Source organism: Strigops habroptila, chromosome 12 (assembly GCF_004027225.2).
Source record: "Strigops habroptila isolate Jane chromosome 12, bStrHab1.2.pri, whole genome shotgun sequence".
Classification (NCBI taxonomy): domain Eukaryota; kingdom Metazoa; phylum Chordata; class Aves; order Psittaciformes; family Psittacidae; genus Strigops; species Strigops habroptila.
Genome location: NC_044288.2, coordinates 4705834 through 4773132, shown reverse-complemented (window position 1 = coordinate 4773132; position 67299 = coordinate 4705834). Strand labels below are relative to the sequence as shown.

Here is a 67299-nt window from a genome sequence, read left to right as displayed (position 1 = left end):
GGGTGGGTGCCCCCATTTTAAGGCAAAACACAGGAAAGCAGCTCCTGTGCCAGCGCCAGGGCCTCACCCTTTATATCGAGGATCATGTCTTCAAACATCTGGCTGTGGATTCGTCCCTGAGAATCGATGCTCCAGGTCTGACGTGGCATCCGGTTTTTGGACCACAGCACGGCCTTCGCGCCCTTCCCGGCCGGCCCGATGACCTGCAGGCTCATGTTGGGAGCCACCTGCAAGGAGCAGTGGTGGCTGGATCAGCCTAATCCTCTCCATCACATCTATCCAGTGCAAAGTCTTGGTGCTCAGAGGGGTGTCCCTGTAAATGCAGCTAGTTCTGGAGTTGGACGTGGGATGAGCAGGAAAATACCCTCAGTGAGAGGCAGGGATGATTAGGGTGACACAAACCCCCCAGGAAAGGCAGAGATGCCTTCACATCTCCAGGGAAGACTTGGAGAGGAGAGAATCAACTGATCTCTGGGGACAAGATGCTGGGGGCCTGACAGAGGCTCCCCTGGTCCCCTCCACAGCGCTGGCTGTCACACGTGAGTCCTGACCTGGTTTTTGATCAGCCCGTCCTCGTAGTACCAGATGGAGCTGCTCTCCTCGCTCAGGCTGGAGACCACCACCCGCCCCGCTTTCATGTCCTCCACATCATCAGGCACCGAGAGGTACAGCTCCAGCTCCCTGTTCCTGATGCGGAAGTAGATGCGTCTCTGGAAAGAAACAAACCCTTTTTGCACCCAAAAGCCCCGCTGCAGCTCCAGCCCCACACACCACAGCTGGGTGGAAGGAGCTCACCTGGCTTGTGCAGGTCTTTAGCTCCATGTGAGCCGCCTGCACTGGGGTTTTGGGGTTCATCCTGGCAGTGCCCCATCCCCTCCCGCAGGGCAGGACTCACCTGGCGGATGGGGTAGAGGGACCCCACATGCTGCAGCCCGCTGTACGTCAGCCAGTTGGTGATTTCGGTGCAGTCCAGCAGCCACTGGCGCCCTCGGAAGTCACCGTGTTCACACAGCACCCAGCTGCGAGGGACAGGATGGGCAGAGCGGGGTCACCCTCGGGTGGGATGCTGGCACCCACCAGCCAGGGCAGGGCAGGGCAGAGCAGGGGTGGGGGTCACTCACATCCCGCCTTTGACGCGCACCGACAGCACGTGGTTGTTGAAACCCTCTGCCTGCAGGCTCCGCACTTCGTTGTTCAGCTCGATCTCCTTCCCCTCGAAACACTCCAGCCCGTGCAGGAAGATGGAGGGCTCCGAGAAGAACTGCGGGATGGGGGAAGAGACCAGGAGAGGAGTGAGCACCCATGGGTGCAGAATGGAGCCAAGGCTGGAGAGCCAGCACTGGAGGTACCCATGGGAGGGGAAAAAGGTTCCTGATGTGGTTTTGCCCTGAAGCCGGTGGGAAGGGAAGGAAGGGCTGGTACTCACCACCGGGACCTTCTTCAAGGAGCGGATGGTGGTGGAGGAGAGGCAGCCCATGGCGCTGAGCGTGGGGTACTCTCCCTCTGACAGCACGTGCTGCTCCCCGGCAAAGGCCTGCCCATCGAACAGGATCCAGCTGTGGGGAGGAGCGTGCCCGGGCTGACATGGCCATCGGGGTGGGCATCCATCCCTCCTGCAGCCCCCCAGCACCTTCATCCTGCCCATCCTCCTGCGGAGCTCCCACAGGCGCCTGTGGGGCTGCTGGCCAGGGTGACATCCATGTTCCCATCCCAGATGGAGGCAGCGAGGCCCTGGGACATCCTACCTGCCTCCACGGACTCTGCAGGAGCGTGGGACGAAGGCGGCAGGCAGGGCGTCCTGGTCCTCCTCAAAGGCGACGTGTTCCCCTAAGAAGTCAGGCTCAGAGAAGAGCAGGATCTGAGGAAGGGGAACAGAGGGGCTCGGTGAGGGGGGCAAAGCATCGTCACCACCCCACAAGGGTCTGTGTCCCCTGGGAGGGTACGTCCCCCTCCCCATGTGCCACTTCAGACCTTGGAGACGAAATGGAGGTTGTGTTCCCCAACCTGGAAGCAGACAGAGAGGGGCTGGTTGGGGTCTCATCTCCAGCCTGGCCCCCACCAGCCCGGTGCGCGGTGGCACCGGTGGGTCCATCCTGCTCTCACCTGCAGGATGGGCTGCGCCGAGGCGATGCGGCAGTCGGTGGCACCCCAGTCCTCACAGCTGCGGTACACCCCCTTCTCCAGGATGTACTGCTCGCCCGAGAAGTTGGTGCCCTCATAGGCCACCCACCTGCCGGGAAAACATGGGTGCTGGCTCTGCACCCCCTGTGTATCCCCCTGGCCCCCCTCTCCCCCTGGCCCCCACTCACACGCCGCTCAGCACATGGATGGACTGGGTGACGGTGCCGTAACCAGCCAGCTGCGTGTCGGGCAGCGCCTCGCTCAGCTCCACGCTTGGGCCCTCCTCGAAGTCCATGGCCTCAAAGAGGACCAGCACCGGGTCGGAGAAGTCCTGCAGGGAGAAGGAGTCCCCCCAAGTGCCTCAGTCTGTCAGGGGGAAGGGATGGGGGCCAGGCGCTCTCCATACACACAGCCAGGGTCCTGCCTGGCTTCAGGGACCCCAGGGAGCAGCTCTGGGCACCTAGACCCCTGTGTGTGATGAGTTTGGGGGGATCTCAGGCCGTGCCTGACACAGGCAGGGAAGGCTCCCTTTGGGGGATGAGGATGGGACCAGGGATGCTGTCTCTCTCCCCCCACACTGGGTCCATCCCCGAGCAATGCCACCAGCCCTGCCCTCACCGTCCGTATCAGCCGTAAGGACATCAGCTCCTTGCTGTAGCCACCCCACTGCCTCCAGTCCCGGTACTCCCCTTCCTCCAGCAGGTACTGGTGGCCGCGGAAACCCTCCTTCTCGTAGCCGACCCAGCTGTGGCACAGGCAGGCACAGGCAGTGAGGTGTTTGGACACCATCCACACTGCTCTAGTGCCACCCTCTCCCCCAGCCTGCCTGTGACCACCCCACATCCCCAGGCAGCTCCTCCGAGCCTTTTCCCCAGGGTGAGGGTCACATTCCCAGCCTGCTCCAGCCGGGATGCCAGTCCCACACCACTCACCAGCCACCCAGGACGTGCAGGGAGCCCACGGTGGGCAGTGTGGGCCCGGGCAGGCACTTGAGGTCGTAGATGTCTCTGCTGATGGTGAAGCTGCGACCCTGGAAGCCCATGGCCTCATAGATGAGCACCTGGCGACAGGGGAGGGTGAGTGGGCTCCCATGGCCATCCCGGTCCCATGTCTCCCCTGGGTGCTGGCCCAGCACTCACCTGCGGCTCGCCGGGTCTTTCCACCACAGGGCAGCCCTGGAAGGAGAAGGAGCCCCTGTGAGGCTGTGGTGGCAGGAGGGGGCTGCACAGGGACATCTGATTCACCCCCTTAAAGCCTGAGCTGGTTTTGGGGTCATTTCATTCAAGAATAAGCTCTTTTGGACTTGATTTCATTGCTTGCTTTCACCTCGAACCCACAGAGGCACTTTCCAGAGCCACACTCAGGACATTTCCACACCAAACTCTCACTGATGTCAGCCAGAAACCACCAGGAGATGCTCTCTCCTGTCATGCCCAGGGATGGAAATAGCCCCGGCACCCCAGGAACCGTGCTCCAGCAACTGGGACTCACCAGCCTGATGGGGTGCATGGAGCAGATGGACGGGTCCTTTGCTCCCCAAGCCTTTAAATTGGGATAGCCGCCTGGCTCCAGAACGTAGGGATCATCATCAAAGAAAGGCTTGGAGTAAACCAGCCATCTGGGGAAGAGGGGGAAAGCATCACACCTCATTCCAGCCCATGCTGGAGCCCACCCAGCACCCACCCAGCCCCATGGTCCCACTCACAGGCCTGAGTGGACGATGATGGAGGCAGCAGCAAGTGCCTGGCCCCGCGTGCGGGTATCCTCAGCCGAGCCAGTGAACTTGAGCCGGGCACCTTCGCCATTCTCCTCCACAAACAGGCTGATCTCGGGGGTCCGGTAATCCTGGTGTGGAGCAGAGCAGTGTTATGGGGTCCAGCACCCCCCGCTCAGTGGGTGCTGGGAGATATGGGGTGAGCTCAAGGCTCAGGGAGATCCCTTTGCTCACCCGCACCACCCTCTTGAAGGATCCGATGCGGAAGGGCCGGTGGGGCTGCCCGCTCTGCCCATAGGCTGTCCAGGGGTTGTCGATCTCCACGTCCCCCTCGGCCAGCACACACTTGCGCCCGTGGAACCGCGGCTTCTCGTACATCACCCACCTGGAGCAGGGTGGGAGCGAAGCGGGGAAGAACCCTGCTTTTAGCCACCGCAGCTATCAGGAGCCCCAGGGCACAGCATGGGTTGGGACATCCCGCCACCACCCTGCCACCGCCGCAATGCTGGGGTGCAGCCGCAGTAATTAGCACTGGTAGGATGGTCACTCTTGAACCCCAGGCTGAGACCTGGCTGCCATTCCTGACACGGGGAACACGGGAGTCCCAGCCAAACCCTCCCTCCACGTCCTTGCCCTGCTGCTGTCCCCTACCCGCCTCGGATGACCCGAATGGAGATGGTGTGTGAGAGCTCCCAGGACGTGGCATCGGGGACGTCGCCCCAGATCTCCCGTTTCTTGCCTGCGAAGCCAGCTTCGGAGAAGAGGATGATCTGGGAGGGGGTGACACAGCAGAGAGGTGCTGCCATACCCCACCACACCACACAGACCATGCCCTCGCCATCCAGCCCAGCCCCGCCATGCTGCCTGTACCTTGCCAGGTCTTGTGTTGATCTTCTCGAAGCCCTCCTTGTCCTCCTGCTGTGAAGAACCAAGGGGACGGGCGCATGAGGAGCACGGAGGGACATCGGCTGCACCAGCCATCTCGCCGCAGCCCAGGGAAGTTGTAGCTCAGCCTCACGTCTGGCATCTGCCAAACCCTCCCACCGCCCCGAGCAGCCACACCTTGAGCATTCCTGCACTTGGGGATTGGCCTCCTGCCTGCCCTGGGACCCTCCTGTGACCTGTGGTGGCATCCTCCCATCACTTGACCTGGTACCCTTCTGTCACCCATCCTGGTACCCTCCCATCGCACCAGGGGCTTTCACCCCTTGGCCTCTCTGTTGGGAAGTTCAAGCCATATGCTGGGAACAGGGAAAGCTGCTCCAAGATTCAGACCCCTACCACCTCCCCACATTCCCAGGAGGGCAGAAGATCTCCCCAGGCTCCACATTCAGAGATTCACTCACCAGGACATCAGTGGGCCACAGGGCCATGGTGCTTTCTGGCTCTTCAATGACAGGACTTGGGGGTTCCAGCATGGCCATCTCTGGGCTGGGGTGGTCACCAGGGCCCAGCCCATTGTGGTCCTCAGGGGTGGGCGAGCCCGTGACCCCTCCATCCCTGCCAGGCAGCTCGAGTGGGGCGGTGCTGGGGGAGACGAAGCGGCTGTAGAGCACGCTGTTGTCCAGGCGTGAGTAGGGCTTGCCCTCATCAGCCACTGCTGCCCGGTGCTCCAAGAAGTGGGAGAGCAGCGCCATGCCCTTGAGGACATTCCCTCGAAAGAGCAGGCTCCTCTCAGCTGCCGGTTTGGCTTTTTCCTCTGCTCCCACCTGCCCCAGTGTCCCCAGGAGCGAGCCCCCCTCCACCCGGCCATTGCTGGCCACGCTGTCCCTGGGCACCCCATTGAGGGTCCCTACTGGCGCCTGCTCATCAGGGCTCAGGTAGGGGTTCTCGATCTCCTCCTCTGGGATCTCCTCCTGCCGCCCCGCCGGGCCCCGGGCCAGCAGCTCACGCAGAGCCTCGGGCAGGGAGATGGTGGCACGTGGGGCCACGCGGTCCTCCTCGATGGGAGGCAGAGCAGCACAGCGGCCCAGCGACGATGGCCGGGGCTGGCGCGGGGTCTTGGGTGCCTTCCGCATCTCTGAGGGCTCCATGTTGCGTAGCGTGTCCACAAAGATCTCCATGTCCACCAGCAGCTCAGGGTCCTCCTCGGCCGCGTCCGGAGGGGTCTCAGCTGGGGGGTCAGGGTCCGGGGGCTTATCAGGGAGTTCTGGGCTGCTCTTGGGCTCTTGGGCTGTGCCCTGGGGGTCCCCTGTCATCTTGCCCCCACCCAACTCAAGCTCAGCCTTTGGAGATGCTTCAGACGAAGGCTCTGGACCATCACTCGCCTCCAAGGAGGGGTTTTCAGGGGTGCCACCAGCTCCTGGGGGGCTCTCTGTCCTCGGTGGCATTGCTGAAATGGTGCCATCCCTGACTGCTGTGCTTCCCTCTCCCGCACCAGCCGGGTCAGCCTGGCCACTGGCGCCAGCCGAGGGACACTGCGGGGAGCTGGTTATACTGGTTTGTGGGTCCGCAGGCCTGTCGCCGTCTCTCAGGGTTGCGTTAACTGGCGTGGCTTCGGTTTGTGGCGAGTGTTTTTCCCCAGGGGATCCCTCAGTCAGGAGCCTGGTGTCCTCCATACTGCTTGGTGAGCTCTCGCTGCCCGTTGTGGCCCCAGCAAAGCCACTGCTGTTCTCCTTGTGCATCTCCTGTTGTGGCGGGGCCTTTGTGGCACCAGCAGCATCGTGCATCCCGCTTTGGGCTTCCCTTCCCTCCGCCAGTGCCGGCTCTGTCCCGGCTGCATCCCTGCCCGTCCGCAGCACGGTGACCTGCCTGGCCCTGGGCAGGGCAGGGGCGCAGCCGGGCGCACACCGGGCACCAGGAGCTTGCCCAGGCGCCGCCGTGCTGAGCTCAGCAGGTCGGGTGGGGAGCAGGGTGCCGTGCACGTAGCTCTCCCTGTGCACGGGCATGTCCCGGGGGGGACCCCCGGGCGGGGGGATGCCGTCACCATCAGCTCCCACCTTCCCCCTCTCGTCCTGCCGCCGGGGTCTCTGCGCAGGGGAATACACCTGCGAGAAGACAGGTCCGTGCGCGGTGAAGTCCTTGAGGAGGTTGACAGAGGACGAGCGAGGCAGGGTGGTGGAGCCGGGCGCCGTCTTCTCCACGATCTCCCGCTCCCAGGCCTGCAGCAGGAGGGACACACGGGAGGGACTCCCCTCCCGGCCCCGCACGTTCCCTGTGCTCTCCAGCCGCCGGGACACCAGTGAGACCTTCTGGAAGCGGGACCTGCCCTCGGGCCCTGGAGCACCCGCCGACGACTGCTTCATGCTCAGCTCTGCACTGGACACGAAGCCCCTGGCCTTGGTGTGCCGGAATGAGGAATCCATGCCGGGGGGACAGGGAGGGGACTGCCCCGTAACACCCCACACTGCCGGGCTCGGCCCCCGCCGCTGCCACGCTGGGGCTGGTGGAGCTGCGGGGAGAGAAGGACACCCTGGGAGAGCTGAGCAGAGATCACCCTGCGTGGACCAACCTTGGCCCTGAGCCACCCCCTAGACATCCCTCGGACCCTGCAGGACATTTTAGGGGGGTTCCATGAGCACAGGAGGTGGTTTGGGGGCTCTCTGCAATTCTCGAGGTGCTCATCTCATCCATCCTGGTACGTGCAGAACATAGTGGGAACTGTGAGCCCCTCTGCCTGCCCATGCCAGTGCTTCTGCAGCCAGGTGGGGAGCTCTGCCGCGCTGCCGAGGTGGGCTCCAGCAGAGCCCGCAGGCTGGCACAGCACGGATGAGTGTGCAGGATGCGGCCGGGCCATGCCGTGCCCGGAGCAGTGCCGTGCCCCAAGCTGTGGGATGAGTCAGGCAGGCAGCAGGGCTGCGCCGAGTCAGCAAGTGCAGTAAACAAACAAGCCCAAAAAGCAACAGGGAAGCAGCTCCGTTGGGAAAAAGAGCCTGGTCAGGACCAGGGCTGGGGCTGGGGCAGCCAGGGGGTTCACAGGAGGAGGTGGAGACCTGAGCAGCATTTTCCCTTGACCCTTCCTTATTGCTGCTTGGCAAAGGTGGGATGACTCCACCTGCTTCTGCAGCCCCATTGGTACTCATCACCCTGATCCAAGCTGGTACCCAGCACTCAGCTCCCTCACCCTCGTGCTGGGTGCTGCAGGCTGGGCATCATTGTGGTCTCTGCGATGCAGGGTGGGCATCACTGTGGTCCCTGGGATGCAGGGTGGCATCACTGTGGTCCCCGGGGTTCAGGGCAGGGGACAGGGACACCCGCACTGGCGGTGGCTGGGGGGGGATGCCGGTGGAGGCGTCGCTGTGCCGCAGCTGCGTCCCTGCCCCAGAAGGGTTTTTTATTGCTGGGTTTGGGTTTGGGAAGCAGCTGACACAGCATGTGCCGGAAGCACTCCGGCATCTCCGCATCTCCCAATTAGGAGCTGCCCGGTGTCACCACCCAGCAATTGGGGACAGCGGAGGGACAGGGCTTAGGGCTCAGCCCGAGGACAGGCTGAGCTTGGGGACTCCTGATGATGGGGACACCTCCCTGCACAGCGCCCAGGGCTGGTTTTCCTGGGGGACCCCCTGGGAGAGGGACTCATCCTGCACCACCGGGGGCTGGGGTCCCTCCAACAGCTTCATGTTCGGCTTCGCCCATCCCTAAAAGGGGTCGGGGAAGCTGGGGCCAGGCAGAGAGGCGCCGGGTGCAAGCAGCTGCCTGCCCCTTCTGCCAGCCCTCCACATCTTGCTCTCCCCGGCCCAGCAGGTCTTTCCAGTACAGATAGGAAGAGTTTGTGTCATTTTCCAGGAGGTGATGAGACCTTGTCTGGGAGAGCCAGCACCGCTCCAGGCTGGGACCAGCCTACATGGGGCCACACATCTGCATGGGCTCAGCCACAACTGGATCCCCAGGGCCACAGCTGGATCCCCAGGGCCACAGCACTCGCCAGTGGAATAGCGAATGGCCAAGAGCAGGGTCAGGCTGGAAGCAGCTCCAGCACCCCAGGATGGGTGCTCCATAGAAGCACATAGGGACCCCTGTGCCATCAAAGCTGCTGCCCGGGTCAGTGGTGCCAGGGCAGTGCAATTTGCACTGGGATGTGGTCCCTCTCTGCCCTGCAGTGTTCTCATCCCACCGCAGCTGGAGCCACCAGGCACCTGGTTTCACCCTGGGCTTGCTTCAGCACCAGTTTCTCAAGCACTCGGTGGCGGTGCCCAGCCCCACTGTGCCCGTGGCCCCGGGGTGGCACCGGGCTGGGGACGCCGGCTCCATGCAGCACCAGGGTGCTGGGGGAGGCAGGAGGTGCTGACTCAGCATCACGGCTGCCTCTTGCCCAGAGCCAGATTTCCAAAGATCTCCATGTCTGTCTTTCCCATCCCATCCCCGCAGCTGGATCTGGCACCTGCGTCCTAGCACACCACACCAGCCCTGGCAAAGGAGCTCACCCTGGAGCCCTGCTCTGCTCCAGCACCTACCACATTTCCTACTGCATCAGTAGGTCAAGGACATGAGGACACAAGGGTAAGACCTTTCAGCCTCCCAGCTGCTCCTGCTGACCATTCCTGCCTGCCAGGACATGCCATGCTGGATCCAGAGCTATTGCCACACTGGAGCACACAGCCTGGCTAACTAATCCCCGCTGGCCAAACCAAGCCAACCCGCTCAGCTTGTTCACTGCCTCCCATCACCCCAAAGGGTCTCCCAGCATCCAAGGAAAAGGCACAAGGTGCTGTTTAATATTCAGAAGAGACGGAGGGGCCGAGGGCAGCAGCTGCGGCTGCCTTTGAGCCGGTGACCACAGATTAAGCCGAGCCTCCGGCCACGTTGGGCTGAGCCCTATCACCGCGGGTGAGAGCGGACCTGCCACCTTCAGGGAAACCGAGTTTGGGTGGCTGCTGCACCCCGGCCGGGGTGCACGAGGAGGGCAGGGGAGCCACCATCTCCCCTCACCGCCCCTGCCTCCCCTCTGCTGAGCTCTGTCACGGGTAGCTGTGTTCCCTACAAGGAGGGGGACAGGGGTGACAGGGGACCCTTGCTGTCCCCCCAGCCTGAGTCGTGAAGCCACCAGAGGTGGAGCAGCCCCATCTCGCTCCAGTGGCTCTGGGGATGCACTTTGGTGGGAGGAGCAGGGTTACAACCCCAGCAGCCCCCCCAGATTTGGGGAATGGAGGTCTGAGAGGCAGAGCTGGGCTCAGCCCCCACCTCCCGGTCCTGTCCCCCATCCCTGGCCAGTGCCAATCCCAAAGGGAACAGAGACCCATCCCAGAGCCTACCAAGCCAGGGCACAGGGCCCAGCACCGGGCAGCCCCCATGGATGGCAGGCTTGATGGGAGCACCAATGCCCTCCGGCTCCCAGCACCTCCCCACCAGCACCTGCACAAGCCAGGCCAGCCCAGACGGCACCCAGTGCCCCCCTACCTGCACCCCCATGTACCTGCCGGCCAAGGGTCCCGCCGTGGCGAGCAGGGTGCAGAGTCAAGCTGTGCCGAGCGGGGCTGGGGGTGCTGCTCCCTGCACAGCACGGCTGGGCGGACCGGCAGAGTCACCCGCTGAGCACCCAGCCCTGAGCACCCAGCCCTGGCGCACGGAGGTTTGGCATTCCTCAGGTGCTGACAGCCGGGGAGCCGGTCAGGCTGGTTCCCCAGCACCCAGCTCCTCCATTTCCTCCGACTCAGCAGCGCCGGGAGGGAGCCCGGCCGGCCTGGGTGGCTCCGGGTCCCCCGGAGTCCTGCCCGGCCACCCCCTTCCCTCCACCCGTCTCGGTGAGGGTGATGGTAACCTCGGAGGGGATCTCAGTAACCAGTTTGGTCACCGCACCTCCAGCCAGCTGGGACACCGCATCAGCCAGGCCATGGGGCTGGTGGGGTCCCAACACGCTGCAGTGGGGGGCTGGGGGTCCCCAAGGTTGCGATTGCACCCAGTTAATCATCTACAGGGGGGTCCCACGTGGAGCCCCAGCAATAGAGCGCATTCCCGGGAGGCTCCTAATGCTGGGAGATGTCCCAGGGCTCAGAGAGCTGAGGCTGTCAAAGGGCTTTGTGCTGGCCTGGGGACAGAGTGGGGGTCACAGTAGCCCTGGGCCATTTGCAGGAGACCTGACCCCGGGGCACAAGGTCCTTTCCAGGCAGGGCTCGGAGTGACAGCAGAGCCAGCACCCGCCTTGTATTCTCACCCTGCCCTCCTGCTGCTCCCCAGCACCCCATCAGTGCCAGCCTCACCCTGCGGCCACCACTCCCGGCTGATGGCCCAGCCCTGGAGCCTCCTCGGTCACCACCAGCCCAGCACAAGCGGCCACAGTTCGGTCCTTGTCGGGGTGCCCGGGGCCACCCAGCTCTGGGTGTCACCACTCACCTGCTGGGGAAACTGAGGCAGAGCCGAGTTCCCTTTGCACCTTGGCCAGCAGGACCAGGGTCAGGCAGGAATGGGGAGCTCACGGCTCAGCCACCCTCCACCCACTGCTGAGCCGGCTCTGATGTCCCGGAGAAGCACTAGGTCATGGTGGGAGCTGGAGAGGGTTGGATGGACTTTGCCCTGTCCCTCCCTGCCGGAGCCGGTGGGATGCGGTTGTGAAACCTCCCAGGAGGAGCTGAGTGGCACTGCGGAGCCGTGGGGGCAGGAGCGTCTGTGGATAAAATCACGGAGGGATGCCACTCACCGGCCCCAACCTCGGCAGCAGGTGAGGACAGCCCAGAACCACAGCCCTGCTTCCATGGTGGTACCAGTGGGGACCAGCTGAGTCCCCTTGGGAACAGCACAAGAGACAGAGGGTACAGGGAGGGGTCCCCAGCAGGCCCAGCGCTGAACACCCATGTGGTACCCAGCTGCCCATCCTCGTGTGCCCGGCACAGGAGCAAGATCCAGCCCCTGCATCCCTCCAGCGCCGTGGGCTCCCATGAGGGGTGGCAATGTGGGGTCATGGGAGCCCCGGGGCTATCTGCAATGTGTCAGTGTGTGCATGCATGTGGAAGCATGTGCAAGCATGTGCAAGCATGTGCAAGCGTGTGTACGTGCCAAATGAGGTGAGCCAGCTGGCCATGGCTCCACGGTCCCGGTGGGATGGGGAGCTCCCTGCCCTGTCACCCAGCACCGCCGGGGCTGGCTGGGGAGGGTTTAGTCAGCACTGGGGAGGATCCTCCCCAGGGCACACCAGTTCCCCAGGCACTGGCGGAACTGGAGGGACACTGGGGCAAGCCCAGACCTTGAGTCACTGTGTGCAAAGGGAGGGACGCAGGATGGGGCAGGCTGCGGGGATGGAGACAGGCTCAGCCACAGCACCCGGGGGGGCACAGAGCTGGAGGGAGCCCCACGGCACCCCAAGTCCTCCTGGGAGCTGCAGCTCACCAGCACAGGGCTGGAGCTGAGACCTGCCAGGCTCATGCTGTGTATGACCTGCACAACCCCCCATATCCCCCTGGCCTTGATCTCTCCAGCACCCAGGGAAGTTGCTGACATCTCAGCAGCAGCATTCAGCTTTGGTCCCTAGACCATCCATGGAGCCAGGATTCCTGGCAGCATAGGGTGCTGGTAGCATCGCCATGCCCAGGGTTTGCGACAGGGGGTCCCCAAACACACCCCCCCCACCTTGGTCTGTGGTTGATCTCAGTGCAGGGATGACCTTGGCAGTTGATGCTTTTTGGAAACACCCCCCCAGCCCTTCCTGGCCCTTTCTCACTTCACTCCAAGTTGGGTTTTCCTGGCAGGACCTGAGAGCTTAAAGTAACCCTAGGGTGTTGGTAAGAAATGGCTTTGGGTCCCAGCTGGCACCCAACAGGGAGGGCAGGGGCTTGCTGAGCTGCACTGAGTGTGTCAGGCCTCCACAGCAGCGCATGGGGATGGGATGCTCCAGGGAGAGGCCTTTGCCCATCTCCCCCAGCCCTTGGGGTACCTGCAGTGGCAGGGACAGAGTCACCGCAGCCTCTGAGCTCCCCTGGATCACACTGAGCTGGGGTTTGTCCCTGTGAAGGTGGCCAGCAAGGGGCATCTCCCTGCAGATGGTCTTAAAGCATCTGAAAGCTCCTGGGCACGAGGCCCACTTTATGGGAAGGGAAACTGAGGCACAGCAGGAGCAGGGACATGAGAAGGGTCCATCTGGGCTGACACAGACCCACACCACCCCCATGGACACTCAGGGCTGTATCAGAACAGGCAGAGCTCCCCTCAGGTGAACACTGGGTGCCCCCAACTCTGTCCCCACGGCACAGGCATCTGGGGGTGCTGCTCTGGCCACACATGCAACGAGTTTCCAGGTCTCAGCACTGCAGAAGGAGCTGAGCTCAGAGCAGAGCTGGCCTCAGCTGCCAGTGTTTGGAGGTGATGGGCTGTGGCTATAACCAGCCAGCTCAGCTTCCCTGGGTTCACCCTGCTCTGGGTGACAGGGTCTCCAGCACCTGAGAAGGATCAAAACTCTCTCTGCCAGACCGACAGTGAGAGGAGGAAGCTGCAGGCAGGCTCATGCCTCAGGAGGTGAGTTTCAGCGGTGGGAGGGGAGGCTCTGCCTCCTCTCCTCAGCATCCTCACCCTGCCATGCCCCCCCTCCCCAGCCCAGCTCCCCCAAAGCAATTTTCTCTCCCACTGCCTGAGTTTGCTGCTGGGAGGAGCAAGGTTTGAACCAGGGTGGGAGGATTTAGGGGGTGAGGGAAAGCCTGTGAGCCCTGGTCTGCTGGAGCCTGCTGCCTCGGAGGAATATCTCTTTCAGCTATCGATTTCCCTTTATCAGGGAGCTGGAATATGTATAGGGCTGAAATCCTGATCAATCCCCACTCTACAGCTGATCGATCAACTGCTGCCAAAGGGCTTTTATCAAAGGGAGCTACCGAATTTGGGCACAACCCATTGCTCCAGTACTGCCCATACTCATCTTTACGCCCTCCTGCCTTACCCAAAAGGCAGTGAATCCATTGGGAATCATGGTGCCAGGCAGCATCCTGGCAGGTCACTACCCAGGCACGCTCCTTGCCTTTCCCTTGATGAGTGCCAATGCCCTGGAAAGCCCCATTTCTGATGGTTTCTACTGTAGGGACCTCAAAACCCACAAGTGTGGAGCATCGCTGACACCCTGGAGATGGAAAGCAGCCCCAGGGGAGCATTTTTGGAGTGTTGGGAAGGGGATGCCCACTTAGGGCATCCTTGCAAGCACACTTGTGTCTCCAGTAGGTTAATGCACCCTCAGCCCCGTGTCCTCAGTGTTGGCAGGTACTGGAGCACCCCTCAATCCCAGATGGCCTTGTTAGGGGTGCGGGGGGTGCAAAGCGCTGGTGAGGGGGGAGGAGCAGCACCATGGCTTCTGTTATTGATTGCTTCATAACCAAAGGTCAGCAGTGAGCGTGCAAGGATGGGGAGGAGGGAGGCAGGTGGCACTGGGATGCAAGGGGCTCAGTGCCAGCACTGGGGCTGTGCCATGGGGGGCAAATGCCAGCCTTGGGGAGCACTGGGCATCGAGCTGGTGTGGAGACCCTGGCGTGAGTTCTCATTGCATAGGCACTCACTGGCACCCCCCTTGTGCCTCAGTTCCTCCACCAGCAGATTGGGTGGTGAGTGGCTGGCAGTGCCCTGGGCTGAAGAGGCTGCAGGAAAAGGTTTTTGCTCATGGGAGAGAGGTGGAGGTGGGCTCAGTGGGGGCTGGAGGAGGTTTGTCTGTGTCTGTGTGCAGCCAGGTGTGTTGTGCCTGTGCGATGGACAGGGATAGGGCTCAGTTTTCCCTGGCAGGGGTTCAGAGGCTGCTTTTGAGCTGGTCTGTGCCTTCTTGATGGGCTTGTGGTGATGGAGGTTGTGCTGGGAGATGGTGGTGGAGCCACAGCCCCAATAACATGATTTCCAAGGGCCCTTCAGCTCCCCAGGAATAGCCCTTGATGGGGCTTATAGTGAGGACACCAGTCCTCACCTCTGCCAAAGCTGTGACCGATGTGCCCAGGCTTTGCACATCCCTGGGCCTCATCCTGCCGGGCTCAGGAGCTGGCTGGAGCCAGGCAGTCCCCTGGCAGCACCGTGTGGTCCATGATGCCAGACCACGGGCAGCACCACCGGTGCTGGGCTTTGGCAGAGCATTGCCTGCCCTTGCCCCAGCCATGCCGCGAGGGGGAAGATTTACAGGCTGTCAGAGCCGGGGCCAGAGGTCAGCAGGGGTCAGAAAGTCCATTTCGGTGAGGTCACTGTCCACTTCTTTCAATCTAATGAAGCCATTATTTGTGAAAGTGGCCGCTCTGCCGGCTATTCCCTTGAAGCCGGGCAGGGCACAGTGCCTGGCTCTGAAAGAACAGGAAGGAGTCCCCTTCCCTTTCACATTTGCCATTCAACAGGCCCCCCAAAACAAATACACCACACACAGAAATATGACGTGGGGCTGTCACTGCTGAAGGGCTGTGTTACATGAGGTTGGGATATAAAAGGGCACTGCCTTGGAAGTGCCGTGCGCAGGGATGTGGCTGCACCACTTGGATGGAAATCACCAAGGATGGGCAGGAATTGGGTGATGCGGAGAAACTTGTTGATGAGTTTAAATAGAAAAGTGTCTCAGGGGACTGTGGGTCCCTCCTGTCCATCAGGAAGGGGCTGGGGAGGGGGGAAGCTGGTGCATGGTGATGGATTATATTCTGACGGGTTTGTTTTGGAGGAAACGAGGGCTCATTCCTCACCACATCCTTCCCCTGTATCCCCACACCTCTACCCACCCCTCACACCATTCAGGGTGTCCGTTCTGCCCCAGGACACCGTCCCCAGGCTATGTGGCTGCTGGCACTGGGGTGTCCCCTCCATGGACAGAAGGGATGGAGCTGTTTCCCAGGGTTGCTCTGCCTCATGAGCTCTTTTTGCAGAAGCATGGGAGCGAAATGCACAGGCAGCTGGCTGTGTCCTCCCTAAATCCCGGGCAAAAGGTGAGGAGCGTGGAAGGAGATGGGCTGGGAGGAGGGATAAGCCAAGAGGAAGAGAGACACACGGAGGGGTCTCCTGCAAGTCTTGGGTTCCCCCTCCCCCTTCTTTTCTCTTACCCAAATTATCCCACAAACGGGAGAATGGGAATACACACAACCCGCAGACCCAGCCCTCGCTGGCCAGGAGAGGGTGACAGATGCATGCAGCCACCGGGAACGGTCCTGCAGCGGATCCCCACCCGGGACGGCTGTGGGTGCCGGCAAGGAGAGGGGGAGCATGAGCAAGTGTGACCACGCACCGTGGTTTCGCTCTCGCCAGGACCATTGCAGCGCCGTCCCCGGGCACGGAGCTCTGCAGGCTGCCGGAGCCTGGTTGCGGGTGGGACTGGAGATCCTGATCTGTGCCCGGGAAGCCCCTGCCTGGACTCTGCTCTCCTGCAGCGGCAGACGAGGGGCTGCTCGTTGGTTTTGGGGACTTGACTCAAGATCGATCTTAAGAATAAGAGACCAGTGGAGTTTTCTCCACCTTCTGGTCCATCCCCATTAGAAACAGTGTAAAGATGAGACAACACCCTACTAGCATCATGGAATTAATGCTGCTGTGTGCAGGTGACGGGCACCTCCTGCTCCACCCGTGGGGACTCAGCTGAGGGAGCTGCAGAGCCCTGACGGGAGGGGGGCAGCCGCAGCTGCCTCCTCCCGAAGGCTACCCCATTTCCCTATAGGGAAAAATCCTCCTCCTCTGCTGTCACCGCAGCCCCACTGGGCTGCTCTGCTTTGCGGGGAAAGGGCAACGAGGAGCCCTCGGGTGGGGGTAGCCTTGATGGTGGGCGCGGGATGTGCGGGGCAATAGGATGAGGAGGAAGAAGAAGGGCGGGAGGATGAGGAGGAACGGAGGGAGGACGAAGGCCGGAGCGCAGGACCCTGGACAGGGCCGGGGCCGTTCAGCACCATGGCCAGCGCCTCCGCCGCGGAGCCTTCGCGCGGGGCAGCCCCACGCGGGATCTTACCGGTAGCACCGGCCGGCCCCAGGGGGGTCCCATGGGTGCCCCTGGGATCTCCGGGGTGTCCCCCCCGCCGTACAGTGTCCCCCCGCCCCCCCAGATCCCCGCAGTGATACCACGGGGGGAGAGTCCTGCGTGGGGCGGCCGCGGCCAGTGCAAACCTCCCCGCCCCAGCTCTCCCTGTGAGGGAGGCACTGCCCGATCACCCCAATTTGGGGGGGCCACCACGTACCCCAACACAGCCCGGGAGGGGCGGCGGGCGGCGCTGTGCCCCCACGGGCCGGGCCGGTAGCGGGGCATTGTCCGCCGCCGGAAATGGAGCCACTGGTCACTCGCCCTTTGTCCCCGCCCGGCCCGGGGGGCTCCGGCCCACACACCCCCCCCTAACGCCGCGGCCCCCCGCACCGCCGGCGGGAGGGCAGGCTGTGCCACCGGGCGGGGGGGGGGAACGGCCCCGGGGGTGCACGGCCCACTGGCGGGACACGGGATGGGGCTGGGGGCGCGGGAAGATCCCGGTGTCCCGGAAAATCAGCCCCCCCCCCCCCCCCCCCGCGCTGTATCAGCCTGGTCCCGGTTCCTCTCCCCGTCGTGTCCCGGGACACGGGCCGCGGCTCGCAGGTGGTTCCGCTCGTGGGGGGGGCGCGGCTGGGGGAGAACGGAGAAAAGAAGTGGAAACTCCCCCAAGCCCTCGGGGTCCCACCCCCCGGGGGTCACGTCTCCTTTGACAGGTGGCCTCGCCCCTAATTTGGGGGGGGGTCAACCCTCCACACCCCCCACCCCCCCACTTCCAAATCCCTCCCGGAATGTGTCGCTATTACCGGGGGGGGGGGTGTGTGTTAATTAGGATCACGTGGGGACGGGATGGCGGAGCGGGGCCCGGCGCCCCCCGGCCCCGCGGGTGGGTCCTGGGGGGGGGCGGGGGCTGCTATTGTCTGCGAGAATTTGGGAGCCTTTGAAAAAACCTCTCCCGCTCCCTCCCACCCCTATTGTTGGAGTGAAGATGGAGTCAAACCTCTCCCGGCTCCCTCCCGGCGGGGTCTAAGCTGGTTTTTTTGTTGGGTTGGGGGTTGTTGGTTTTTTTTTTCTTCCCTTTTTTTTTTTCTCTCCTTTTTTTTTGGCTGGGCTGATACCCTCAAAGCTGGCCGAGGAGGAGGAGGGAGGAGGAGGCGGTAACAGCCACAACTCGGAATTTGCAAGCGAGTGTCGGGATGGGGTCTGTTTCCAACCAGCAGTTTGCAGGTTAAGTTATATTATTGTCGCAGCCCGCCTCGGCTCCGCGATTATTAATAACAGCGGCAGAGCCCGGCTGGGGGGTGCGGGACCCCCCCGATCCCCCCGCCCCAGCCCCGCCGCACCGCAGCAGCGAGGCCGGGCCGGCGTGGCCCCGCTCCCCCGCTGCAGCTCTGGGGGGTTTGGGGGGCAGGGATATGGTTATTTATTTTGTTTCCACACCGCCCCCCCCCCCCAGCCCCAGGATGAGCCCAGAAGTTTGGGGCCGGTGGCGGCTGTGGGGTTATTTGGGAGCGGGGGGGGCCGTGCAGCGGGGGGATGCTGACGGCGGGGGAGAGCCTTGCTGCAGCGTGGCTGGCTGGGGACAGGGGGATTTCGGGTGGGTATTTTGGGGCACTTTTCCCCCTTTTTTTTGTAGGTTTGGGGTTTTGGTGGGGTTTTTTTCCCTTTTTTTTTTTTTTTAATTTTTTTTTCCTTTTTTCCTTTTTTTTTTTTTTTGGTGGGATTTAAATTTGTTTTTATTTTTTCGTTTTTAACGTTTTCACTGGGACAACGGATTTAGGGCCCCCACCCCACGCCCCGCCTGGGTCATGCCTTCATTTTGTCCCGCTCCTGGGGTGATCCCCACGCACACGTGGAGACAGAGCCGACCGCTCTGCTTGGGTGGCTTTTGGGGGGTTATATCTTTTTCCTTGCCTTTTCCAGCCCGGGGAGCCCCACCAGGGTTATGGGGGCTCCTGCTGCGGGCCGGGTGCGGGGCGGCTGGGCCGGGGGGGACCCGCGGCTCCCCCAACCCCCGGCTCAGCGGCCCCGTGGGTCTCTCGCTAGGTGCGAAGCCGGGCGAGGAACCGGCCGGAGACTCGCCCAAGGCCGAGAACGAGTCTCAGCCGCTGCACGGCTCCGGCATCTGTAAGTGGTTCAACGTCCGCATGGGCTTCGGCTTCCTCTCCATGACCGCCAAGGGCGGCGCGACCCTGGACTCGCCCGTCGATGTCTTCGTGCACCAGGTATGGGGCCGGATCCAGCGTTGGGTTGTCGGGAGGGAAGCGGGGGGCAGCCCCTGGGAGGATGCGGGGCGGGATGGGGACCCCACACCGCTCCCCCCGTCCCAGCTCGCCATCCCGGGAACGCCGGGGTCCGCCGGGTCCGTTTTCCCGGAGGTCAGGCACGGCCGCTCGCCCCGATGCAGCCCAGGGCTCCTCTCCGGGGACCGGCCCTGTAAGTTGATCCCCGAACGATTTAATTTTCGCATTGTGGTTCCCTGGGGAGCCCCCGGGGCCGGGGAGCAGGTGCCCGCGGGATGTGCTGGAGCAGGGATGCTGCTCTCTTCATGGAGGGACCCGGGCAAGAGCTGGTTCTCCCGCGGTGCAGGGTCCTGGAGCCCTGAGCCAGGCATGGACGCAGGATTGGGCTTTCCCCAGCTGTAGCTCATCCCGGAGAGGGGATCTCTATGCCCGGGCCCCTTCTTTCGGTTGCGGGTTGCACAAAGGCGTGTGAGGTCGTGTACGTGTCCCTCTGGATCGTGTCTCATAGTGACAGTTTTGTGTCCGGATTTGACGCGCACACACCTTGCTGAGTGGGGAAGCCCCACGCGTGCCTCTAATCCTGTGTCAAGGGAAGTTGTGGATTAGGGACTGCAGCTGCTTAACCCCCTCCCCTGCACACGGGGGAATGGGCTTGGAGACGGTTTTGGGGCAACCTGGTCTAGTGGAAGGTGTCCCTGCCTGTGGCAGGGGTTGGAACTGGATGAGCCTTAAGGTCCCTTCCAACCCAAACCGTTTGATGATTCCATAGCGCTCAAATCGGGGCCAGTGCTGTGTCTGTGTGATGAGCGTGGCCCATGCCAGTCACCCTGGGAAAGCGGCTGCCATCCGGGCTGGGGAGCAGAGTGAGCTCTGGATCTCTGGAGCAAACACGAGTGGTTTTGTGGGTATGGTTGGGAGCAGCCGCATGGGATTCCGGCTGAGGCAGTGAGAGGTTGCTGGCTCCAGGGAGCCCATGGACCAGCCGGCTTCAGTGGCTGCTGCTCTCCACGGGCCCAAATGCTCTCAAATTTGGGTCGAACCTGTGGTCTGCTGATAGGATGGAGGTGCAGGACTGAGCCCCTGGGCTGTGCAGGGCTACCACAATGGCTGCTCCAGGCAGGGCTACAGCAGTTTGGCAAGTGAAGGTGGGAGAAGCAAATCCCTTCTCCTTGGCTTCAGCGTGGTTAAATTGCCTTGGTTGGAGCTTCCACCCTGGGCCAGAAACGCAGCTGGGATTGGAGGTGAGGGCTCCAAATCAGTCAGCGAAAGCTGAAAACTAGATCCTGGTGCTCTGAGAGCAAATGGGTCTTTGCATCTCAATGTAGCACAGCGGGACCTGGTGCCCGAGGGGGAAGCCTACCGCCCTTCTCCTGGGGGTTTATTGCCCCTAGACAGTCTGGTTTCCTGATTGCTCTTGCTCACATTCCTGTAGGAAAAGAGAATTAGCTGGGTTGCCTCTGCCAGGAGCATCCCACCACCCGGGGAGAGGTGCAGCCTCCTGGTGTTCCCCATGGGGTCCCATGTGCAGGGTTTGCTGCATTCAGGAGATGCAGCGAACGTTGGCTGGAAGTGAGTTCTTTTGGGTAGCAGAGAGACAGCGCATGTGTGGCTGCCAAGGGGCTTTGTGCCACCAGAAGTGGGACAGCTTTGGGCTGATGTTGAGTGTTTCTCCTTCAGGTCGGGCTTTGCCTCCTGCCCCACTCACTGGTGGCACAAAGTTGCTGCTTGCCTGCAGCAGAACAGCCAGGGCTGATCTCCCACCATGGAGCATTCCAGCACTGGCTCAGCCCCGGCCCCTCCTCGGAGAAGGACCAAAGTCACGCTCCCATTCTGGCCTCGCTGCTTTTGGGTGGCCTTTGGGGGGCTTTTCTGTGGCCCTTCTACTGATGCTTTCCCCATCTCAGCATCCTGGTGCTTCCCAAGAGCCAGTGCCAGCTCTGCTCCCCACAGAGGGAGTCAGGCCTGGGAGGGCAAAAGCCACAACCAGAGGGGACAACACACAGGGCTTGGGGTGCCCCAAACCAGCTATTGGGGTTTAACACCCCAGAGCCCCCCATAACCTGCTCCTTCCCCTCTTCATTTACATATGTGAATGATGACCCACAGGAAGTAATTGTGGGAGAAAGAAGGGAATTGGCCTCTTTAGATCTATTAAATCACTTTATTACAGGAACCAGGTCTGAATGGCCCTTCTCTGCAGGGAGCGCGTCTCCATCTCCCTCTCCCTTTATCTGATCACAAAGAGATTAAAATCTCGGCAGGACAGGAGACTAACAGGGCTCCTCGGGGCTGCCTTTCCCTCACATTGTGAGCTAAAAATGAGGCATTTGGGTTCAAATGCCTCCCCTGGACACTGGAGATGGATTCATTCGGGGGCTGGGAGGAGATAAGCGGGATGAAGCACAGGGGAGCAGAGCAGGTCCCTCCGGGGAGGCGAAGGGCTGAGGGTCTCAGGGTGGCAGAAATCAAGCTGGTGCTGGTGAAGAGCCCAAAGCTGCGGTGGTTCCCTGGGGATGTGGCTCCCGGGCTCACGCTGTGGCTCTGAGCATCGCTTACAGGAGTGTGGGGAAAGTAACCTGGAAAAAGGTGAAAATCTGTCCATGCCCTGGCCCCAGGGCTCGGTGCTGGGACCAGAGCAGGATGTGGGAGCACAGCCCAAACCTGGCTCTGCCATCCCGGGCCAAGAGCAGAGGGGACAGGGCTGTCCAGCCCCTGGGAACTGCTTGGCTCTGTGGCTCCAGGCGTTTCTCCAAGCTGATGGGTCTAAATCCCTGATAAAGGCAATTTTACTTGTGATGTTTCTTGTTCTTTCTCATGATGTTGGCAAGGAGAGGTGCTGGGCACTGCTGGGACCCTGCGGCTCTGTGGCCATGGGGCTTTTGGTCACTGGCATCTCAGTGATGTGGTCCTGAGTGTCCTTAAGGGGGACATAAGGCCATGCACATGGATACACCCGCTGGGGCTGGGATGTGACACCCCTGTCCTGCCCGAGTGCCCACAGCAGCATGGGGCCAGCTGGGCATATGCCAGCATGGGGGGGCTTCGGTTCCCCTGCGGTCCCTCGGGTGCTGCCATCTCCAGAGCCTCGGGGGTGGCAGTTGGTGGACAGGCTCCATCCCTGTTCAGTGGGGCAGGGAATGGGATGCAGGAGGATGGTGGCTGCTGTTCAGCCATGGATTGCAGCTGAGCTGACCTGGGCTGTCACCCACCTGCACTCGTGCTGACCCCCTGCATGCAGCGGGGTTTGGAGCCAGCCAAGACACCAGCATGACATGAGGTCTTACAGTAAAAATAAAAACACGTGTTTGGAGGCAGCTCCATCCCTGAGCAAAGGCAGGGGCACAAGGGAGAATTTCCCTGTTGGGGACCATAGTCCAGCCTTCCCATGGGCTGCCCCACTGCCCTTCCTGGCTCCTGGGTGCAGTGCAGGATCCGGCTGGGGGGATCTGTGCGGAGCTGAGGTGCAGAAAAGGGGAAGGGGGAACCCTTCAGAGCAGCTCTTTGAGTTGGTGCATTGGACCCGTGATGCTCACAGAAGCCCGGCACACGTTTAATATCTCGCTTTTTCTGCTTTCTCATGTGCATCGCTCCTGTGTTTGATCCCTGGGATCAGGGTCACCCCAAAGTGCTGGTGTTGGTGGCTGCAGGACCTCGGAGCACCAGGGTTACGTGTGTCCCTGGGGAAGAGATTCCCTGGACAGAAACAGTTGGAGCTTTTCTCTACGGAAAATTCAGTAGCATCAAATTTTTTGGTTGGTTTGGTTCTTTGTTGGTTTGTTATTTGGTTGGTTTGGGCTTTTTAAGTAGCCGCTGGAATAAAATGGTATCTCCACATCCTGATGGCAAATGGTGAAAGAGAGCAGCTTTATTCCATCCCTGAAACTCCCTCAAGACGCACACAAAAAAAAGCCTCCTGTCTCTGTCTAAAGATTAACTGATGGCTGCAGGCACATCCCTTCCCCCAGCTCCCCCTCTCAGCCCCAGGGTGAGGGGCAGCGAGAGAAAACACCCTTAAATGGTCTCCCAGATAAAATGGCCCAAATGAATGGGATTGCTCCCATTAAAGCCAGGGATGGAGCTGGGGAGGGCTGGGATGGAGCCTCTGGCTTGGTGAGACCCTGTCCCTGCCACCCTCAGCTCCAGCGTTTCCTTTTCCCTAATTACTCGCTCCCAGTAAAAGTGGGATGAGGACAAAACCCCTGATGGAAGATGCGCTGCTGTTCCTGGCCGTGCCCCTGCTTTAATGTGGGAGTGTGAGATTAATGTGCAGTTGCTGATCCCAATGAGCGCTTCCTGGGAAGTGCGGGAGGGTTTGGGACCTTCAGGGTGGGGAAAATACAACTAAGGCAGCTGAAAGTGTGGATTTCGGGCAGGTAGCTGGGTTAAACTCTGTGGTGAATGCTTTCTTTTGCAGAATTAGTATCTACCGTTCGATGGTGCTGGTTTATGGTGGAAAACGAGGAGCAAATGTAGTTACCTTGGTAGTAAAATGGCTATATTTTGGTTTTACTTGATTTGGGGAATAAATCCATGGGGTTATTGCGCCAGATGACAGTAGGAAGACGCTGGAAAGCCCTGGTAATGTCCTGTTAAATCCCCTGTGCTTGCCCCGATGGGCTCCCGCAGGCATCATCCTCTTTATCTCTGCACAAGCCCCCGGAGCTGAGGAAGGACGCTCTTTCCCGAGGAGCATCCACAGGGTGCTTGTAAGGGGCTGAGGTGCAGGAAGGGACATGGGATGATTCCTGCTCCAAGCCTTATGTGCGTGAGCCCGAAAATAGCAGCAGCGCAGTCCCTAGCCCTTGAAATGCCGGCACCGGGAGAAGATTTCCTGTGTGGTTTGGGGAGAGGGAAGGGCTTTGCTCCGGGATGGATCCATGCAGGGGCTGTGAAGGCAAAGGGATGTTTCCCTGCTGGCCTCATGGCCGATGGTGGCCCTGATGTGGCATGGGGGCTTGTGTCACAGAGCCAAACCCTGCCCAAATGTGCTTCGGGGGCTGTTTGCTGTGGGGCAGCGCCCAGCTGGTGGGAGACCTGCTCTGCTGGAACAGGGCTGGGAGCTGGGCTGAGCCTGCTGCATCCCAGTGGGATGGCGATGGCATTGCCTGGTGGCAATTGGAGCTGTGCCCCAAAACACTGGGTGAGCCCCTGCACGCCAGCTTATTGCCAGTGCAGGAGCCGAGGAAGGGGCTGCTCTGCACCCAGCCTGAGCCCTGCAGGGCCGGGGGTGGCCAAGGGCTGGGGCTGCTCCCCCGGGATGAGTCCTTTGGGATCACAGTGGGGTGAAGATGGCTGGGACCCATGGGGCTCTGCAGGGCGCCCTGCGCCCCGACCAGGTCAGCTGATGCATCAAAGCCATCAGCACAGGGACAGCTTGAGCAAAACGAGGGATTTGGGGGGAACAGGGATGCTGTGGTGGCTCTGGGGACAGAGGGGTGCTGAGGCCAGTGGGGCAGCACAGTGTCTGAGGTGCCCTGGGTGTAGCTGAGGGTGCTGGCTGAGCAGGGTACCCCCAGCCTGTGGGTGAAAGTGGGGTGCAGTGCTGGGGGCACAGAACCCCAGAGGATCAGCAATCCCTGTGCCCACCACTGGGACATGCCGGGATCCATCCTTCCTCGCCCCTGTGGGCAACTTCCCCTCTGTAGAGTGGGGGAAACTGAGGCACAAGGCACTGGCTGCAGTGGGGTCAGGCTGCCCGAGTTGCTCTGGATAGCTCAGCGCTGCATCTCGTATTCCCGCAGCGGCTCCTGACCCAGCATCCCAACCTGGCTTGTTTTCCAAGGATTTAAGTTTAAAGGGCTGGAAGGCTCCCGCGCAGCGAGAGGCGAGGTGCAGCGGCCGCTCCGCCCCAGGCCCCTCTGCACACAAAGATGGTTTGATTGAGTGGCCGGGGCTGGTTGGGAATAAACGTCCCCTTGTGTCGCGCTGGGGAGGCCACGGGGACAATGGTGACCCCGGGGCTTGCCGAGCCCCTCCGGAGCCTGGTGGGGTGGGGGTGAACTGGAGCCTGGCATTTTGGGGAGCAGTGGCTGGATTTGGGCTGCTCCAGGGTGTTACCCCTCTGGGAGGGGAAACGCTGGGATCTGGGATGAGGGATTTGCTGGGTGCGAGGAAGAAGAGGGATGAAGGCAGCGGTGTGCAGGTGGGGTGGGGGACACCCGGCGCTGTGGGGGTGATGGGCAGCGCTCAGCTGCTCACATGCTGTGTCTTTGTCTGCCGTAACTAACCAGAGCTGCCGGGGTGTGGGGTGGGTGGAAAAACGGAGAGGTGCCCACTGTGATGCCTGGTGAGGGGGTGCCCGGGGGGGGTCACAGAGAGCTGGGTGAAGCCGCGCCAGCTCTGCTTCTGTTCCTTGTCCCACTGGTTAACTCTGGACCCTAATGATGACAACTGAAATCTTTGCGCTCGCCTGTGCTTTAAAGCAGGTTTATGATGAGGACGGCAATGTTTTGTGATCCCAAGCCCAGAGGGTCACCCTACACCCCCCATACCAAAACCGTGCCCCCCCCCAGGACTGACCCCTCAGCTCCACCATGGGACCCAAACCGCAGCACCCAGCGGGTGAGACCCAGCTCTCCTGGGTGCAGGGCTGATGCGCGGAGGGGCTGCAGGGGGTCAGGGGGCCGCGGCCATGCCGGCCACCCTTCCTCCCCCCACCGTGGCCTGGAACTCCTGGAATTTGGGCAGCGGGAGCGCGGCCGCCGCCGGCCCTTTGTTCTCGCTGGCCGGTGGCTCCCGGCCCTGGCCCTCCCCTGCGCTCCCCCCATCCCCAGCATCCCCGGCTCGCTCCAATCCCCCCCTTCCTCTCTTTATTTTTTGGGGGTGTGTGTGTGTGTGGAGGCCTGGGAAGGCTCCGGCTTTGTGTGTGGTGTGGGACAGGGGCTCTGGGCCCCTTCCTTTCAGATGCAGGAGGTATGCAGCTAATTCAATGGGCTGCAGTTTGATTACCTATCTGATAACAGAGGAATGCCAGCAATGTGTGTGTTTTGGGAAGGGGGCAGGGGGGATGCGCAGGGACCACCAGCCACTCTGCAGCTCACATCAAAAGGCTTCGGTGGGGGGAGAGCTGGGGCGCCCCGGCCGCTGCCCCCCTTCGTTCCCTGGGGAGAGGGCGTTTCCTTTGGCCTTTTGGCGGAGAGGGCCGGGGGCCGGGGGGGCGGTTGTCATCCTCACCCGCTCCTGGAAAACAAATCGCTTCCCCGTCATGTTGCAGCAGCTTCTGCCCCAGCTCTTCCTCACGATGGGGGTAGTGGATGGCTCACAGGGTGTAGCAGTTTGGCTGTCCATGGGTGATGATGCCCAAGGCATGGGCTCTGAGCCGGGGGGGGTCCAGCCTGTGTGCCAGGGTCCCCCCTGCCATGGCTTGGCTTTGTCCTGAGGCTTGGGGCTGAGTGCCTGGGAGTTTTCATCTCCGTAGTGTAAACACAGCTGGGCTGCTGGGGCTGTAAACACCCCCTAAGGATCTGCAGGAGGACCTGGCTCTTGTCCCCCAGCCTCCGGAGCTGCCTCCTGTGCCATGTGGGGTGATGTCCACCATGGAGTGATGCTCAGCTCCTCGCCCCCAAAACGCTGCTGCTGGAGTGGGGCAAATTGACCATCTGTGGCAGCCCCTGTTGCCCAAACTGCCTCACACTAAGTGTTTAAAGGGACTGGTGGCTGACCCCAAGGTGCTGAGGCTGAGCTAAGCACCTTCTGTGTTCTGCTTGTAGTTGCTTTGGACACCGAGGTCTTGCTTGGGTGATGCTCAGCATCTTCTTGGTGATGCTCAGCGCTAGGGGAAAGCTAAATTGGAGCTGGGAGCAGCATCTGGCTGTTGTGCTGAGCATGGAAGGGTGCTTGCCAGCGGTAGGCGGTGATGGGACTGCCCAGCACAGCCTGGATGGACAGAGGTTGCTGCGAGACCCTGTCGTGTCTTTGTTGTCATAGGGGACCCCATAACTCATAATTTAGCTCTCGCTTCTGGCAGCAGAGTGGGTCAGAGAGCAAAGGTTTTGGACAATCCTATCTGGCCTGCTCTGGACCCCACCACAGCAGAAAAATGGACCTGGTGGATGTGGGTGACTTGCCCCCGCCCAATGGGTCTGTCCCACCCAGAGCTGGGCCCCCAAACACAGAACTGGGGGGCAAAAGCAGAAAAAGGGGCCTCAAGGGTTGTTCCTCAGGCTCTGCTGCATTCCCAGGTCCCTCATGTGCCCAGGGACACATGCCCTGTGTCCTGCAAGATCCCGCTGAAAACAAATCACTCCTAAACCCCAACAACTCCAATTCCTCCCTCTCTGTTTTTATGTGGGGTGTTTCCACGTGGGTCCTGCTGAGGTTTGGGGTGGAAAAGGGGACCCAGCCATGCACACAGCACCGTGTGCATGGAGGCTCTTGGTGCGGGAAGAATGGGCAGCCGTGGGCCACGTGATGGGAACTCGCTGGGCCATGAATGGGGGAGATGCTCCATTCATAAATGCAGGGTCCTGCTGCAGCCGCGCAGGCGTTGGCGCCGGGAATCCCCAGCCTGAATCCCGAGCCTGCTGGAGCTGCTCCTCCCTCTGCCAGCACATCCCTCTTAACTCTTTGCTCGTGCTCGTTTGAGCTCTGCTAAGGACTTGAGCAAAAGCCCTGCTTGGATGGCTGCCGGGATGCAGTGGTCCTCCACTGATGCTCGTGGCAGCACTTGCTGGTACAGGGGGGAAAGAGATGTATCGGCTGCATCATCCAGCTCAGCTCCTCATGAATTTGTTCTGCTAAAATCATAGAGTCACAGACTGGTTTGGGTTGGAAGGGACCTAAAGATCATCGGTTTCCAACCCCCTGTCACGGGCAGGGCTCAGGAAAGTGGAGTGGATTTTTCAGCCATCCCATAGCCCCCCTCCCCAGCCTGGGTCTTTATGAACTCCCAGGTTAAACTGCACTGTGATGACCAATGTGACAACCCTGGGAGGGACAGGAGATGTTCCCCGCAGTGACAATCCAGGGCCAAACAGCTGCTTAACGAATTATTGGAGGTAATTAAAGGGCTTGAAGTGAGGTGAGCTGCAGCGAGGGGGCTGGCTGGGACCCTGGGCCAGCAGTGCCAGCTTCCAGCCCCCTGGCCTTGCTGTGGGCCCTGCCACGAGCACGGCTGCATGTGCCTGTGCACAGTCTTGAGATCCTTTTGTCTTTTTATAATGATGTTTTGTATCTCCCTGCGAGCAGCCCCAGCCTGGGCTGTCAGGAGGTGCAGGGGCAGCTCTTGCTTGTTCTTGGGAACAAGGGGATGTTTTGGAGTGCTGAGAGCCAGCATTTTGCAGCAAACCCTGCTGAAATCTGGGTCAGAGCTGGCTCTGCCGGCCCTTCCTTGCCAAACCAGTGAACCCCACTCAGCCAGGCGCCTCAGCTCACTAAAGGCCGTGTGTTATCAAATGGGACTCCAGAGACTTCATGGAGATGAAGGTGCTTGGTCAAGCTTGGTCCCTGATATCCATCCCCTCACAAGGGACGGGCACAGGGAGACGTGGCAGCTCTCGTGCCACAGGAGGTGTTTGCTGGGCTGGGATTTGTCGTGTGCCCGGCAGACAGCCGGCTCTGTGCTGACCCTCACCCATTCCCTGTTGCCCCCCAGAGCAAGCTCCACATGGAGGGTTTCCGCAGCCTGAAGGAGGGCGAAGCTGTTGAGTTCACCTTCAAGAAGTCATCTAAAGGTTTGGAGTCCATCCGGGTGACCGGCCCGGGAGGTGTCTTCTGCATCGGCAGCGAGAGGAGACCCAAGGGCAAGAGCCTCCAGAAACGCAGATCGAAAGGAGACCGGTAAGGGGTGGCTCTGATCCAGCGCAAGCTCTGAGCCCTGCGGGCACCAGGAGCTGCCCAGCACCCTGCCTGCAGCATGGGGATGGGTTTTGGGTCCGCTGGGGGGGGCAGTGACCCTTCCTCTGGGAAAGCAGCTTCCTTTAGTGGTTAATGAGTGGCAGATGCAGCTTGGCGGGGAAAGGGCAGCAAAGCAGCAGGGAAGGGCAGAGGTCAGGGACACCCCGGGCGGCCGCTGCCCTCGTCCGGGGGAGCCACGCTGGGCACGGGTAATTTTCTTGAAGAGAAACCCTTCCTTGTGGGAAGGAAATGGCCGGACGTCCTGGCAGCATCTCCCGCAGCGAGGCTGGGAGCCCCGGGGCGAGTCCCCCCCCTCTCCTCTCCCATCCTCTCCATCCTGGCTGCCCCAGGATGCGTTGTCCTGCTTTCCCCAGTGGATGCTGCCCACCCAACCTGGCATTTCACACACAAGTGAGTTCTCAAATGAGTGGGGAAGGAAAAGGAAAGAGAAAAGGGTTGTGGCTGCCCTAGATGGATGCAGGATTCAAAATGCACATAGGGCAGCTCCCTCTGCTCGCACGGCTCTGTGACACCTATAGGAGTGAGTGCTGCAAGGGTATGGTCACAAGAGAAACCACCTCTGGGGTCGTCCCAACACTGACAGCCGAAGTCCCTGCAACTGAGCTGTTGTCCTATTGCCTGTTCCTACTCTGCTGCAGGCTTTTGGTCCATAGCATGGAACCCTGGGTGCAGGGTCTTGTAGACACAGGAGTCAGAACCATGATGGAGGCAGAGGGGTGGAAGCCCCCTGAACATCCCCGATTTTTGTCCCCATGCTTGGTTTCAGTGCAGGGGTTTGCTGCCATCTCCTGGGTACCAGCAACACCACTGAGCCAGGCCCAAACTGGCTGAGATGGGGTTCTGCAGGGACCAAACCAAGGGCCACCACTCACCCCCAAAGAGCCAACCCTGCTCCCTGCAGCAGCCACCCATTTGAAGCCCAGCTCTGGCTGTGAAGCCAGATGGGTCCCGAGCATGGCCAACAGCAACATCCCACCTCATTTTATTTCTCCTCCTGGAATCTCTCTCCTCCCCCCCGCAGATGCTACAACTGCGGCGGGCTGGACCACCATGCCAAAGAGTGCAAGCTCCCGCCGCAGCCCAAGAAATGCCACTTCTGCCAGAGCATCAGCCACATGGTCGCCAACTGCCCCGCGAAAGCACAGCAGTCCCCCAGCTCCCAGGGAAAACCTGCCTACTTCCGAGAGGAGGAGGACATGCACAGCTCGGCCCTCCTCCCCGAAACCCGGGAATGATGGCGGGCGGCAGGGAGAGGGGGCTTCCACCGGGATGAAAAGGCTTTGGCAAGGCAACGGGCAGCCGCGGGGGCTCGGAGGAGGGACGGCAGGGTGAAAGACTGGGGAGGGAAGACAGCAGTGCTAACGGCAGGGACCTGGTGTCCCCGCACAGACCTTTTCCCCCTGTTCCCAGCCTGGGAAAAGCTCTGCTTTTAATCAGGATGACTTGTTCTAAAAATAGGGGAAGGCAGTACCCGACACACCTCTTCCAGCTAAAAAGAACCAAACCCATGTTTGATCAATCTTTATTCTTATCCTAAACGAAGCCAGGCAGTAGTGTCTCTGGGAGGAGGAGCAGAGGAGCAACACCTCACGGAGGAGCTTGTGGCTCCTTGTTCTCCTGACTTTCAAACAGGCTCCGGCATGGCTTGGATGAGCGGTAGGGGACCCACTCCTGTGCCTGCCCCATCCCTCTCTGCCACAAGGAGGGAGGCCAAGGGGGGAAGGCTGGCTGCAGAGCACGGGGGAGATGCCGTGGGCTGGCCCCACGGGTCCACTCATAGTTTCTCACGTGCAGATTGGTGTGAGGATTTGCAGTTTCTCTGTGGTTACCCCATTGCTGAAACCAGCAGAGCCCAGATTTGGGCTCAGTCTGGAAGGAAATGGGGCATCTCTGGGGTCTGGGCTAACGCTGCCTGCTGTGGGCTGCAAGCTGCAGCTTGGGAAGATCAAGTTGAAAGAAAAACACTTTTCTTCTTCCCTTAACTCTTCCTAAGTGCCAGCCCAGAGAGCACAAGGTGTTTTATGCAGCCAGCTCTTCCCCTCTAAGGCTTCTCCCTGTCTCTGAAATGCAGAGCTGGGGAGTAGGAGGGCTTCATGGAGCAGAAATGCTCTTCCCTAAGAGCTGGGCACCAGACATGGGGCAGAGCCAGCTCCCGGGGATGTTGCTGGCAGCGTTTCCCTTGGAGGCTGAGGACAGAACCCTCTGCTCACACAGATCCAGCCATGGCTTGGGCCAGACACCAAATGGGTTTTCCCAGGGGCTCTGGATCAAACCCATGCAGGACATAACTATGTCTCTGCTCCTCCTGCCCATCCCACGCTCCAGATACCCAAAGCTCCTGGGCTGATCCTCCCCAGGGGCAGAGGGAAAAGGTGCCCAGGTTGTTATCTGCTGCTGTCCTCCCTCCCCACCGGTCCCCCCCAAGTCTTGCCTTTATTTATTGCCCCAGTGGACAGCCCCCTGGTCCATGTCAAAGCCAACAGCAAGTGAAACCTGCACTAGGACGTGCGTGAATGACGTATCTTTGGGTTTGTTTGTCGTCTTTGGTGGGTTTTTTTGATTTTTTTTTTTTTAATATAAATATTCTGGTTTTGTATTTTTGTATATTTTAATCTTTAAAAAAAGGAAAAAAAAAAAAAAAGAAAAAAAAAAAGAGAGAGAGAGAAAGGACATAATTCCTGCAAGTTATTCTCAGGTATTCAAGCAATCTCAGGGATAAAGTGCTTCTGTAGCCCAGTGCTGGACAGAGAGGAGGGTTTTTTCTAACAGCACAAAAACATGACCAAGTTTGTATTGGAAGTGTAGATCTACCTCACTGGATGTTTGCCAGGTGGACTGATGTGTTGTCAAGCTTTTCAGTTGTTTTTTTTGGTGTGTGTTGGGATTTGTTTTCTTTTTTAACTGTGTTTTAATAGAGTCTCTTTCCCTTCCCCATGGGCTGAGGAGGAGTTTGGGTCTGTAGATCAGTGTTTGGGGATGGAGAAGCCAGGCAGTGCCATGGGAACAGCTGCTAGAGCCCATTTTGGCTCCTCAACTCCAGATTTTCTCCCAGCCTGGTGGCTTTTGAGGATTGTCCTCCATTTCTCTCTCCTGTTTATGCTCCAGTGTCCCCTCCCCGCTGTCCCAAAGGGAACACTCCAGTCTGCCCCATGCCCAAGTCCTCCCGTTGCCTGCAGGCTGGGATGTTGCACAGGCTCCCAGCAGGCTGGTGCCATGTGGCTGGGGGCTGGAAAGCCAGGATGGGGGTCCCAGCCTGTTCAGGGGGACATGGCAAGAGCAGACAGTGGCCAGGGAGATTGTTGGGATTGAGGATAACCTTCAGTCTCCCCTGCCCTAACTCAGCCTCAAGCAAAGGGCTGGCTGGCTGCCTGTGACCTCCTGGGACAAGGGACCTGGTGCCAAGGTGGACCCAAGTCCAAGGAAGGTGCGGCTGCTTCATCTTTCTTCTCCCTTCCTGGCTTCTCCCAAATGTTGGCACATGATGGCTGGGGGAAACTCTGGATCCCTGGTTTTGGGGCATTAACACTCCACTTTGCAGCCTGGGGGCTGGCTGGAGCCTTCCTGTGCTGGCATGTCAGGACGTGGGTGCTGTTTCTGCTGGTTTTTAGGTAGCAATAGGTTTAGATGTAGAGCAGGGCTGGAGCAGATGGGGAGCACCTACTCCATCCTCACGGATGGGGCTTGCTGAGGCTGCTGGAGCCCAGTGACCCCTCTGAGGCTTTTCTCTGCCCTGTGGCACACAGAGGATGGAGAGCAGCTCCTCCGCTGCCTGCCCTGCTCCGGTAGTTGTAATGGTGAGGTGGTGGTCTCTTCTTGGGAGGGTAGGGGGAAGGACTTTATAAGTTCTTGATTAGCAATGGGATCTGTACAAAACTACTTCAGCAAAACAGCTTTTGTCTGAACGGGGTAAATGCAATAGAGAGCACTGGGCTGCGTGTCTAAGCCTGGGCCTCAGCCCTGCTGCCGCGTTGTTGGGGGCTGTTGGCCTTCCCCTGGCACCTCGGTTGTGGCAGGGAAACTGCTGCCCCCCCTAATCCTGTCTTCAAGAATCGTGTAGGACCTTTCCCCCCCGTTGCCCCCAGTTTAATGGTTTGGTGATTTTTCTGCTAGATGTCTATAGTGTGTGTCGATACCTCTGTGAAGCTTTCCATTTCTTTCAGTATTCTCCTTGATTATTGTTTACAAAAGTAAGTGGAAAAAAAAGAAAAAGGAAAAAAAATATAGCCAAAGCATCTAATAGGTTATGGATGAGGGAGAGAGGATCTCCCCCGTGTACTCTCCCCACATAGAGCTGCAAAGTGCATGAGCTCTGTAACCATCCCTGTCCTAGGCTAAAGCAAATGGCTTAGAGAGAATCACTCAGGTTCCCCCCGGAGCCAGCGTGGTACCGGGATCCAAGAAAACAGGGAGTTTTATCTGTAAAGGGAAGCCACGCTGGAGAAGATGGGATTGATTCCCACCTTATCCTTGCTTTTTCCATGGTGGTTCTTCCTGTATCTTGACAATAATGAATTAAATTGCTGCATCATCACCCCCCCTGCCCATGCTCGGCTCGCAGGCGCTGGGCACTATGCATTTAGGGGCCAGTGAGGCTGCACACTCAGGGTCCTGCTGGAACACGGGAGCGTTTGAATGTATGATGAGGAGAAGACGTCCCTCACGAGAGGGTGTCCCCCTGGTGCAAAAGCCTCGACTCAACACGATTGTCTACGAGGAGACAGAAGAATGTAATAATCCATGTTTACTGCTAGCAACCAAAGCGTGTTTGTGTCAAACTCTTGGGGTTTTATGAAGTGGGGGGGGAGGGAGGGAACAATCGAGGCGGCTGCGTGGGGTTCAGGGGTTACCCTGAGCCGCACCATCCAAAGAGGTTTCCCATTGGAGTCCCTGCAGCGAGTTCCCCAGTTCCTGCTGCTGCAGGTTTTAACCCCTCCGTTCTTTTTATTTTAATTTGGTTTTGTACCAACTATGTAAAATGTGTCGTTTTTATTTTCTTTTCTGGAAAAAAAAAAAATACAAATAATAAAGACCATGGGCAGTGGCTGCTGGTGACGTTCTGTGTGTGGTTACTCTTGTTTCCTTCCTCCTTTGGGGTTGAGGAGCCCAGATCCAAACTGCTGCTAACTGGGCAGAGCAGAGGGGAGCATTGCGAACGGGGATACCCCAACCTGCACCCCATAACCACTATGGCCTTGCCCCATAGACCCTACAACCACCCCAGCCCTACTCTCAGCTTGCAGTGACCTGGGAACACCCCAATCGCCCTGGGACACCCCAACTCTCAGCCTACAGCCCCCCCAATCAACCCAGCCCTGCCATCAACCTGCAGTCACCCAATGCCCTCCACAACCAACCCAACCCTACCAGCCCACAGCACCACATAACCACCCCGGCGCTGCCACTGACCTCCACCCCTCCCATAAGCACCCCAGCGCTGTCAGCCCACAGCCCCCCACCTATAACCGGCTACCCCAAATCCCAGCCCTCCCGCACCCGCCCCGTCCGAGCCTCCTCAGGCGTTTCCCGCCGCCGCCTCACGGTGCCACCGCGCCTGCGCGCCCGCCCGCGCCTCCCGCCCTGCCCCGCCCTGCGGCACGGGCGCCTGCGCGCGCCTCCCGCCCCGGGCGCGGGTGGGTGACGTAGGCGGAAGGGCACGTCACCGTCCGGTGAAGGCTGAGGCAGCGCCGCCGGGAGAGGTAACGGGAGGCGGCGGGACCGGGACCGGGGCTAAGGCCGAGGCCACGGGGAGCGGGGCGGCCCCGCGGTGCGGTGGGAGGTGTCTCCTTCACGCCGCGTGTCACCGCCGGCGGCCGCTTCCCTCCCCTCAGGGAGCCGGGGGAGGCCTGAAGGCCGCCCCGCCACCCCGCCACCCCCAGAGCGGGCGCTCCGCGCGTCCTTCCCCCCCGCTCTCCTCCGCCCCTGCTCGCAGCAGGCGGTCGGTTGGGAGAGCGGCGTGAAGGTCCTGCGCCCACGGGCTGCGCGGGAGCGAGTCGTGTCTCCCCCGTGCTCTGTCCCCGTTGGCGGGCAAGGGGCGCCTGGGTGAAGGGTGTTCTCTAAGGTGGCTGTGAAATGGCGTGTGGAGGGCGGGTTGCTGTTGGCAGCAGTGGAAGAGGAGGTGTTCTCAGCCCCAGTTGGTCAAGGGGAGCGTTAAGAGCTTTAGTAACAGAGCCCAAGGGTCAGCAGTTCTTTGCCTTAATGTTCTGTGGCTGCGCCTGTGGCTGAACATTGCTTCCTGAGGAAAACTGATGCAATCAGTGTAATTTGAATCTGCTTTGGTGCTTAGATGGGTACCAGGTGGCTGGATCTGGACTGTTGCCCCCCCCAGCTCTCTTTTCAAAGCTGCTTTGCCCCCATTCTCTGGGTTCCCAGCTGAGGGAATTGAAGGTTAATGTGGAAGTTCAGCAGATTTGTTAGCTCAAACCAAATCTTGGTATTTGATGTGCAGATAATGTGGTAAAAAACCCCAATATTTTTACAGCTTTGGAGCTTAAAGTCCTCTATTTGTGAAGGAAAAGCAGTATCAGTCGTGACACAAGTGCAGGGCAGTTGGTGATGTAGAAGGTTGCATCATTTGAAGGATTTCCAGCAACTCCAACACAAAAGCACTGAAGGTCAGTTGGTGCTGCTGCCACCCTGTGACGTTCCTGGTGGTTGCCCAAAGTGTGGGTCTGTCCCAACCCACCAGCACCTCAGCTAGAAGATGCGCTATGTGGGTTTTCTGCTTGCTACCAAATTAAAAAGAATCCAGAGAATCCACTTTGCTAACACACAGCTGGAAAATGCCAGAGCTCGTTTCTGAGCTCTCCCATTCTCTGCTTATCAAAGTACTTGCACAGATGATAGAAAGGGCTCTGAAGCAGCTAGTCAGGGCTTGTTTTTCCAGGGTGATGGTTTGTAGTGTTGCTTTGGGCTCAGACAGACTCTTCTGTATCTCTAACCCCTTTATTTTCATCTTCCCCTTGAAGAAGAAAAGGAGCTCTTGGTAAAACATGTCGTGGATCAGAGAGGGCGAGCTGACCATCATAGAGAGGTTTTGTGCCAACATCATTAAGGTAAGGAATTGGTTACCTGTGGTAAGGGACTGGCAGGTTGCTCAGGGTGCAGAGTGGAGCTGCCTCTGTGGCTGCTCTGCTCTAGAAAGGCAGTGTTCTAGCAAGGGTATATGTTGGTGCTGGCACTGGATGTACATCCCTAAGCACTTGAGGACAGAAGGTTGCTTAAGCTTAGCCTTGCAAATGAGCAGGGCTGTAGGCAGTGCTTGCCAATAATGAGCTTACACTGCCAGGCTTCCATGGTATGTGCCCTTGCTGGTGAAGGCAGGGCACAGTAAGAGAAGGGAGAGAAGCAAGATGGGTGGATTAGGAGACTTAAGGAATGAAACGGAGATTCTTTTGATTAGAATAACAACTCACCACTTCCAGGAAAATTCTCTTGCTCAGCAGAGTCTTGAGACTGGTGACAATGTCCTTGTGAAAGGGTCGGTGCAGACCTGGTGGAAAAGAATGCTTGTCTTAACTGGGGGAAGGTCTTATGAATTCTTTTGTTTTCTCTGAAGTTAATTGTGTCTGTGAAAACGCCCTTGTACTCTGAAATAACAAATACTTGCAACAGCAGCAGCATTACCCTGTGTGCACCCCCCCTGTGGCTGCAGAGAGGTAGCTGTGGCACTGCTGCTTACGACAGCTCTCTGTCACACGGCAGAAACAGGGAGGGCTAAGCTGCTGTTCAGTTTAGGCAGACATCAATACCAACATGCTTTTTAGGGAGCCTAAACTGGGGTTAGCAAAGGGGTCATGAGCATTGTGCTCCTTCCAGCTGCAGACCTGAATCTGGGAGGTAACACTGCAATCCTACAAACAGGCAGTGCTGCCAGGAATGGTGGCACTAAACTCTCTGTGGTTCAAGATGCCAGCTGGGCTGTTTGCTTTCTGCTCTGTTGGGTTTCTCCTTCTTTCCCAGGCAGGTCCAATGCCCAAGCATGTGGCCTTCATCATGGATGGCAACCGCCGCTACGCCCGCAAATGCCACGTGGAGAGGCAGCAGGGACACTCGCAAGGCTTCGATAAGCTGGCGCAGGTGAGAGGACATTGGCTGCCTTTGAGTTCTGTGTTGAAAGCTTGAGCCATGTTTACTGGTGTGTTGTGTTCCCTTTCGTCACTGGAGTCAGGCCTGTGCTTGGAGCTGATGTTAGTCATCAGGGTTCCCAACTTTACCTCCTCTCTCTCTGCTATCTTGCAGAGTCATTCTCATGAGCTATTTTTTTCCCCCTCAGTTTTGCACTCGATTCAAATATCCACCTTGCAGATCTTGAGGCTTTTAATTCTGTGAAACAAGTTGAATTTCTTTGAAAAGATTTTGAAAGGTATGGTATGAAATAATTGGTAGCATTATCTACAAGAGGTGCTTTCCCCTGACTGGATTAGTCCCATATCTGTTATGGATTCTCATCCTCAGAAGTGCTGTTTTCCTCCTGTTCTTTACAATGAATCTGAAATTCTCATCAAGTGGGCTTTATTGGCAGCTTCCTGTGGTTGTTTCTTATAATCCATTCTTAGCATAGTGGAAAATAACAGGAAAGCTGTAGCAGTGGAGAAGCTGGGTCTTGCTGACCTGATTGTCTGAGTCTGCTCATCTGGCTTCTATTTTTCACTCTGTTTTGTTGTCTTGCAGACACTGCGGTGGTGTTTAAACCTTGGCATTCGGGAGGTCACTGTTTATGCCTTTAGTATTGAGAACTTTAAGCGCTCCAAGGAGGAGGTGGATGGACTAATGGATTTGGCAAGGCAGAAATTTAGCCGCCTACTGGAAGAACAGTAAGAGTCTTCTCATGTCTGTATCCCACAGGGTGGAACTAAAGCAGAACACGATTAGGAGGTGTTTACAGGGGTGTTACGAGTTGTGGAAATGGATTAAATGAAGGAAGGCGTTCTTCATCTGCAGTTTGGGTTGAGGGGCTCTGCCTACCCGGCTGGAATGTACAGCTCCTGGGTGGGCACAGTCCCTTGCACACTGGGTTTGTGTCTGTATCCTATGGCTCACTGCAACAATCCCATGCAAGCAGCTGGGACAATACAGCTTTTGAATAAGCACAGCACAATTAGGAATTCCTGCTTAGCACTAGATGCTCTGTGCCTTGTTTTCATGAAGTCTCAAAGCCTTCTCTTGAACTCTGTCACAGTATTCTTGGCAGATCAGAGGCAGCTCAGCAACTTGAGTTGGGGTAACCTGAGGCTTCTACGTATGGGCACGCTGTGTGTTAAGTCACTTGTTGGAGTTGGAGAACTTGCTCATGTATTGTGTGTAGATGAAACTAGGAGAGGTCTGGGTGAGCAGGGAGGGGTGTTACAGTGCTGGGTTGCCCAGTAGATCAGTGGATACGTTGATTTCCCCATGTCTGACTGGTGCACAGAAGGGATCCTTATCTGGTCAAAGTAAATTTGAAAGGCAGTGAGGGAGCACAGCTGGAAGAAAAGGAGGGAGAGGATAGCTTGGGTGTGCTGGTAGGAGTTGGGGAGATAAGGCTATGTGAGCACTGCAATACTCTGTGATTCAAAGAGGCCATTTCCCTACTTTCTACCCAATGCAGCCCTTCATCAGGGAGTTTGTAGCAGCAGGAAGCCATAAGATCCCATGGGATGTCCTGTCTGCTCAGAATACTGCTATAGCAGGCATGGATGATTCCGTGCCTCCTCTGATGTTCACTCCACCGCCCTCATTGATACATTCTTTCCTTGCAGCAAAATGTAGCTGTGCCACTCTGGGGGTGACCATTAGTCATCTTAATTTTTGATTAGTTATAGGTGCCAAGAGTCTGTGGTTGTATTCTAAGTTTTCCATATGGATTTTCATAACTTCAGGTAGGAATGCCTAATCTGTGATCATTTTCTAGGCCTTTGCCTAGATTTGTACCTCAGGAACTCGTATGGGGAATGATCTCTTTATGGAACAGTTTGGGATGATCAAACCTAAGGCAGCTTTCCACGCCTGAAAAGCCTGTGGTCATTTTGCCTTTTTCTGATTCTGGGTTTTGCTGAGCTGTGCCTGCTGCTTCCTGTCTTCAGCTGGGTGATGTTACCCAAAGATCTGGCACTTGTGCGGGAGACACTGATCTGTTTTCTGTAGTCCTCACTCTTGTTGTTGGGTGTAGGGAGAACTTGAAGAAACACGGTGTGTGCATCCGTGTCCTTGGGGACCTGCCACTTCTGCCCTTGGATGTTCAGGAGCTGATTGCGCAAGCTGTGCTGGCAACAAGGAACTACAACAAGTAAGTAACACACAGCTTGAAGTAGCTGCTACCTCACATCTTCTACTTGAAGGCTGAGACTTGGCAGACACGCTGCACCTTTTTATTAGCTTTGTCCTACAAGCACATGTGACTGATGTAGATATTCCCTCTGTAGGTCATCTACTGGACCTTCCTTACGTTAGTCTTTCACATCTTTCTCCTCTTTTCAGATGCTTTCTAAATGTTTGCTTTGCATACACATCGAGACATGAAATCAGCAATGCTGTCAGGGAGATGGCATGGGGAGTGGAGCAAGGACTGCTCGAACCCAGGTAACTCTTGTCTTTCTCTGAGAGGTTTCATAGATGAAAAACTGCCTCTCTTCCCACCTACGCTTTGTTACTAACCCCTCAAAAGCCAAGTGGCTTTTAAATAGATCTCATTAAACCAGTATGACTGGAACAAATGACTTAAAGCTACGATGCAATGTTTGGTTTTTATTATGGCAGTTACCGTGGTGATGGATATACAACCAAGACAGAAGAGAAATTAGGTCTGTTTCTTAAGCTAGTTTAAATGTGAAGGCAGATTTTATGCCACAACAATTGGCTGCTTGGCTGGCAGTCTTAGCTATGAGGTCAAACAACAGATGAATCATGAATACTGAACTGTTCCTCCACCCTGGAGGAGATGGAGTAGTTAGTGTTGTGCTCTCTGCTCCAGATGGAAGTCCTCACAGTCTGGTTCCACCACAAGAGCACGGTGGGGGGGATGCTTTGGGGCCTGAAAGAACATTTGAAATAGCCTGTGGAACAGACAGCAGTGTCCATCAGAAGCAAGTTGATGACAGGCTGTGGTACTACTCCACTACCCAGTTTTGATCTGCAGTTTTTGATCCTGTGTTTATAAAAACCCAAAGCCCTCAGTAACTGGGATTTAGTAGTGCCACCTCTGTCGGGTCAGGAAAGTGGTCTCAATAAGATGCCTCTGTCTCTCTTAGTGACGTGTCTGAATCGTTGCTTGATAAGTGTCTGTACACCAACAACTCCCCTGACCCAGACCTGCTGATTCGAACCTCTGGAGAGGTTCGGCTGAGTGATTTCCTGCTCTGGCAGGTAAAGTCTTTGTTTTCTTCTTGACATATTCCATCTTTATATCAGAGTGTTCTGCTGACTTCAGGCATGAGCTGACACGAGGGCTCAGAAACTCTCTCTGCCAGGGGTTAGGTAACTTCTTGGATGGACTGTGAGTGCTGGGGCATCGCTGAGGAACCTGTTTCTTGCAGTTCTGTGATTGCCTAAAATACCTTGCAGCATGAGTCTGACACTGTATCATCCTGAAAACAATAGGAACTCACAGATTAGTCTAGCTGACAGCAGCCAAGGAAATCGTGAATTGCTCATCCTTTGCTCCTCACATTTAGGTAATTCCTCATTTGTTAGTAAATTCCTGGCTTTAACTTAACCTGGCAACGTGTTTGCTGGGATGAGGAAGATTTCTAGGTCCCTGGGAGAGGTGGTTGTCGCATGCCAGCTGGAGGTGTAACCGTATAACATACATGTAAGGTACATGCTTGACTTGTGACGGCTCAGAAGTTTATTTGACTTTCATACCGAAACAAGACCCCAGAAGATGGGTTCTAAGGATGCCATAGTCAAATCAGCAGGACTAGGCTGCTAAGCTCAAACCTAGTAAGTTCTTAATGCATCTAAAGTTCATGTATTTGCAGTTACAGTACCTAAAGCTGCTTCCATTTCTCTCTCCTGTGCTAGGTCATATTGACTTGTTTGTAACTCAGACTTTGCAGGAGAACATCTGAGTTGAGCTGCTTTACTTAAAGCTGATGTTTTGTTTCACATGTACACAGCCAAAACCCAATTGCCTTTAAGCAACCACATCAAATGTTCTTATTCCAAGTGATTTAATTGGCAGGTTCACAGAAGTTGTCTGCCCTGAGTTGTGGTTGCCTTCCAAGGCACCCCCCTCTCCTCCCTGTGGTTTTGGAGGATCTGTCCTCTTGCCGGTGCCGTGGATTACAGCAGGAGCAGCAGAGGAGAATGTGTGCCTGTGCTCCTGCTCTGCCAGCTCACAATGAGAGCATTAGTGCAAATTCCCCTTCACTACCAATTGTGTGTGTCCTGATGGCCCCAAACTAGGAGGAAATTGTGCTTTCTGGCTGATTCTCTGATGCCAAGAAAAATGTCCTGATGGTGGTGATTGTATGGAATTGACACTAAGTTTCTGTAGCATCACAATTTTAAGAGTCATGCAGAGTCCATTTAAGTGTTAGATTCTGTAGTAATGGTCATAGGAACACATTTACCTGAAACTTTGAGGAACCTGGTGGCAAAAATAGGTTTTGAATTTGGAAACTTGAATCATGCAGCATTAGAATCAATTCAGTGCACCTCTTGGGTTCCTTAAGCACTTCAAATGCCATGAGTGGGCAGTAAGGAACATCACAAGATGTCATTTGATTAAATGTCATGTCCTGATCCTCAGTTCATCTGTTACTCCTTTAACTCAGCTTTTGGTAGTCCAGTGTTGCTATTTTAGTTTGGTTATAAGTCTGATGCTTAAACCTTATAAAATACCTCTCTGAAGACCAACACAGCATTAGAAAGAATTCTGCTGGTGTCTTTGCAGGAACGGATGACTGGTGGCCCAGCATTTAAAAACTAACTAGAAAGACTCTACATTGTGTAATTTCAAACTCTCCTGGCCAGTATTTAGTTAATTTTAAATAGAATCTGATAACACAGCTTGGGTAAAATCTTTATGGGAGATCTGGCATCGTTTGACCAACAGAGCTGCACCTTGATGACTTTTCCCTTGCTGGATGACTAAATTGTTGGTGATCTTGCTTTCTGCAGACATCCCATTCATGCCTGGTGTTTCAGTCAGTCTTGTGGCCAGAATATTCCTTTTGGAACTTGTGTGAGGCTATCCTTCGGTTCCAGATGAACTACAGTGCTTTACAGGTAAGGGAGCTGGAGAGGGATAGAAAGCTCAACACGTTACCTGCACAGCAACGTGCTGAAGCTCAGGTGAGAGTGTGCCAGGTGGGAACAGAGGGACTGTTCATTCAGTGTGGTTAATCTTGTTTCAGCAGCAGGTAATGTTGGATGTGTGGCTCTTTGTATCTTAGCATGTGGCCAGACTCCTCTCTTTTGAGGAATACCTAAAATATCTGCAGTCACCACTGTCTCTATTACTCATTGCTCATTCCGCCAGCTGGAAGTATCTGTCTTCACTCCTCAGCTGACAGGACAGAATAAGGAAGCACTCCTGATTTGCTACAGGGTAAAATCAGCCAGTTCAACTCAAACCACTTCATCAGTGGTTTGAGCAGACTGCTGAGTTCCCTGTGGAATGAGCAGGGAGAATCTGCATGCTCTTCCTCCAACTCTGTTGCTTCTAGGCTTGTAACGGGTGGGTTTAGAGTTTCCTTTCTGGGAGCTGAAGTGAGGCTGCCTGCATTGTGAGACTGTGGACAAGTGTCCTCTTTCTGGTGGGTCCAGATGTGCCTACTTGAGGTTGTTCCTATTGCTTGTTGTCACTGTTTTTCTCCTCTTAGATCTGTTGTTGTGAGCTCTCCCTGACCTGGTGCAGATACATCTGGCCAACTTAGTAGTGATTTAATAATCTGGTTATTTTTAAGCAAAACAAGTTTGGGAGCTGGAGCTCTTGATGGGGAAATCTGGGGGGCAGCAGCTGGTAGCACCGAGGCAGCAGTGACTGGCAGGGGGAGGAACTCAGTGTGGTGACTCTTACCTCCTCTGTATCTGGTTGCCCAGTGTGTCTGTTCCTTAATTATTTGGATCCTCTCTTTTTAAAGGCAGGCATTATATTGCCCTTTTCTACCTGCAGGGACCTTGCTCACCTGTGAGAGCTGTCAAAGATTATAGACAGCCATGGTTATGGGTGAATTTAATCAGGTCCACTCAGTCTGGAAGCATCCAAATACTCCACGTCCTTAACCTCTCTTAATTCCTGTTTCTGCCCTTTTCCTACCAGCAACTCATTGTATTAGTACAACTAATGACAATTCACCTTCTGCATGAAGAGAAAAGCAAAAAAGGCAGTAGTGTTTGCCATTGACATCAGCTTGGCCTCTGTCTTGAACAGTGTTGAACAGTAAGGTCACTGTTCTGCCTTTGCTCCTGGTGCTCATTTCTGATGGGTAACAAATGCTGCTTCTGTTCTCAGCTTGTCTCGTCTTTTCTTCGTTCTCATTTGTGGCTCTGTGTGTTCATGCTATGCTATTATCAAGCTTTCTTATTGTCCAGCTTTGTTCTTTGGTCAGTTTTCTTGCTGTAAGATCCACTTTGCAGTATATAAGGCTGCCCTTTTCTCAAGGGATGCAGTCCAGTTGTGCAGAAGGGAGGACATCTCACTCAAAGGAACTGATCAGATTTAGGACCTGGGGGTTTTTTTGCATTTAAATAGATGATCTTGAAATCACACTTGAAAGCCAAAAGTGTCTGGAGCTCCTGAAACAAATTACTTTGGTGGAAGGATTGCTTGTCAGTGAGGATGGTGGGGCTCAGGGGTTGATTTGCTGAGAAACCACAGTATATAGCAGTAGCTGTGTCTGCTTTGGGAGAGTGCTGCTGTGTTCCGGACACTGGAGACGGTTACAGTGTGGATGGGCAGCTGGATGGAAGGTTTAACAAGGTACCTAAAAAAAACCCCAACCACCTTTATTTGCAGGTGTGGACAAAAACTGTCCTCCCTGCATCAACTCACAGCATCACCTTTAGTGGCTATCTTCATTTCCCAGTTAGTCTGCTGCTCAAGGGAGTCTCCTCACTGGTTTTTGGTCCCCACTTAGTCCCAGGATTAGCTGTAACCCACTTTTGATGTGTGGTGGACCCAGGAAGAGGGTCCAGATGTTGGCTGGCAAAGCTGCCCTGTGGAAGGGGTCCTGCCAAGCCTTTTCTGGGGAACAGGCAGAATTTCACTCTGTTCAGGGGTGGAACAGGCTGATGATCTCTGCATTTCAGCTAAGCAGAGCTGCAGCAGTGGAGTGCTATCAATTCAGTGGGCTTTCTGTAGCTAGGGATATTTCTACTCTTGTTCCCAGCACAACAAAAGCTAATTTACAGTGCCAGAGCATAGACTGAGGCATGGGGAAAGTGTGGGGAGGAGTGAGTCAGGCTTTCGTTAGAATAATTCTTTCTTCTTGCTTGTTTGAAAGGCCAGCCCTCCCCGGTGTGTGTGTGTGTCGGGTTGTGTCACAGTGACCAGTTCTATTCCTGTTTTGCTAAAACTGGAGGCTGAATATTCCTGCCTGCGGATGTGTATTTGCTGTTGGAGGCTGCAGGTTATGAAATGTGCAATAAGAAGAAATCCCAAAGTGGTGCTCTGCAAAAATACCTCAAATCCTTGAAGGGTGGGCAAGGATAGCTCCTGCCTCTACCTTTCTCCTGCCCATCCTGCTGGGTCTGGAGCCAGGACATTGTTAGATCACAGGTGTTTGGCAATGCTGAGCCCACTCATGCTTTATGTTGAAGCTCATTTAGCTCAATACTTGGTCATCTGTTCAAAGAATTGCCCCATAAGCGATTGTTCTGAATCCTCTAACCCTTTTCAGCTGCCATGTGAATAGGATCAAAGATTCTGCAATGACACTGGTGAGGATAGATTGTGTGCACGTCCCTGGTTTGAAAGTCCTCTTGTATGCTGCTCCTCTCCGATTCCAGTATCTGAGGGTTTCTTCACAGTCTGTGTGACCTTTAACTGTTTTACCTAGGAACTAATGCTGTGAGCAGACTTGCCTCTTGGGGAGAAGGTCCATGTCCCTGTGTCTCTTAATAACCACTCAAACAGGAGGAGGCACATGCAGAGCCACCCTTCGTTTAACCTGCAGCCTGGTGGCTCAAGCAGAGGCCGTTTCTTCCATAACCTATGCTGCTTGACAACAGACGAGCTAAAAAGTCTGCTAAAGTGCTAACACTCTACTGCTTTTCACTCTAGAAGGCCAGAGACTCCTACATGGAGGAAAGGAGGAGGCAGCAGATGGAAAGGGATCAGGCTTATGTGGCAAAGAAGCTGCAGCAGGAGGGGGTTGCGTCCCACGGAGACTCTCAGCGCCGACGGACACTGTTGCAGAAATGCACCGCCATGAGGGAGGAGAGAATCCAGAGCTTCCTGCAGGCACTGGAGCACAAGAGAGCGGACTTCTTTGAGAGATTGTGTTCGGTGTCCGCATGACACAGGTGCTGGGTTCTTCATGGGAAGACCATTTTAATCTGTGTTAGAGGGAACAGCTGCTGCCCTGAGGAATTCACTCGCTGTGGGGATGCAGGGCTGCTTTAGGACTTGTCCCTGCTGGCCCTGACCAAGGGCAGGGACAGAGAGTACTGTGAACCCTTCTAGTTCTGTGAATGCTGCTGAGGAAGGTAATGCCGTCCTGACTCGCCTCCCTGCCCCTGGTGATGGAGAATGAGCACACCCCATGTATCTCTGCTGCTTGATACTTTGCGGGTCTGGGGGTTTTGGTGCAAGAAGTTAACTGAAATGAGCCTCTAGTTGTGTTTGACTCCTCATGAACTGGCCCAAGCAAACCAACTCAGTCCTGTTAAATCAGTCCAGGCTTCAATTCTTCCCATGGTGAATTTTCTGTGGAGATTCCCTCTGCTGTCCCATAAAGGGAAGCTTGCTTCCTGCAGGCAGAGGATAATTCCTGGTGTAAAAGGGAGCCCTGTGCTAAGCAGTGGCAGGGATATTCCCCACTGCCTACTTTCACTGTGAGAGCATCTTGGCCTTTCCCCACCTTACTCTGCTGGTTTGGATCTGCTCTTGTCTTCCAAAGAGCTAAAGTGAGGTGGTGTCAGCCTTGCTGTAAAGGAAAAAAGATACTCCAAAGTCTTGTGATCCCTTCTGAGCATTGTGTGTTGGGAAAACCCAAACGCCAAAGATGCTGATGTTGAACCAGACTAACTGTGCTTAGCAAAGGCTCCGAGCAGGCAAGGAAGAAAGATTGACTGGGAGTTAACTTCATGCCTCAGAATACAGTACCCAAAACCAACCTCTGCCCCCAGCCAATATGGTTTTGAAGGATTATTTAGCTGATTGTAATGGGAGTGGCCAGAGCAGCTGTGGAGTGTGGTTTGTTCTCAGAGTTCCACTGGCAGGGACATGGGCTAGCTTATTTCCAAGCCCGTATCCACCTCTAATTTCTCCTGGTTTCCGTCCCCATGGTCAAAATAACAGCAAATGTCTTGATTTGTGTTTCTGAGGCACATCCAGGTGCAGCAGTACCAGCTAGTGCTGGATTTCAAGTGTTCTTTTTTACCTCCAGGTGAAAACTAGGAAAATGCAGAGTTGAAAGACTTGTCAGTGCTGCAAACCCAGCACTTTGTGATTGTGAAGAGGATAACTATTGTCAAATTGTGAATAAAGCCTATTCGTACCAAACTTCTTTAAAACCCAAGCTGAACGGCTAAAAGTATGTAGAGCTTCTTATTTTAAAGGTGTGATGAAGTTGGTCTCTGGGTCTGGTGTAATATTGTTTAACCTGTGACAGACTCCTCATCTGATTCCTGTTAGACTGGAAATGATTTGAAGGCTGTGTTCTCTTTACAGTCTGGTGTGAGCAATTTGCTGCTACCCCAAGGCTTGGCTGAGCGAAGCTCCGTGCACGTACCTCCTCTTGTGTAAGTAGCAAACAGTAGCTTGGCTAAAAGCATGTTGAGATGATGGGAGCTGTTGTTTGGAAACTTCTTTTGCTGTTATTTTCCTTTTCTCTGTGTTCACCTTTCAGGAAGCTGTTTGTGGAAATAGTTTGCTCTGCATGAGATGGAGCACTCTGCAGTCTGCTTGGCCAGAGCTGAGAGGCTGTTTTCTACCCAAGAATGTATTTTTACCTTAAAAAAAAAAAAATGGGGTTTGGTTGTGTTATGATGATGTGTGGTGAGGTGACCAAAGCTACAGTGGTGGTTTTCCACACAGCAGTACTACTGCTGCAAGGGTGGGAATCGAAGGATCTGGTTTACAAAAAGCTTGTAGGGGAAGAGTTAGTCCTTTTTATAAAATAGCTGTTGCTGTAGTAGGGGAGGAGAAAAATGTCCTTCACACAGTGGAAAAAGGCTTCTGTTACCTGATGGTTTATCCGACCTGCGTTGGTTAATCCAGTAAAATGTCAGGTCTCTCTTTTAAGCCTTCCTTCATTGGGGTTGGCCATGAGTTACGTGGGCAAACTCTGACTTTCAGGGGCACATCTTTCCAGTGAATCTTGGTGGCAGTTGTGGAAATACCAAAAGGGGGCTGACAGGAAACCCGGAGAGGGGCTTTGGACAAGGGCCTGTAGGGACAGGACAAGGGGAATGGCTTTAACCTGCCAGAGGGGAGATTGAGATGAGCTCTGAGGCAGAAGCTCTTCCCTGTGAGGGTGCTGAGGCGCTGGCACAGGGTGCCCAGAGAAGCTGTGGCTGCCCCATCCCTGGCAGTGTTCAAGGCCAGGTTGGACACAGGGGCTTGGAGCAACCTGCTCTAGTGGAAGGTGTCCCTGCCCGTGGCAGGGGGTTGGAACTGGATGAGCTTTAAGGTCCCTTCAACCCAAACCTGTTGGGATTCTATGAAATAGAGCTACAGACTTATTTCAGGGAGAGTTTAACTTCACTAATTCACGTCTATATGGTGAAGATGTGAAAAATCAGCACAGCCTTTGGGGTCCGATAAAGCCTGAGCCGTAGCGTGGGGAGGGGAGCAAGCTCCTTGGGCTGGATTTCTGGGTGAGGTTCCATTAAAAGGTGAGAAGTTTGGGCACGGTGAAGTGTGCATCTTGAATCTGGCTTTGCAGCAAATGGCTGTGCCCATGTCCCAGCGTGGGACATGGCCCCTTTGGGAAGGAGCCCAACTCTACAAGTGAACGTGAGTAGCAGGCACCTGTTTGAAGTGTTTTAATGTCATTTTCCTGCATTTTGGTTCTTTCTGTCCCTTTCAGCCCTGCCGCCGCCTCTCCCTCGCTCCCGGTCACCCATAACCATCCCCATCTCCCGTTATTTTACAGCAGAAGTGCTACGAGCCGCTCTCCCCGCCCCGCAGGCCGGTGGGGGCCCGGCTCGGGCCGCTCCGTGCCCGCGGCGGTGCTGAACGAACAGCTCCGCTCCCCCCCCGCCGCGGACGGTTCGCAGCTCCCCGCGGAGAACACGGCGGGGGGGTGGGTGGCGGTGGTGGAATATGTGTGTGTGTGGGGTCACCCGTTTTCCCCTCCCCGCAGGCAGCGTCCCGCCGCCCTTTCCCATTGCCGCTTTTTGCCTTTTCCTCCTTATTTTTGCCTGCCCCCCCCCTCCTTTCTCCTCCTTCACCCTCAGCGTTTTCCCGCCCGCGGGAAGGCGGGGGGGGGGTGGGGGGGCGCGCGCCGCCTCCTCAGCGCGTCCCCGTGTCCCCCCCCCCCACCCGCTTCCCTCCCTCCATCATCTTCTCCCATCCCCTCCCTTCCCCGCCTGGCCCCACCCCACGTGACCCTGCCTGTCCAATGGGCGCGCGGGGCGGTGGGGATCCGGCTGGAACCGGTTGGGCCGCGTCCGGCTCTATATAAAACTTTATAAACAGCCGCTCCGCAATCCGTGGGGTCGGTCAGAGAAGCAGCGGAGCCCCCGCCGCCGGCACCACCGCAGCCGACCCGGCCGGGCCCGGCCCCGCCGCGCACCCACACCGCCCGCTCCTTCCCCTTTCCCCCCCCCCACCCCTTCCCTCCTCCTGCTGCCCTCACTTCCCTTCCCTCCCGCTCCTCGCCGCCGCCCCGCACCGAGCGCGCCCGGCCCCCCCCACCCCTTCCCCACCTCTCCGCCCTTCCTCCGCCTTCTCCCTCCGCCCCCTTCACGCCGCGCTCCGCTGTCCCTCACACACACACACAACACGCCCGCACGGAGCCATGCCGAAGAGAAAGGTACGTGGCGCCGCCGGGCCCCTCTCCGCTGGAGGGGCCTACAGTGCCGGTGCCCCCCCTTCCCGTTGCCGCTAGCGCCTGTGGGAGGGGGGGGGCGGGACTACGCGCTCACACACACACACCCCCCCCTCCTTCCTTTCCCGTTTCCCCCTTCCCGTTCGGGGCGGTAACGGTTGCGAGGCCGCAATGGGCTCGGGAGGTGGGGGCGGGGCGGCGGGGAGACCCGTTACCGGCCGCGTCGGGGAGGAGGGGGGGGGACTTAACGGGTGCGGGGGCCTGCGGCGGGGAGGGCCGGGAAAGCGAGGGAGGGGCGCGCCGAGCGGCGCCGGTCCGATCCGGTTGGTTTTGGCGGGAGGTCGGTGTGAGGGGATGAAGGGGCGGGGGGGGGGTGGGGAGGGAGGGAAAGGGCGGGAAGCGGCCGCGCTGCTTTGCCGCCAAAACCGCCGCCCCGCGGGGGCAGCTGTGGGCGGGAGCGGGGCCTCCCTGAAGGGGCAGCGCCGCTTCCCCGCCTGCCCCCACCCCGGGGAGGTGTCCGCTCCCGCCCCAACGTGGGGTGGGTCGCCGAGGGGCCTCCGCCCGGCCCGGGGATCCCGCGGTGGAGGGGCGGCCTCCAGCCCCTCCCCGGATCCCGGGGCCTGGTACCTTCCGGGAGCGGGGAGGAGGGGGGGAAAACGTTTCCTTTTTGGATGGGGAGGGTTAAAAATCGCGGCCGGTGCAGGGCTGGGGGCTGGGAGTGCCTCTCCTGAACTTGTCGGTACTTCTGTTCACGTCCTAGGCTGAAGGAGATACCAAGGGCGATAAGGCCAAAGTTAAGGATGAGGTAAGAAGTTCCAATATTAGAGGAAAGTTGGGTCATAAAGTGTTTACATTGGGAGAGGAAGTTTAACTTTGTCGGAATAAAGAAGTGGGGAGCAGGGGGAGGCTTGGGCTTGGTGGGTTCTGATTCTTCAAAGGATTAACTCTCTTTTGGCCTTAACCATGAAAAAATCTACTTTATTATTGTCAGCTATTAGCAGTGATTCAACTGGGACAGTCTCCCTGTTTCTTGAGAACGGGGCAAAAAGGGAACTAAAAACTTAAACTATTTTGGGATTTTACTACTTTGAAATGAGAGTTACTGTATAAGTTCTCGAGAGCTCATATTCCACCACATTAAATTCAATCATTTTCCTTTTCAAACAGCCACAACGGAGATCAGCGAGGTTATCTGCTGTGAGTATTCTCTTGTTGAGCAGAGATGTCCCGACATTGAGTAGATTTAAGCTCGCTATTAGGTACTGCATCTGTGTGAGGTATTCTGGAGAGACGCATTGTTCGGTTGAAAGAAAGTTACTGGCTTAACAAACTGCCCCATTGTGTGGTGCTGTGGGAGCAGGAGAATAATTGACAAACCAAGTAAGTGCTCCAAGTTAAAGTGGTTTGATTTGCTTTCCTAATGCTAAACGATTGGGGTTGAATGTTTTAAAAACAAGTAGCGTGTTTCTCTTAAAAAAACTTGACTAATCCAAGGGGGTTTTCTCACTTACAGAAGCCTGCTCCTCCCAAGCCAGAGCCTAAACCTAAAAAGGCAGCTCCAAAGGTAAGTTGTGGCAGTGTGATTATTGAGAGGTACATGGGTTGTGAGGGTTAGATTTGTCCAATAGTAACTAACAAAACTATAGTATATATAGTGATGGGGTTGAGCTGCATCATCACTTCTAGAAACTTGCACTGAAAACTTTGGAACTGTATGAAATTGGCATTAAAAATACCAGAGGGAAGACTCTTTGCAGTTGTCAGTGTCTTAAAAGCACACGCAGTTGTGTTCTTTTCAGGCCAACATCCAGGGTTGGTTTTTACCATTGTAGTTGTTGGACTCTTGTGGCTCAGTGCCTGTCACTATAACAACGTACCTCATCTTCCCTTTACAGAAGAGTGAGAAGTTGCCCAAGGGAAAGAAGGGGAAGGGTGATGCTGGCAAGGAGGGAAACAACCCTGCAGAAAATGGAGATGCCAAAACAGACCAGGTATAACAGCGGGTCTCACATCAGCTGTCACACACAGACGGGTCTTTGCTTGCGCTAAGAAATGGTCACTTGATTATTTGGACCTGTTGCTTCTGACACTAACACCACATCTAGAGGTGGGGGTGTTGCTTGGAGGGTAAAGAGTTCAAGTTGTCTGTTTGCCAGTTGAACTTGCTACGTGAAAATGACTGTTCTGTCTTGGTCTGAAAAGGGGTAATAAAGCAACTCCACGTTGCCTTTTAGGGTACCTCGAATGTTAGATTTCATTTCGTTAACAATCAGAGCGGTGCAGCCTAGATACAATTCCCTCTGTCCAGAGAATTGCTCTTCAGAAGAGCAAGTCACCAGCTGATGGTGCGAGTGCACGGTGTGTATTGACTGGTTCCCTTTCTCTTCCAGGCACAGAAAGCTGAAGGTGCTGGTGAAGCCAAGTAAAATGTGTGAATTTTTGATAACTGTGTACTTCTGGTGACTGTACAGTTTGAAATACTATTTTTTATCAAGTTTTATAACAATGCAGAATTTTGTTTTACTTTTTTTTAAGCTATGTTGTTAGCACACAGACCGCTTCGTTGTTGTGTTTGGGGGGGGGGGGTGGGAGGGGGTGGGAACAGTGGGGACAAATGTCACTTAGTCTATTTCTCAGAACCTAAATTTTAATAAGAAAAAGTTCTCCCCGTCTCCCAGTTTTTTTTGGAAGAAGGGCTCTTCCTCAATAGAGGAGGAAGAGATTCCTTCATGCTGCACATGTGTTAAGCTCTGTGAAGTGCATCCGAGTGAACATCAAAGCTCCCAAGATGCCCGTTGCCCGCTTCCGAACAGCAGTTTGTAGATCCCTTTGTGTTTCCTTTGGTGTCCGCGTTGTTTGCCCAGACCCATCGCTCCGAAACAACGGCAAAACTGGCATTTTGGGACTTGCCACCCAGTGTAGTGTCAGGGTGTGTAGGTCGGGGTACAACAGCTCTGCCAGGAGCTGCGCTTCCTCTTTTATATTGTGGATCTTCAGATTAAGAAACCTGCATTTTAAGTTTTGTTTTCCTCTCAAAAGTCAGGGTAGGTTTGTGAAGAGTTGTTAAACAACATGCTAAATGTGAAAGTGTCCACCCTCACTCTAAACTTTTCCCTCTACCGAGTATGAAATGAAGATTCTTCGGTTTTATAGCAACTTTTACGTTCTGGTAGTCCATGGAGGGAGGGGAGTTCGACAGTTGTTGTAAAATGTTGCAGATTGTAGCCCATGTCCTGCCTAAATTACCATGATTGTTTATGAAAAGTACCTTTAATAAAGCTGGATACGGTTTGGCTTGGACTGTTCTCAATGCCTTTCTAATTCCTCTTTGCTTTTATTTCATCTCTGATGTGGTTAACATCAGAAGAATACTTGCTGTGTACGTGGTTGTACTTACGCAACGCTTTGCTAATGGCCAGTAATTTGTTTTAAGCATCTTTAATTCAGATAATTAATTTGGGCTTAAGTGAAAGGCAACATTTTCCTTACTGAAACACTAGATCGCTGCAGGATGTTTTGAGACTTACTGGGAGGCCCAGAACGGAGCACGTAAGTGAATCTACCAAGATAAATGATCTTCGTTAATGTCTAAAAAGTAGCACTACACAAAATGGGGAAAAACACAGCAACCTTGCAGTTGCTGCAGCCAAAAAGGAATTGGGGGTATGCTTTTCTTGGTGGTGGAACCAGAACTAGCTCCCTACTGGTGATGATGTGTTAGATTTCTGCACTTAAGCTTGAATATTGTTGCTTCTGCTAATGAAATACAGACTTTGCTGTGGTAGTGACTAAGGAGGAAACAAGATTTGTGGAGTAAAAATGCACCATTTTTATTGTCACTACTTGTACGATAGAGCAGAGCCAAACCAAAAGCCCTGATGTGTCAGTGTCTCCTGCAGTCACTTTTTAGATGTATTTTTTTCCATCCTTGCCTGGTCTTTTCTGGGATTTCAGTGTCTGTTCTTGAGGAAGTTCAGTGACCTGTTTGAACCTGTGCTGTTTTCAGAGGGAATCCAATGAAAAGGAACAGGGCAGAGTGTCACAGCCAGAAAACCTCAGTGTCCAGAGTGCTCGAAGTAGCCTAGAAACCAGCCAGTTTGAGCTGTACTGATGTGAACTGCTTTCCATCTCACCTTATTGTAGCTGGTACGTCTTGTATTCACTTTAGCAAGTGTAAGAAAAACCATGATGAATAATCTTGTGTGTACCCCACCCAGAAGTGGCAGCTTAGAAACGGCCAACAGCAATCCCAGCTGCTTGCTTGAGCAACCAGTGATGGACAACTGTGGCTGCCAAAAGGCCACGGCTCCCCGGGAGTGGACCAGGCAATGTTGTTGCTGTCCAGGGCCTTCTAGAGATGCAGGTTGTGAGAAGTCCCAGGGGTTGAGATGTGGGGGCAAAGTGTGTCCTGGAGTTGGGAGAAAGGCTGTTGGGAAACCGAGATGTTGCTCTGTGTTGCTCCACCTCATCCCATGGAAGAGCCACCTTGTAGGGAGCATGAATGGTTTAGGCACCAGAGTGAGAGGGGTTGTTGGTGGGTTTGAGCTCTGCATCTCCAGTGAGTCTGAATTCTGAACTACCAGAGGGAGCTGAGCCTTGAGGCTGTGGAATGATCCAAGACTTGGGGACAAGCTGGGTGACACTGTGATCTTTAGGTGTTTTAAATCAGAACGTTTGTAGAGCCACATGTTGTTGGGCTCCTAGAAAGAGAGTGACGAGTTGCCAATGGATGGGGTTTGGAAAGGGTTGCCACTGGCCATGCTGCCAGCTGGAATGCCATGGTGTTCCCCGCGAACAACTCTGTGGTTGGAAGGCCTCTTCATCCCCTAGTCATTAAATCAAGTACTGCTACTGAAGTGTAATTGCAGGGTTGCTGTTTGCTGAAGAACTTAGTGCTTAACTACTACTTAATCTTTTCAGTGCCTGGAAGTCTAGCACCGTGCGGTGCTGTCCTGTACAGGATGTCTTCTCCAGCCCAGCAGGAACATGAGTGCTTTACGTGGTAACTGCCACGTAAGTCTCTCTGTAGTTACTGCACCATGTCTTTTACTGCTAACAGGGAACTTCCAAACCTCGCTACGTCTCGGCTGTACTGAATTGACTGCTTTAATGTCTTTGCCATGCGTGTTAATTCATGCTGATACCGTAATATGCTTTGGAAAGTGTACTGATCCTTTCGATTTTGCTACAAAATGGTATTTTTCCTTAATCCTGGTCTGGAATCTCCTTGTTGGTCAGAACATCCCTTCTCCTCCATGTATGTAGAAGTCACTAGAGCAGCTTTAACCCGTGTGGATGATCCAAGGTGGGGGTTCTGCCTGTCTCTGCTCTGCCCTGAAGTGACACATATTGAGTGCTGCAAGGGCTGAAGTTCTTCCACATCCAAGGTGTTTCCTGCTGGACGTGCCCCTGTGCTGGAATTCTTGGCCTGTTGGGCTTGACTTGACATGCAGGGCTCACCTATGTCTCCTGAAGCAAATAGAGGGTAAAGGATGCTAAAGACAATAAATCCAACTAATTAGTTCTGTAAATTAAAAGCTAAAGAGCAGACAAGGCTGTGCTGCAATCCGTGCATGTTTAGTGGTTAGAATAGCCACAAATCTGCATCTCCAGCTGCCAGAATGCCTGAAGCTAAAAATAAGCTTTTCTGTTAAATTGTAATCATTTTACATGGAAAATTGTCTCCGTGTATCTGCTGGGAATGTGATTTATGTTGCTGGGTGCATTTGAAAAGCCAGCCTGTCAGGTGGTCTTTACATTAGCATGTGCTTTGTCCTGTCTGTTTGAGCTTACAAAAACTGGAGACCGTCAGTGTGCGATGGAAACAAAGCTAACCTGAAAAACTACCCAAGGACCTCCTGTTGAAGGGTACCAGTGCTATGCAGTGACGTGCAATTATTTTCCAGCTTAAGAGGCAGAGAGCATCCTATTCTAAATCGAGCTGAGGATTTGAGCATTTAGAAAAACTCCCGGGAATGCACGAAACCAGTTCCTGCTTGCAGCTGATCGTTGGGAAAGACCATGGATTGCACTAGCTTCATGTGAAAACACAAGTACCAGATGTGCAGACAAACAGTAGTCAGAGCTCAGCTGTGTTCTGGAGCTTTTCTCAAGGATCCTCCTTAGGAATCTGTGGTAGAAGACATCATCCTCCATTTTTTTTGTCCTCTCTTCTTCAATACTTCTCCAGTGCTCGTATCATAAGGACCAGCAATGATATTCTGAAAGGGAAAGGAAGCTGGATCCTGGTAGTGTTTGGAAAGCTCTATTGCTTCCTTTTTTGCTGGTTACTGTACACCTTGCAAGCTGTGCCAGGCTCTCAGGCAGTGCTGGGTACAGCAGATGAGTCCTGCACTTAAATAAGACACAAAAGCTTTTTGTCTTTCTACTAATTACCCCAGTTCTGAACACTTGCTGTCAATTGACATGATAATTTTTCTTGTTCTGCTGTCTGATATCTTTCCCACCTTCGTTTTCTCCATCTTGCAGAAAAACTTGACTTTCACAAGAGATGTACAAAGAACTAGAAGTCTGATGCAATATGTCAGGGGAATCTGTTGCTCGGAGTTGCAGCTGCAAAGGGAAACAGCCACATCCAGGATCCAGAGTCACTACTGGCAACACAAATGAGTAGCTTCAGTGTTCCTTATCAGGCCTCAAAGACGTAGTCGTGTACCAGTATGGTTTAAATCTGTGCAGAATGGCTGGCTGTGCTACTAAACTGTTTCTCAGTTTATTAATTTCAGCACAAATTGCCTGGGAAATAGACCCAAACTGCTGTTAGCATTTATTTGCCTTTTAATAGGTGAGATTGCAAAGAGTGGCCAACTTCTTACCAGTGCTGAAACCTTTGGCAGGCTTCCAGTGAGCCTGCGGATGATTCTTGTTTTCCGAACACTTCAGACTTTTGCTGGGGTCTTAAGAACATTTAGATTATGGAGAAATGATAAAGGAAAGTCTCTGGACTCCCCCAAAGCAGTGATGATTAAAACCAAGTAGAAGTTAATGTGAGCTAGTTGCTGGCCAGTGGGTCACTTACCTTAATCAGAACCACCTTTCCCCTGACTGTGTTTTTGCTTTCAAGTTAAAGTGGTTTGGCCTAAAAACTCCATGAGAACAAGTGAACTAGATCGTGTTGGGAGGACTCCCCAACAATGACACACTCCTGTCCCTGCTCCTTCCTGTGCAATGCCCTTGGATTAACAGGTTTGAGATTCAGGATAATTTCCTCCTGCAGCAGTTTTCATCTTGCATTCCTGGAGCTCAATTATAGCTGGAAAAAGTGACAGTATGCTCCTCCTGCCAGCCGAGCCCTGCCATGGGTGGTATGGAAAGGAACAAGGAAGGAAAAGGGACTGAATTTCAGGGAGTGCACCTGGTGAATATTGAGTTCCAGGATCATGTATGGCAGAAGAATTGCCTAGCTTGATGGCACAGGGATTTCATTGTTCCTAAATCATCCCAGATATGCTAATACCATGCCCAGGGACTAATAGTGCTGACTAATTTCTGAGAAATGGGTCCTTGTCCTGCAGTTTGGAGGGATGAAATGGAGCTAGAGTTAAACTCACAATTTACAATGTGAGCCCATCATTTGCAAGGGATGGGAAGGAGGTTGCACAGGGGGAGGTGATTCCAAGTAAAGTTTGACTGAGGCTAATGAGGAGAAGATACTGACTAATAGAGAGCTTTAGTAAGCGGGCATTAGGAAGGCTTCTGATGTGAAAGGTGGGCCTCTTTTAAAAACTCCCCTATTTTGACAATCTTTTTGGTTTTTAACCATCTCCTTGCAAAGGGAATTTTTAGGGTGCCAGAAAATCCATGGTGTGGCAGAAGAAACAGCAGAAGAAAACATTAGGGAAAACTTCCTAAATGTGAGATCTGTTACAATGCATTAAAGCCTCCAAACAAGAACATTTTATTGCCTTCAGTACATAAAACCAACTTGGAGAAAGTACTAAGGGAAGGTAGAAGGATGATCCTGCAGTGGCTGCAGGTGTGTAACATCTTGCTCCACCTTCCAGAGCACCTGCATGTGCTTTGGAAGGAGACTTTGCATTTTACTATCAGATACTTAACCCCCCAAACTTTCTAGGTTTCCCCTTTTAGACAGATCTGAGAGTGGATTTCATTTTATCTTACTCAGTTATCCCACTGAGTTTACTTTGGGATTTTTAACATGTTTCCCTCCGGGCAATAGCTCTCCCCTGCTCTCCAGCTTTTTGGTTGCTGTTGCTGTGCAGAGGTGAGTGTATATGGCAATTGTGAAGCAAGTCAGGAGTTACTATTAGATTGCTAATAATCTAGTTATAGTAGATTACTATTTCAGCAGTGCCCAGACAGGAGATTTTGTTTGCCTTTATTCTAATAAAGTGGTATCTTGGTGCTTATTGTTGCTGCAAATACGTGTTATCTCACTATAAGAACCCAATGTACATATATTAGAGGTTCTGAGTCTAGCCTGAGGGCTGATGGTAAACTTAGGCAATTAAATTGCTTTTTCTCCTAATTTCCTTCTTCCTGGAGATAATACTTGAGATTATTACTATGTTGTGGGTGTTTGGTGAATGGGTTTTGTTGGACTGCAGCCTGGTTTGAGATGCCCGGGTTTCCCTGCCACGCCACGCTCCGGTGTTGGCAAGCCCTGCAGGAATCAAGGGAGGAAAATTCCACTGATGCTGAGTCAATTGCAGAAAACCCTCCATGGTTTCCAAAGGCAGCTGGATCTGAGGCACGTTGGCAAGGAAAGGCTGGATTTGGCAACCTCGTGGTATCTCCTTGCCACAGCCCAGTGGACTCCGGGATTTGTGTAGTGCCGTTTATCTCATTAACACCGCTTTGATGAGCAGCCTATTCCTTCCCTTCGCCACACGGTGGTACCAGGAAACACAGAATCGGTGCTTGGAAGCCAACAAATGGCAGGCAGCGTCCAAATGCAGCACAAGCTGCCTGTTAGCAAACTTGGGAGCCTGGTTTATCACAGTCTGATGTGTGGTGTTTGCTTTTAGAAAGCGGGAGAAGCGCTCCTCCAGCAACCTCCATGTCCCTGCAGTTCTGCCACCCTCAGAGGATCAGCATTCCACAAACAGTAACCTCCTGAGCAGTGTGAGACCCTCTGAGCCTCTCTCATGTATCTTCACAATCCCAGCATGCGAGTGCTTTCCAGTTGTGTTGTGATTTTGCTTGAAATCCGGGCAGAGTGCTCAATTCATCATCAGTTTCCAGGCATTGCTGACATCTCACAGGAACCCTGGTGGTATAGCAGGCCTTTGAACTTAGGCTTCCCAAATTCTATTTTAAGAATCAGTGGACCATTCCTTTTCTTCCTGAGGCACTTACTGCAGCTGCTGTGGCACATGTCCTGAAAGTTTAAGCCTAAACTATTGCTGCTGCTATCCATCTTATCTGTCCTCAACTGCGGAAGGGATACTTTATCCTAAACCCAGATTGAAATAGGTGTTGTGTAAGCTCAGTCTGCTAGCCAGCAACTTCTATCAGCATTGCATTTGTTAAGCGTCACAGAATGCCATCCTATAGTGTGTATTGGGCTGAAGCAATGCCATCAATTGCAGAGAGCTGTTTTTCCTTCACTTTTTCCATTATGAAATACCTTAGTCATTGGGTTATCTCCTTCTAACACATGCTTGCCATATTTACCTTTAGCAAGGAGCAGTGTGTCAAGTTGGAAAGGAAGTGGCTGCTTCCCAGAGCTGACAAGATTGCATGTGAAGCACTTGACACCCTCGTGATACTTCCTTGAAGTAAGTGGATGCAAACCAGAAAGATGAGCTCCTGGTAAGCCAAACTCATTCCTTTTCTCCAGTTCTCAGTACCTGCTTGGGGTGGGGATTTATGCATTCATTGGATGAAGCGGACAAAACACCACCCAGAATTACAGGGAAGAGGCAGAGTTTTCCACTCACGAGTGGAAATGCTGTGGCATGGAGATGTAGCAAGCTTTGAAACCAAAAGTTTCAGGGACATCTGAGTGTGCACTGTACTGAAAAACATGATGTAGATTTCATTCACACGTCTCCATTACACAGCCCCTGTCACCATGCCCCACTACCTCCTAGATAACAACCCTGCAGTGATTATTCAGTGATTAGCAAAATGAGCAGACCAGGGCTCTTATCTGTTTGCGTGGTAATGCTTTGGGAGTTTGGTTTATTGATTAACTCAGCAAATGAACAATTTCTCTCAGCAAAGCAAGAAGGAGCCAGCCTTAAGCTGAGTTTATGGTTTGTGTTTGGGGAAGAAAACAATTGGGGGTAGGGATACTGATGGCCCCTTTCCTCCTGCCATTCATGGAGCCCCACAGCCCCCTGAGCGAGGTCTCTGGAGTGTCCTGACCCCAGCTAGGTTATACCCTATACAGTGCCTGGCTTGCACACGTGAGTAAACAGATTGTTTAAGATAAAACAGCCCAATGTCATGCCAAGGTCCTTCTCGTGTGCTGTGTGCTCAGCACCGCCTTTGTGCCCTCGCTGCCTTTGTGCACCAGAGCGGTGAGAAGCACAGCGATAGATTTTCTGAACTCAGAGGTGCTGGGTTCCTGCCTGCTGTGAAGAAACGGTGTCTGAGCAGGTAGCTCATGACACAACCAGAGGTAGCGAAGACAGAGCTGTGGCTCCCTTGCGCCGGGGTGCAGCTAACCCAGCAGCACTTCCTTGCCTGCCTGCCTTATGTAAGTCCCTGTGCAATACCGGGCTTTCCTCGCAAGAGGGATTCCTCCCGCATCCCCACCTCATCCACACTCACCTTCTACAGACCTTCTGCATTTCAGGCACAGTCCCCATCCTAAACTGGGAGGCAAATAACTCACTTTTGCGCAACGACTGCTGCTGAGAACTGCAGGGGTAACTAACTGATACTCCAAGCAAGTTGGTTTGCCCTGTTCTTGATGTGACATCACCCTTTCACTTCACTGAACAATCAATTTCTAAGGCCATAGTGATGATATTTAAACCCATCTGTTTCTGTCTGTATAGTGATGATATTTAAACCCATTCATTCCTGCCTGTGTCTTCCTCTTCTGAAACGCTTCTGTCAGCAGGCGAGCGTGTGCCAGGAGTAAGCTGGTGATCTTGTAGAAGGGACATTTGTCCATTGGTAATTGATTCTCATATTAACTTCCAGGGAGCTGGCAAACAGCTGCCAAAAACCTGTTTTCCATCTCTCCTGATCAATATTGCCTTTCAACAAGTATATGGTGTTACTGAGCCATAACAGCTAATAGCACTATGTTTCTTGTACCATTTTAAGGGCTATAGCATACCCCAGTGTCCTTATATTTGAAGTTAAATAACGTTACATCAGATGTTATTTATTATCCAACATACTGAGCCTATTTCCACCGTATCTTATGCTGGGCCGCTGCCACAGGACATTTGCCTCCAACATTATGTTAGTGGTTTCTTAGGTTGAGGGGGGAAAATGATTCTGTGCAGACTGTAAATAGAAAAACAAGGCAGCAGGTCTGGCCAGGACTTTCTGAAACCAGGTTGTGAGCAGATACCTGATTTCCCACAGGAAAAGGGTGGAAGGAGTCGTTACCTACCATGCAAGCCTCATTTTTGCTGTCACAGCAGCACAACTGAAAACAGCTTCCAGGGTTGGAACCTTTTAAAACACTCACTGCCTCTGGCAACACCTTTGTTGATAGAAAGCAGCGTGCAGGGAAGCTTTCATCCGTTGGGTGACAAAACACCCATTTCATTAGAGTTTTAGCTTGTAAATTGCTGTTACTCAGTGGCTGGAGATGCAGTGTGAGCAAAGCAGAGGTGAGTGGCACCAGAGCTCCTACCAACGGTGGGGATGTGTCCCTTGAGCACTCTGGGTGCTGGAGGCTTTCTGTGCATTGAGCAGTCTTTGCTTATTTATTTTTCTATGCTTGCTTTATGAATTCCTCTGTAAAAGATATTTAATCCCCAGTGATAAAACTTTACTGTCTGAGCAGCACTGCCCTCCCCTCTTTACAGTGACAGAGGAAAGGCACAGCGTAACCAAGAGATGGCTTTTGATCACACGGGTGCCCACAAAGTTTAGCAGAAGAAAGATGAAAGTAAGCTTCTTGCTTTTGATCTTAGAAATTATCTTTTCTGAGCAATTCTGGAGTATGACAATGAAATGAGAGCAGCACACAAGAATCAGGCAGGCGGAGTTTTAGCCTGCTGATGGAAAACCCTTTGGGCTGAACTTTGAATGCTTATAGAGGCACTAAAGAATAATTCCGAAAGAGGATTTTTCTAGTTAAGAATCAAGTGGTTCTTCCCTCATCAGCAGAGCTGTAAGTACTCCAGGTAAACTCACAGAGAAATGCACTAAGCCTCTCTAAAGAGAGCTAGAAACAGCCCAGCTGGACAGTCATTACGCTTCTAGTATAAACCATAAGTGCCTCTTTGGAAATAAGAATGTCTAAAGAGCAGTCTCCAAGCTCCCTTCTTTTGTTCATCATGAAGGTGAGAGGAGGAAAAGAGCAATTTAAATAGTCAAGCAGCAAAGTACCAATGTTGTATTTCTGCACCGTTTTATAGGGTGCTCTCAGACATGCAACATGGCAAAATATCCAAGAGCCTCACTAATGCCAGAACGTGGGGGTTTTGTAATGCTGATGAGAGACAGAGAGTTTTTCTTTGCCAGGTAATCGGGTTTCTGACATCCCTGAACCTGTTGTGCCTTTTGTTCACTCTCCAACAAGGAAACCTTTGAGCACTGTATATCTGCTACCTGACCATGCAAACCAGCTGAGTCATATCTGAGCTGCTGCACTGCCTTAATCACAGCCTGGTTTGGGTTGGAAGGGGCCTTAAAGCTCATCCAGTTCCAACCCCCTGCCACGGGCAGGGACACCTTCCACTAGAGCAGGTTGCTCCAAGCCCCTGTGTCCAACCTGGCCTTGAACACTGCCAGGGATGGGGCAGCCACAGCTTCTCTGGGCACCCTGTGCCAGCGCCTCAGCACCCTTACAGGGAAGAGCTTCTACCTCAGAGCTCATCTCAGTCTCCCCTCTGCCTTCTCTTCTCCAGGCTGAACAAATGTTGTTAGAAGAGGAACTGGAGACCTGCTTCTTTCTCCCTAAATGATGAAGGCACCTCTTTCCCACAGCCCTCTAAAAACATGTGTTTGTGTTATGTCTTCCTATGTAATACAATTGGTCACTGGGCCAGAATATTCCCAGTCCAGGATCATTTCTCATCTTTTCGAAGTTTATTTCTCTGGTTATTTTGGGAATGTGGCTTTACAAGTCTGGATGTGTTTAACAGTCTGTTTTGAGAGAGGACTAAGTTGTTAAATACTGCCAGTCATGAGTATATCACTCTTAAATCAGAAACAAACTTTGGGGGCTTTCCCTAAGGAAAATAGGTTCCTGGGGTCTTTAGGCTTCTCATCAGGGCTTCTGAAATTCACCTCCAATTTTGGAATGGTTTCTTTTTCTTTACTTTGAATGCTGGCATCCCAAACTGTGGAATGGGTGTTTGTGTGTGCCCTTGATTAAGCAGGACCAGACTTGTTCAGTTGCATGATGTAGGTTTGAGACGGCGCACACTGGAATGACATTCTCCTCCCGGTGGAGCTGGGTTTCTGTTGACATGTGCTTTTGTTTTCCCCTTCCCTGTCTGGAGAAACTGGGACCTGTGCACTCCGTGAGTAACGCAAAACTGAGGGCATCCATTTGTATCCACTTAAAAGCCTCATCACTTGTTTACAAGTCCTTAAACCTAAAAGAACCATAAAACCAACTGTACTTAGTGCTGTTGTTTACTCAGCTTTCTCCTGGCTGGGGGACAGCGAAAACAGGCCTGGCAGTTTCACTCCTGCTTACAGTTTCTAATAGTTTTCTCTTTCATGTTATCACTCCCTCACATAGTGCTACAGTGAAATAAACTACAAACATATCGGTGTGCTAATTGAAAACACAATTTGTCAGATAACTTGCTCTAAATAACTTACCACCTGGGCTGCAACCTGCTTTAAAAATTATGAAGAGAAAAAGAAAAAGCAAGCAATTGCTTGTATTTTATATGGGGGTTTGTAAAAGCCTTTTCCAGGTGTAGTTTGAGCCACACAAGAGCTGAAGGCCCTGGAGGCTGCAGGGTTCTGCCTGAGTGCGTGTGCTGAGGCGACAGCAAGTGCCTACAGCAGCAGAGTCTGAGTCTGGAGCAGCTTGTCATGGATCCAGGAGGCTGAGTGAGAGCAAAAGGCTGGGAAAGCAGCTCCTCCGAGGTGCTAGGAAATAGCCAAGGGTTAGGACAGAACCAAATGCAGTTGGGCAGAGCAATATCAGCCTCGCATCGTTCAAATACCGAAAACCAAGTCATCTCCTACTCTCCCCTCTGATGTTAAGAAGAGATGTCTAGGTTTGAAAGAGATGATTTTCTCCTTTTGATTGCATGTCCAGGGTTGTGTCCTACATAGGAACAGGAGCAGACCACTGCTTGTTCATTTGTGTCCAGGAAGGGGAAGGTAACTGATACAGGAGACCGGCAGCGATTGTATCCATGGCAACCAGCAGATATGGCCTCCTGCCTCCCAGCTTATTCCCCATCGCCTCCCCAGGCCACATCCCGCTCCGACCGGTCCCTCTCCTCAAGGGCACCTCTTGGCTGCAGTTCAGTATTCCCGAGAGATAAGTGCAACGTTCACAGATGTTGCCCAAATGAAGCCAACATCTGAATCGGTTCTGCTAGCAAAACCCTCACCTGGCTGGAGCTGTGTGTGCTCCACGGAGGAACCTCATAGGTTTCGGTAACACCACGTAGAAGTAGGGTGGACTTAGCAGAACCAGCAGGCAAAATGCAATATATTCTGCAAAAGAAAAGGGTTCACATACACTAGATCCCTTTAGAAAGACAAGTGATCTGAGCAAGGTAGCATGATGTTCACCTTTGTGGGAAGTAGCAGCAGAGGTCAGAGGTGTTTGCTCTATGAATAAGCCTTCAGACTGCACAAACCTTGTCCAGGGGAATGAAAGCTGTCTGGGCTGTGCTCCCGAAGGAGCTCTTCATCCCACTGCCTGCTGTGGTGTAGTTTCTGCATTCCAATTGCTGCCTGGACCTGCCTTGGAGAACGTTGGCATTTGAGGCAGCTGCAATAGCACATGGAGGTAAAGAAAACTATCAGAAAGGCAGAAAGTAATTCTGCTGTTAAGCACAGCCTCATTTCTCATTTCCAGGGTCCTGCTTTATATCTTCAATGATATGTTTGTACCATGCTAAGGAAAAATGTGTCCCTGGGATCAAAACAAGGCCATCTGTCATCTCTGCCTTCGTAGTGGCAAAACGAAGCAGAAGAGGTGAGGAAATGAGATTGTGAATTGAGAGCTGGGAATTAGAAGCCGGGATGTGGAGTTCAAGTTCTGCCCTAACAACCTATTGAAAACATGACTCAGTTTCCCTATTAGTACCACAGGGATAACAATGAGCTACGGAACTGATTAGTCAATCTTCCAAATACAAAGAGGGTTGCTGCAAGCTCTAATTAAATGACTGTCTCAGCATAAACACAAAGCAGATGACATGAGTCTGTAAATTGTAGGAGGCTTTTGGGATTCAGCCCTGCGAGTTCTCGTGCCTGCGAGCTTCCTGCATTTCCGTCTATGTGTAAAAGCGTAGCATGAAGCAGGCAGTAAGTGAGAGATGCTCCTTGCCTTAGGTAGAAAGAAAGGAGATGGTGAGCCATAGGTTAACTCTATGGGTAGGTGGAGAATGACTTGGGCAGCTTTTGGAATAAGGAGGAGAAGTTGGATGTGGTAATGTGGATACATCCGCTTTGGAAGTGCTTGTTTGGGGATAAGTGGCTTAACGAATGTTGTCACCCTCTCTGCAAAGGAGAACATTACACACCAAAAGCCACCTGCAGAAGTGAAAGTATCTATAACTGTATTTGAGGAGGATTTGGTGGGTTTAAAACCAAACTAAACCCGCAGCATTTTGAACTTTCAGCAAACGCAATGCTACCGAAAGGGCCACCAGCCCATCCGGGGTCTGCACTTCCCAGAGCAGCCCCTCCCCAGCCTGCAACTGCCTCAGAAAAACACCACTCTCTGTGTTTTAATCACTGTATTTAGTCATGACAGTCACCCAAATAGCAGCCTCTGCTGTTCAACTCCAAAGAACACTCTTTGTACCCTGCTTTCAGGACAGAGGCTGCTTTTTATAGCTGTCCTTTGACTAGGAAATAAACCCTCGGGGAGACCACTACCCCATTTCTCTTATCCAAACATCCTGCCCTGGACTTAGCAGCAATCCTGTGTGGCACGTTTCACCTTCTGTTAATCAGCTATGATCTGGCATTATCTGGTTGTCGTGGTTTAAGCCCATCCGGTAACTCAGAACCACGCAGCCGCTCGCTCATTCCCCCCACTTCTTCCCACCTGCTCCCGGAGGAATGGGGAGGAGAACGGAAAGAATGTAAATCCCATGGGTTGAGATAAGAGCAGTCCATTAACTAAGGTACAATACAAAACCACTACCAGGGCAGGTCTACCCTTGCTGCTGAGCTGCTGGGGTATTACCTAGGCTCTTTTTGGGGGGTGTTAGTATAATTTTGAGGACACTGTAGAGCTACCTCAGTCAAATCCTCTCCTAGCCTTTAATAAAAGGAGCTGCAGAGATGCAGGCAAGAATCACAAGTCATTTGTTGTCTCCCCACTATCTTTCATTTGTTGTTTTACTAAAGGAAGCAGGCAGGATAGTTTGGTAGTTTTACTTAGGTGCAGTGGGACCTGGATCTGTCCCTTTAGAGCTGTCTTTTTCTTCCAGCCTAAAGAAGTCATTGCTCCATAAAGCTTCATAATTCTGGTCTTCTGTCAAGTTCATGGTCAGCCTGTCTGTCCTTCTGCAGTGAATCATGAAGGACTTTCTGCACCTCAGTAGCCCTGCTGGGGTGTGGGAGCAGCAGAGGTTCTTGTCTCCCTTCCCTCACCATATTGCAGTAGGCCTTGTGCTGCCTTTCAAACAGTTCCTCTGGACATTGTCCATGAGCTGTGATGTTGAAAAGGGAGGTTTTGCTTTTCTAGTGGTCACTGCACCACCCCATGACTCTTTAACACTTCCAAAGTAATTTACCTCATTTTTAGCGTTATTCTTTTTGCTATTAATAATAAGTTGTGACCCTGGAGTCAGAAATTCCCCAGGAGTTAATGACCAGCCTGACTGAGATTCCCCCCCACAGCTGCTGCAGGTAACTGCTCAGCACCTATCCTGCCTGATTTGGAAGCTGGGAGGCATTCAGTGGGTCACCTCACAGGAAATGCACTTTGTGCCTGGTATTATGGCTTTAAGTGTTCACTGTGGGCTCGTTACCCAGGTGGGAAGCTCTAAGCACATCAGGATGTGATGTCCAAAGGTTGGGTTCCTTAAAGCATGTCAGGTCAACAAGCAGTGTCTCAGTTTATTCTCCTTCAGAAAGGAAGCAGAAAGCACTGTCCTGTACTCACTTCCCTCTGCATTCCTACCCCACGTGCAGCAGAGCAGGAGAGGGAGATGTGTTTTGCAAACAAATGAAGAAGGTAAATGGGATACCAGTGTTGACATCATCGTGTTACTGATGCCATTTAAAGCAGGTTGCAGCAGCTGGAGGCTGGATGTAACCAGACAGCACGCCGTGTACCAGGCAAGAAGGGGACATTATGGATAGCTTTGGAACTGAATGAGTAACTCTCCACAAGATCTGCTTCAGCTTGCTCCAACAGTAAGTGACATGAGTTTAATTGGCTATAACAGAACCTCACACAGTACCAGCCAGGTGGATTTGGGTATTTAATGCTTTCATCTGAGGCTCCCACACTTAGGGCTCAGGACTCGGGGATGGCAGTTCCCAGGCTTGGCTCAAACACTTGCTGTCACCATGGGGATCTTCTCCACTCGATTCCCCCCCATGCAAAAAAGATGACAGCTCTAGCCTCAGTCACAAGCAGGTCCTCATGATGATTTACAGATTAGCTTTGAGTGCTGTGGAGATTAACTGGATTTTTTCAAAGCACTGTCCTAATTTGGCCCTCTCTGAACAGGTAAAGGGCTTTGGGCTGTTCAGCCCCAGCTTCCTGGGACCAAACCACCAGCTCCATGTGCTTTCACTTACGCTCATTAAGTATTTCCAGCCACACCTTGATGAAGTCAACCCTTAGCCATGCACCCTTAAAAAAGGTTATATTTATTTATTTGAACAAATAATTTGCTAGTGAAACCTGAGCACAGGGTGCTTTGGGGTTTAGTTAAATGTGAGTACAAGAAAACTCTTCCTATTTGAGAAACCTTAACAAGTGATGAAGGGGAAATGGCTTTAACCTGCCAGAGGGGAGATTGAGATGAGCTCTTAGGCAGAAGTTCTTCCCTGTGAGGGTGCTGAGGCGCTGGCACAGGGTGCCCAGAGAAGCTGTGGCTGCCCCATCCCTGGCAGTGTTCAAGGCCAGGTTGGACACAG

The 67299-nt window shown here is 54.2% G+C and overlaps 4 protein-coding genes across 8 annotated transcripts in view; 3 read left to right on the top strand and 1 right to left on the bottom strand.

Moving 5' to 3' along the window:
- Window positions 1-7140, bottom strand: part of CRYBG2 (crystallin beta-gamma domain containing 2) — a 7576-nt gene extending 436 nt beyond the window's left edge. The window contains exons 1-18 of the mRNA XM_030504849.1: window positions 5182-7140; window positions 4706-4753; window positions 4487-4605; window positions 4070-4220; window positions 3827-3966; window positions 3613-3739; window positions 3261-3296; window positions 3054-3181; window positions 2740-2866; window positions 2310-2452; window positions 2104-2230; window positions 1972-2004; window positions 1746-1858; window positions 1427-1556; window positions 1122-1261; window positions 896-1019; window positions 552-710; window positions 68-227 (exon numbers count right to left, since the gene is read on the bottom strand). Coding sequence (XP_030360709.1) covers window positions 68-227; window positions 552-710; window positions 896-1019; window positions 1122-1261; window positions 1427-1556; window positions 1746-1858; window positions 1972-2004; window positions 2104-2230; window positions 2310-2452; window positions 2740-2866; window positions 3054-3181; window positions 3261-3296; window positions 3613-3739; window positions 3827-3966; window positions 4070-4220; window positions 4487-4605; window positions 4706-4753; window positions 5182-7140 — 3964 coding nt within the window. The remainder of the gene's footprint in view (window positions 1-67; window positions 228-551; window positions 711-895; window positions 1020-1121; window positions 1262-1426; window positions 1557-1745; window positions 1859-1971; window positions 2005-2103; window positions 2231-2309; window positions 2453-2739; window positions 2867-3053; window positions 3182-3260; window positions 3297-3612; window positions 3740-3826; window positions 3967-4069; window positions 4221-4486; window positions 4606-4705; window positions 4754-5181) is intronic.
- A 10693-nt stretch (window positions 7141-17833) lies between these two features.
- LIN28A (lin-28 homolog A) lies at window positions 17834-29970 on the top strand. Its single transcript, XM_030504587.1, has 4 exons — window positions 17834-17864; window positions 18684-18862; window positions 28473-28657; window positions 29757-29970. The coding sequence occupies exons 1-4, from the start codon at window positions 17834-17836 to the stop codon at window positions 29968-29970; spliced, it is 609 nt and encodes a 202-aa protein (XP_030360447.1).
- Window positions 29971-34345: 4375 nt separating this feature from the next.
- On the top strand, window positions 34346-46856 carry DHDDS (dehydrodolichyl diphosphate synthase subunit). 5 transcript variants are annotated; one of them, XR_003994076.1, is made up of 10 exons: window positions 34783-35787; window positions 36695-36811; window positions 37406-37548; window positions 38883-38999; window positions 39191-39292; window positions 39961-40075; window positions 41834-41941; window positions 44940-45181; window positions 46551-46621; window positions 46729-46856. XR_003994076.1 is itself a non-coding variant. In XM_030503690.2 (9 exons), exons 2-9 carry the CDS (start codon window positions 35725-35727, stop codon window positions 45174-45176), a joined length of 1002 nt encoding a protein of 333 aa, XP_030359550.1. In that variant the 5' UTR covers window positions 34346-34431; window positions 35701-35724; the 3' UTR covers window positions 45177-46426. The 5 variants fall into 5 exon arrangements, 4 of the variants coding, with proteins under 4 accessions (XP_030359550.1, XP_030359552.1, XP_030359551.1 ...); XM_030503690.2 differs by lacking the exons at window positions 46551-46621; window positions 46729-46856 and adding an exon at window positions 34346-34431 and having other exon boundaries at window positions 35701-35787; window positions 44940-46426; XM_030503692.2 differs by lacking the exons at window positions 46551-46621; window positions 46729-46856 and adding an exon at window positions 34375-34431 and having other exon boundaries at window positions 35704-35787; window positions 44940-46426.
- Window positions 46857-48395: 1539 nt separating this feature from the next.
- Window positions 48396-52178, top strand: HMGN2 (high mobility group nucleosomal binding domain 2). Its single transcript, XM_030503687.1, has 6 exons — window positions 48396-48858; window positions 49634-49678; window positions 50041-50070; window positions 50387-50437; window positions 50769-50864; window positions 51264-52178. Exons 1-6 carry the CDS (start codon window positions 48844-48846, stop codon window positions 51297-51299), a joined length of 273 nt encoding a protein of 90 aa, XP_030359547.1. The 5' UTR covers window positions 48396-48843; the 3' UTR covers window positions 51300-52178.
- Window positions 52179-67299: the final 15121 nt, after the last annotated feature.

Coding starts and splice junctions, on each gene's coding strand:
- DHDDS (XM_030503690.2), top strand. CDS start 35,725: ATGTCGTGGATCAGAGAGGGCGAGCTGACCATCATAGAGAGGTTTTGT. Junction 35,788..36,694: donor TTTGTGCCAACATCATTAAG/GTAAGGAATTGG, acceptor CTTCTTTCCCAG/GCAGGTCCAATGCCCAAGCA. Junction 39,000..39,190: donor GCAACAAGGAACTACAACAA/GTAAGTAACACA, acceptor TCCTCTTTTCAG/ATGCTTTCTAAATGTTTGCT.
- LIN28A (XM_030504587.1), top strand. CDS start 17,834: ATGGGGTCTGTTTCCAACCAGCAGTTTGCAG. Junction 18,863..28,472: donor TCGATGTCTTCGTGCACCAG/GTATGGGGCCGG, acceptor GTTGCCCCCCAG/AGCAAGCTCCACATGGAGGG. Junction 28,658..29,756: donor CGCAGATCGAAAGGAGACCG/GTAAGGGGTGGC, acceptor TCCCCCCCGCAG/ATGCTACAACTGCGGCGGGC.
- HMGN2 (XM_030503687.1), top strand. Junction 50,071..50,386: donor GATCAGCGAGGTTATCTGCT/GTGAGTATTCTC, acceptor TCTCACTTACAG/AAGCCTGCTCCTCCCAAGCC. Junction 50,865..51,263: donor GAGATGCCAAAACAGACCAG/GTATAACAGCGG, acceptor TTTCTCTTCCAG/GCACAGAAAGCTGAAGGTGC.